Genomic DNA, 68,892 nt, shown 5'->3' on the forward strand with positions numbered 1-68,892 from the left:
AAATAACTCATGAGAACATGCAGCAGCTAGCTGTAGGACTGTATGATGTCCCTGATCTCTGTGAAAACTTTTAAAACCTATTTCAAGGTCTTAAAAAGACAGATCTAAGAAAAAAAATTTTTCTTTTCCAATTTGAGAGTAGATCACTCTGAGATTGCCCTAAGAAGTCCAAATAGATACTGACTTAAAGACAAACTGCATTCTCTCTTTCTGTCATCTGTCGATTCCATTTCACTCTTTCAAAAAATCCTATAAAACCAGCCACATGCAGCCTCTAATCGAACAGACTTGATCTCAATGCCTTGTTTTCAATCATTTGTCTCTTTGTCTGTATTTTCTTTCCTTTGATTTATTTTCTTTGCCGGATGGTCAGACTTTTTCCACTTTTCACCCCAATGCCCGATCCCTCTCTCACCTTCTCAATCACTTCTATTTCAGCCTGACAGTCCAATCAGACAACAGGGTCACCAGGGGTGGAATGTCTTTAAGCAATGTGGATATCTCATCCCACTCTCTTTATTCTCCCAGCCTACCTTTTCTGTCAGCCTTTCAGATCTGGACAAAACCTGCCAAAGACAACCTGCCCCGCTCTCCAGTTAAAAACTGCCCATTCCATTCCACTGAATATTGGGGAGGACTGGTTCATATATACCAAGTGAGCACCAGACTAAGCTCTATAAATTCAGGGCTGAAATGGCCTGTGTCATTGCATAGAGGCTGCAGCCTGTAAGTCTATAACTGCAGCTGCCAGCTGGCAGTTGAGGCCAGGCAAAAGGATGACTCACTTGCTGAGAATAATTGTGGAGAAGCCCGTTGACTGGCAATTGTGTTCTGAACTGTCATTCAGGCCATGCATTAGTGAAGGAATATATTGATGAGTATCAATTTACCACTAGAGAATGGAATAGGTCAGAAATGTAGAAATTATCCATCGTTTTCTAACTACTCTTCTCTTATTTGTCTGAATAGATGCAAAACGATCTAATTACTTTTAAGCTTCATATGCATTTTACAAAAAGTCAGGCTTTTGCAAAAAAAGTGATGACTGTGATTAGGCACAGAGGGGGTTTGCTATCATGCTGTCAACAAAAAAGTACATTAGATTATTTCCATAAACTGTATTCCATTTCTTTTAAACTTATTGAGTTACATCAAGTTTTAGTGTTCACATAATCGTGCCACTTTGACAAAAGTTTGATTTATGCTGTGCCCTGTGATGGACTGGCGACCTGTCCAGGGTGTACCCCGCCTTTCGCCCAATGACTGCTGGGATAGGCTTCAGCCCCCCCGTTACCCGACCGACGGATTGACGGTATAGAAAATGGATGGATGGATGATTTATGCTGTGTCACCTTTAAGCGGGTCCTGTAAGCAATATGAGAAAGTTCGTAAAAACCTCCAATGGCTGTACTGCAGCTCCAATAATAAGTGGGTTCTTTGTGGGTGCAGAACAACACAACATTGGACAAAGCAACAAAACTTTGAAAAAAAAACACTATTAAAAAAAAACAGCAGAAGTTCACAAAGCAAGACAGAAAATACTTTGTATTATCAGAACAGGTGTTTGTTGTTTTTTTTTTTAACACCGTTAAGTCTATGGAGAAATCAATTTTTCCCCACTGCTGTAATGGAGAGAGATATCAGCATACAGTATGCACAAACAGAGTCATTATGTGTGATGCATTCATCTTTATGGGAGGCAGTGCTGGTGCAGCATGAGCAGATGACAGCTAATCTCCACTCTGTCACCATTATTAAGCAACACTAGTACTCAAAATAGAGAGAAAAGTATAAAAAATACAGCATTAATCTAGATTATGATGATTTATCATGGAGCTGCTTTAGTTCTTTTTAAAAAGAATCTTCTTGAGGAAATGAGTGAATGAATTGGATTTTACAAGAGACAGGAGGGAAAAAAGCTGGTTTCAGTCAAGAAGCACAAAACAATGCACGAGAAGGAGAGAATAACAGAGCAAAGGGAGGCTTGTTGGCAATCTCTTTCAGATACAGGTGCAATGAAGATGCCTGATGTGTGAGGTGATTTTATTTATTTACTCTTACTCCAGCCAGTGTGACACCTCTCTCTGGAAAAGGTGAAATCCCACACAGGGAATCTTGTGTGTATCGTTGCCAGCCTAATTTACAAGGGAAGAAAATAACAGTAGTGAGAGGGTTAGATGGTGGCAAGACCGCTGGACAGGCCTGTATTTAATTCATGAATCTAGAAGAATTTTTTTTTTAATCTCAGGGAGGTTGGAGACATGTTATCAGAGAGGGTCATGCTCAAAGCCTTCACTATGGAGGCAGCTGCTCGGACCTGCTCACAATCTTGTCAGTGTATGTCGGGGCAGCAGCCTCAGAAAAGTCAAAGTGCTGAATAAGTTTTTAAACTGAGATAGTAAAGTCTTTCAACAATGTTGATCTGTCTTAACTGTCCTGCCTTTTTAGCGCAACACATGGGATTCCCATTTTATTTGATTGGATTTTCAAAGTGGGGCAGGAGGATGTGCTCCAACTGCAGTATAGTTATATCATGCTGTTCAGCGTTGATAAGCTGATAATGTGAAGGTTGTCTGTTGGGACTGACAGTTTGGGTTATTTTCTTAGATATAATCTCTAAAGTAAGGGGAAGGGGAGACAGTATTTCTATTTTGACTTTATCGGGCTGCGACCTTCAGCAAACACACGTTGGTTTTGTAGCTGATTATTCATCTGGGTTAAGCTGTAGCTCTAAGTTGAGCATCACAGTTTTCTTATTGGAATCCAAATTTAGTGTGAATTGCTTTCCCGAGCGAAGGAGCTTAATTATCCAGGGTCTTACTCGTGAGTAATGCATAAAACACCAAGAGACTGAAAGGGATGTCGTCAGCTGCATCACGTGCATCACACACGTATTATACCCCATCATTGTGGAGAAACAGGGCTAAGGGCAAAGCTGTTCAATTACCAGTTCCGATCCTTTGATTATATTGTTTGGGTAGTTCCAAAAATAATATGACTTTTCAGTGCTGGGTGTGGGTTCACCCTTACTGTGAAAGTGCTATTTCTCTGTGTAAATAGTTTGAAAATCCAATCATGTTGCCTCCTGGTGACCATATATTTGATGTTTTGAGCCAGTTCCTCTCAGACTTCGTTCTCTACTCTTCTTAAAAAGAGAAGTATGGAAGAAATTAGAATGGTACAATCAAATTAAGGTGACAGCATGAAATGTGTTAATAGCGTGGGTGTTATCCCATAAACCTTCTGTGACTTTGAAAGTTCATCCAAGAACTGGTGAGTTAAGAATTCAGAACTAGATCTCTCATGTTTAATGTTTTAAGTTATAATGTTTTACATCATTCTTATGACTACTGATTCACTGATATAGACACAGGGTTTCAGGAGATGCAGCTTGAACTGCACCAAATAGTAAACTGTCCTGAAAACCACTTGGTGCCCTTGGAGAATAATTTTGACATTCTTGTCTTTAGCCCTGAGCAAACAGATCTCTACAACAGCTGACAGAATACTCATGCACCAGATGGTAGGAGAGAAAGAAACCTACAAAGTTAAGGCTTTTGAATGCAGCCTGAGTCATGTCAGGCTGATGAAGACAGCATTTGATAACTGCAATAAATGAATAAATAAATTAAGACGATGAATTGAAACAAATGTTGCTGATAAATGTAGATGAACTGATCCTTATATGCTGGAGCGTGTTTTAATTTTACTGTAATTAAACTCATAGTCTAGTGTCAGAATCTTCTCGTCTAGTCTTTGAACCCAGTAAATGGTTTTAAAAGAGATTTAGTCCCAGGGAGAGTGTGCATATTGTTGCTTTGTAAGGCTGGACATCAGTATTAACCAAAGGCTAAAACATGTGTAAAGGCATTGCTGGCATGCTGATTATCAGCAACTCTATCACGCTTAGCTTTGTGTGCAAGAGTGCTAACACAAATAAACTAAAATGTAACTTAAGGGATAAGGGAATATAATTTTGCAGGTGTTTTGACTCAAAGAAAATTGTATTAGTTGCTAGTTAACAATTTACCAAAGCTATTTTAGCTAGCTGGGATGTCTGTTCAGACCAAATAGGTAAAGTGGATGACATTTCCATCAGTTTCATTTGACCACAAACATTTCCCAGATAAATGCACTGAACTATCTCAAAAGTATGCCATAATTATTCAAGAATTGTTTGGCTATTGTAATTTACCCATGGAAAACACCTGTTGTTATACAATACCTTAGCCATTTGAACTTAAATCTGTTGATGTGTGTGTGCATGAACATCTCTTTATGTCATCATTTGGACAGATCTTCCTCAGCTTTTGAGATGGATAAAATTATTTTACGCTTCAGTTCATTTTGTTACTGAGACAGTCGGAGGTGCTCTGAGCATACAGTCAGGCGTACATGCACACATTCCCAGACTTATCCACCGTAACATGCAGGCTCTCTCGTCTTAGGTGGTCACCTTTTTTTTTTCCAAAGAGAAAACCCCAGTGAAAAATGCACATTTTAGCTGCTGCATTGGAAACCAAAACAGAGAGGTTTTAATGCAGAATCCTTTCACTAGCAACTATTTTGGTCTAAAAAATCAATCGACGTTTTCAAATGGCGCAAAGGAGAAATAGTTACCTGTATCTGAATGAGAGAGCACTCTTGCTCCACACATGTATGCATTTTTCTTCCTTTGGTTTCTGAGGAAAAAGGGGAAGTTCAATATTAGCTTGGAGATTATAAACTGGAAAAGCGAAAAGGGCCTTTTGTGAAATGGTCCATAACCATCAGTCAAAGCGACACTAGTACTGTCATTAAAGGAAAACTGGCAAATTCCAGCTCTGTCTTCTGAGGATGTCTCATTAAAATCCTCTTATCTGGGTGAATGGTTTCGGCTTCAGTGGAGCAGCCCCTCACATGATAATGACTTTAGTGACATCGCAGCCATTCTCTGCATATTATGATGTCTCTTTGAAATGTGACTTAGACATAATTGAATATTCACACAATATTCACACACAAATAAAGCCAAAAAGAGGAAGTGGGATATAATTTGAATAAGTAAATACATAGATAAAAACCTGCTATTGTATTTTTCATGAAATCTGACAGACTCAGGGACAAGAAGAACCTGTCATCTCAGGCTGTCATCTCAGGCCATTTCTTCCTATTCATGCTGGTTACTAAACTCCAGGACATCGGTCTCTGTCACTCACCTGTTGCTAGATTTTGGATTTCCTGACCGACAGTCCACAGTCGGTCACGTTGAACTGTCGAACCGCCATCATCCTAACTGTGAGGACTGGGGTCCAACAGGGCTGTGTTCTCAGCCCCCATCTCTGTTCTCTCTTTATGTATAACTGCAAAGCAAAGTTACACTATCATCAAATTTGCAAATGATACGGTGATTATAGGTCGAATATAACCTGCCTATGCTCTGTGACATGTTACGGAGAGATCGACCTGAAGCTGAACACTGTGAAAACCAAAGAGCTCATTGTTTTCCTCATGATAACACAAATGAGTTCCTGTGAACACTCAGCTTTCATCGGGGATTTTGTTGAACTTTCTTTAGTTGTCTATTGGGTGTAAACTGCTAAACTTTATTACCGTGTTGTATAGTGGCTGCTATGCCACTGAGAAAAAGGCCCATTAGCAGGCGATGAAAGCTGTGAAACATATCGCTGGCACCCATCTGCCCTGTGCTGTGGACAAAACGATGTTTGCAGAGGATACTGATCTTTATCCAAGTCATCTTACATAACAACAAATGTTAAAAAAAAAAGAAAAAATATCCTCGGGGAGACCAAGCGTCTGTATTTGTATCAGCAGGATTAGAAACAACCCCACCCCCCCAACTGTTTTCCTACAGAGCACAAAAAACCGTCGTATTAACCTATTTCTTCCACAAATCATAGCATTTAACTAGTTGGTATTCTTTTAAATGGACACTTTGCACTCTAAACCAATTATATCCCAGCATTTTTAGATTTATAGATTTTTCATACGCATAATATTCCAAAAATTAACTGTTACACTAGTTTAGTTTAGTTATGAACTAAAATGTAATCTAATTAAACTGTCAGAAACATGCATTAATTGCTTGTGCAAAAGGTTAATATAAGGCCTTCAGGGAAAACTGAGTAAACTTTTCCCTGCCTGTAAAGTCTCATTAATAACACTTTCTTACAGAGTCTCATGATTTATAATTTCCCATTCTAAAGTGAAGGTATTCAAAAGCAAATTTGTGGGAGAGACAGCCATTTGCCAAAAATATGAAGTGGCCATGGTTTTACTTTATGCTTCTAAATCTATTGGACTGGATACAATAGTTCCTTGGTACTCCTTTCACTTCACTGTAACTCTACTGTATGTTTAACTTTTTAAGGAGCAGAGCAAGAAGTAAAAATGGCATCAGACTTCTACACTGAGATAAGCAACAGTGTTGCAGTGACTGATGTGCGTTAGGAGAAGGTGATAAAACGAGCTCTCAAGCTAAAATACAATGTTGGTAAGTCCCTCCTGAATCAGGTGTTACATTGCTGCTGACACCAATTGAATAATTCACGTACTGATGTAATTTCTCTTATGCTTTGGGTAATATCCATCATATTGTCATCACCAGCTTTTCACTTCACTCGATAATTTCTGCCCAGTGAAACAGTTTTTGGTCACTCTAATCAGTCATTCTGTTCATTCTGGCCTTGAAGAAATGTCTTTATTTATATCCAATTTGAGAGACAGAGCACCAGGTCTGAGCTACAATTCTTTCTCAAGGTCAAGGGAAGCTAATGTAAGGCCGCAGCAATGAGAACTTGACCAAAACTACAGACAAATAGACAAGTAGTCATTGTGCAAGCTCCCTTCTGTGTAAAACTCCATTCAACATTCTCTATGGAGAGAATATTGTGCCAAAGGTATCACAACATTGTCCTCCAAATAAAGAATGTCCAGTTCTGATTTATCATGCCTCCTAGTAGATGGGGCTGAGCTGTAAAATTGATGTTTGTACAAATTACAAGTTTATTCACATTAGAAAGGGATCTTGAACCAGCATCCACAAGGGTGAACACAATATATAGTACAGGAATCAATCTAAACACCAGAATGTCATTATTTATCCAAACGCTGCTTACTTAAATGAATGAGTCTATGCTGAAATGTAAATCAGTAGAAGTAATAACAAGTAGTTAAGGATATTAAGCTTCCTTTGGCTTTGTTATATTGATCTGAGGAGACTGTTACTGTAATCTTTGGTGTAATAGTTTTATTGATATATATCTATGTATGTGTATATAGATATATATAATGCATTTAACAAAAACAACTTTTTTAAAACCCATGTAAACAATGCCAAGTTATTCCTCCTGTGTTTTTATTAAACAGCACTTACGTACAAATATATTCATCACAAGACATGTAAAATAGTACATCTTGACATGGTGCAAATGGCTTTGGGTGCATCTGATACAAATATCCAAACTCCACTATGATTACGTTTTAATACGATTTTGAGTAAACACGCCGTAGAAACTCAAGCATTTAAAATATTTGTTTTTAAATAAAAGTCTCATTTTGATTGCTTGTGATTTCTGTACTAAGTCATCCATTAATTAACACATTTCATCATAATTTTGTAACGAATGAGGTCCTACTGCAACCATGTGAACCTGTAAACTAAGGCTTCGAAGCCATCAGATTCAAAGTACAATCATGCAATTCCCTGAGAGGTTATCAACACTTAACCCTTGTTTAGCAGCCAGTCCTAAGTCGGAGGTAAGTGAGCACAGTCACTCTCTCTGCATCACGTTTTTCAATCCACCGGGCCCTCCTCGGGTCATAGGCAGTCCCTGCACAGTGCCACCTGTCCGTTCTGATAGTCCCTGCAGGGGCAAAGGCGCTGGTATTTGGCGCTGGAGCCAGCGCAGCTGAACAGTAGCGGATCCCGTTGGAGGCCACATTCGGCATGCTCTGCTGAGAAGGCAGGGAAGAGGTGGTTCATTTCCGACTCCACTCCTTCGCACTGGAAGTCCAGCCTGGGTGCGAAAGGTGGAAGATTAGCACATATTTAACAGCGTAAGCATGAATAAAAACTCCACTTATATATTTAATATTAATGTCAGCCCGATGGCCTCAGAGCATCGGTGGTTATTCAACAAGTAATATATTCATTATTATGGCAAGAGTGTAGCCTTTAGAACCTCTCAGAGCGAAGGCAAATTTTAACCCTCGAAAAGGAGTCACAGGCATCTTCTTCAGTTTGTACTGCTGCATTATTTTGAAGCTAGAAGTGCAAATGAGGCATGAAACTGAGTGTTTTAGCGGAATGTATTTTTTCATGATGAGCTCGATGATATGCATTTTCAAAATGGTTCCAATTAGACTTTAGGATTCACAGTGACAGAGTAGATAATGCACTTGGGAAGTACATGAACCAGGAAAAGTTTCTATTCGCAGAGTAAATCAGCATTATTTCTACTTTCAAGATTTGTCCGGGTACTATTCTATCAAGCAACGTAAACGGGATGTAGTGTAACGTGATTTTATTTTTTAAGCCTCCTCTGTTAGCAAAGAGGATTCATTTAGTCTCAAACAAGACAAAAACAAAAAACAGATGGCTCTGTTTATCACTTTATTACTTACCAATAAACTATTTTTCAAAAAAAGAGCAAAGAACAGGTAACACGCATGCTGAACCAGTTCATCTTGATTAACAAACTATCCAAATGAAAAACATCTTACGCGCTAAAGGCTTCCCTAATGTTGATGAAGCGATAAAAGGTGGGTTCACAGATTAGTTCTTCACTCTGGCACGCCTCCACGCACGACTGGTCTTGCAGCGATGTCAAGAGCCGCAGTGCAGTGAGAGGAGGCCACGATGGGAAGGAGCTGGCGTTGGAGGCCCAGGCTAAGATCCTGGAGTGAGGGAGAGGGACGAATGGGCTTCCCAGCGACGGCCGAGATGAGTTTATTGGAGAAAAAGGAACCACAGGAGAACAAAAGTCCTGCAGGTGTGAAGATCAGACATACTTTCAGTGTTGTACCTGTCAGCTAAAACAAACACAACACTCCACAACAGAGCAGTGAATTATTCATAAAGGTGAGCATCACATACAACTTCTGTGCCTGTACTGACAGAACAGAAATAATTAAAAAGAATTGTTCAATTACATTTTTTTTCCTACAAAACAATGTCGGAATGATTTGTTAATATTCCAATACTTCTTTTCTTTTTTTATTTACTTATTTTCTGGAAACAGGATTATACAAAGGTGCTTATCAGAACTGACAACTTCTCATCAGCCCACTAGGAAATGATATGGACGCAGAGATGTCGTCCGGTAACAAATAAGATGTGGACGTAGGATTGGGCTCTGGTGAGAGCCCTGATTAGATCCTCCCCCCTTCCAGCTGGGCCTATTCATAAAGCCCAGGTAATAACATTTCTCTGACATGTCCCTCTGGCCTATACACCAGTTTATTAAACAGTCTCCTTGTGCCCGCAGGCAATAACCAAGTTTCCAGTCTCCCCACCTCTGCTGCACTTCCCCTCCTAAACACAGACAACATCCTTGATCTCTCCCCACACACACATGCACTCAGACGAATGCAGGCATGTACAACTCATCAAGACAAAATAGAGAAACTAAAAGCATTAAAGCAAAGACAGTTTGCTAGATGGACAGTTTACTTCTACATAACTACATTATCTATGTCCTACTTATATGCAGAAGTAGGATTTCTATGAGGTTCTTAAGTTTTAATAAATCCTTTATTTCTCGGTTGTTGTTTTTTTTGCTGTCATTGTTGCTGGAGTGGGTATTTATGCATTAGACATCACTATATAACTATAGCAATTGTAAAGATATGCTTTTTGGAGGCTACTGTTGTGAGTCATCACAGCTGGAAAACGTCTGATTCTCTATACAGGAGAAAAGAGAAAATGTGAAATTTCAGTATTTTACACATTCAGATTTAGAGGCTGGACAAAGCAACATTCCCAAAGGTTGTATAGAATGTCTTTTTTCCCACGTGATGGCTAACTATTCAGTTTATAGGAAGAAAATACACCAGTTCATATGGTCTTGCCATTATATATATCTATTTGTGTGATTGATTGGCAATGTTGCTGGATGTTGCTGCTGTTAAAGTGTCAGTAAAATGGATTGGCCTGGCCATCAGCAAGACCAATGCTTTCCTTTACCTCTGTAAATAATACCTTCATCTCTTAAATTCAAGGCAGTTTCTGAATTATCATCCACACATTGGGTCTATTCTTCACAGCTTGAATGACTTGCATGCCCATCATAATGTTCACTGTGCAGTTCATGGGGGGGTTATTTGAGAAAATATAAACATACTGTAAACTGGCAAAAATAAACAGATGAAGAAATAAATAAATCTGGAAATATGAAGACAATTACAGAAGAGTATTTTCATTTGGCGTTTGTAAAGAAGATGAAACATGAGCGAAGATTTGGCAGCTATAGTGTTTATTTCTCCCCTCAAATGCATTCAGACACAGATTTAGACGTGCGGTTAGAGTGAAATGAACGAGAGATGAAGTAGTCTTGTTACACAACAGGCACCGTTTACAAAGAAGAGGAAAATAATTCACGCTCCAATCTGATCAGGGCAAAAAACAAAGACAAAGTAAAAAAAACAAAACAACAGGAGACAAAAAGGAAAATGGAAAATAGTGAGGACAATTTAAAAAGGGATAAGAACAAAAAATGACTTTAAAAAACAAATATATCATTCATCTTTCCAAATGCCCCTATTCTTTTGTTTTACGTTTGAGGATCAATATACTTATTTCTGTGTGTATTCCTTTATTTATTCTTATCCTTTAACAGATTTACTCTTTTTATTGACACTCCCATCACTCCATGATTTCCAGCTTCGTTTACGATTCCTTTGTTCTGATTACTTGAGAAACCGTTTTCATCCAAATACGTGAGTGATATTAAACCAGTCCTGGAAACACCAGGAAAACCCAGCACAAGACAAACATCTCCTGTGTATTCAGCGTTTTCTTTCGTTTATAGCTTTCTCTCTCTCTTTTTTTTTTTAATCAATCCCTGTTGGTATATTCTTGAAGGCTGATACGAATCCCAAAGGCTGCTGTCAGTAAAAACCATGTTGGTGGTAGTTACTGGGAAATGATCCTCAGTACAGGCATCTTAAATGTTTGTTATCACATTCTTCTACAGCAAGAAACAAGAGGACAAGCCTTACTTAAGTCAAAGAATTGACAATCTTAAATATCAGTCAAGTTGATATCTTAGTTATTTGCATTCTAATGTAAAACAAGAGTGTGAAATGCATTATATGTGCTTTTCTGCAGCTGTCATCACATAATTTCACAGATACATTTTCAGGCAGAAAGAGACCATGAGACTATCTAGTATAAGGGCCACAGAGGGACTAGAGCTTGCCAGTGAACAGAGGAGAGGAGAAGTCATACAGCGAGATAACGAGGATGATACATTCAGAAAGTAAAAAAAAAAAATGAGGCTAAAAGATGAGTGCGACAAGAGGAGTTAGAAATAAGATTTGGAGAAAAGTCCAAAGCTGGGGGAAAAAAAAGTTTAGAAAAGTAGAAGAGAAAGAAGGGAGGACGTTCTGATTGGGAGTCTATCCTTGAACACACCAGGCGGCAAGTCACAGTCAGTCAGTCACGGCACACTGGGTGTGAGTGTTTGTGTTATGTCTTGACAGAAGGAGAGAGAGCACAAAGGCTAACACATTCCCTTAACCTGTGACTGTCAAACAACACACCAACATTCATACCATGGCTGCAGTCTCAGAGGATGACATCATCTGCAAACACGGTGCATATAAATGAGTGGAGGGTGTGCCTTTGTTAGTTCATTCAAAAGCTTTTTGTTGGTAATTTGGCAGGAAGAATAGAAACTATAGCAGAACACCTTCTGCTCACAGTTCAATACCTATTTTGATGTGAGTTAAAAATTGTTAAAAGGGCACACATGTGAGCGGCCTCTCACATTAACATCTCGGAAATTTGCCCCTGGAGGAACACTGCACAGAGTACAGCTGTCACCTGCAAAATGATTCGACTTCTGACCTGGACCTATCATGGGCAAGCGTAAAAAAGAAATCCCAGAGAGGGAAAACATTTAAAACATTTAACAGATGCAGCGTATTAAGTGAATTAATGTATGGATGCTTAAAGGAGACTGCTTTCAGGTGTTACATCTGGGTGCTGTTACCAAATCATTATCAGTATGTAGTCATACAGGTGATGTCACCTGATGTGCTTGAACAGAAGGCAACTGAACTTCATCTTTTGGTTTTCAAGGGTATTTAAGAGTTTTAGGTCAGACTGTGGTTGGGTCACTTACACTTAAAGAGTCATTGAAGTCACATTTATCGCTCAATACCGTCACATGCTCTGTTGACTTGAGCTGCTACAGTTCAACTCAGCCAGTTAACAATTTTCAGTTTTTGACACATTTAGCCATCTGACAAAAAGAAATATATCTGTCTATTCAAATATATATATAAAAAGGGTAATATGTTAATTAGACCTGTTTTTTGGGGGGGATATGTATGAATATTAACTCATGTTTTACTGTTTTTATGAAAAGGTTACAAAAAATCCAGCTTTGGTCTGACTGAAACACGTTTTTTTCCAAGTATCATAAAAATATGCTTATTGACCCAGCCACCCATTTTGTCATTGTCACCTTGGCAACATGTGATATGTCGGTCACATGATTAAAGGAGTAAACGGTTGCTGCGATGTAAGTGTTGAAGATCTCAGGGCTCCAAACTCGTGATGTGAAGAACCCAAGCAGGGAAAACTGTGTGTGTTTTCTGTTTTTTCAGTAATGTTCAACAGAGCTTGTGAGAACTGTTTTGGGGAAATGAAGATGACAAACAGAAGAGATTTTTTGTGACATGATAAGCTAGCTGTTTGACTTCTGTGGTCACCGAAGCCTCCCTTCTTGTGCACTCATTCACTATGCTGAGCTGCTCGTCAGACCTATTTCTTTCACTGACAGATGACAGGCCAATTCAACATGTTGGTGTCAATGCTGCGCATACACTGAAAATACAAGAGGGGAAGACATTCAGCAATGCAAGTGAAAGAAGCCATCTCTGTTAAACTGGAAAAACCATCATTAGACAGGGGAAATGGCCTCAGCTATCACCTATTTAACACTTACAGTGCAGCCTTGACTCTTCTCTCCAGGCGGCTTCACAACCATTTGCATCTTCAATCATCCAACACATCCCAAACGAGTTACAACCTTTGCTTTAAAAGCTTCAAAGATCGTACTAAATCCACTCATCATCACATGATGAACAAAAAATAAACTAGGCAGAAAGACTCAAGTAGGGGGCATGAGGAAATTAAGAGGTCGAATAGAGGCTGAATATGCCGAAGGTTTAGAAGAGTGCATCGGTTCCACTATGCTTAGGAAACTGCTAAATGAAAATAAAGAGGATTGGCTCAGGAACAAAGATCCATCATGCAACAGCAAGCTCTTCCAAAATGGTTAAAGCTTTTCAGGAAAGTCAATTCATTCCTGTCTCCTGTCAACATAAGAGCTGAACTTGCCTATTGGCACCTGCCTCAAGAGCAAAAGTGTGTAAAGGTATCATTCGTGCTCCCATGCTTGTGTTTAAATGTAACATATAACCCCACCTGGTATTGATTTTAGATCTGTAAAGATACCTAATTAAGATGTGGGTACAATGCAAGAGCCGTAAAAGAGAATGATGGGCAATTGAGCAGAAAAGCTGAGGATTTCCCCATCAGAAAGCTTTGGCTTGCAATACTGCGATAAGCACTTTGTGTAGCACTTGTAGAAGAGTTCCACCAAATATAAATAAATCTGAGCTGAGCTGAGTTGCTATGAGTTGAATAAGAAGATTAATGACGCTCTAAAATGTGTTCTGTAAGTGTATTAAGACCGAAAATATGGGGGAAACCTACTCCGCTGAAGCTCTCTATTCAACACATTGTATGGTGTTTGTATTATCTGTGCAACAACCAACTTTTAAACTAACTAATTAAAAAGGCATTTCACACTTTCATCTTTGTCATTTGGCCTGCAACAGTGACTAATTTTGGATATGGTGGTTAGGCAGAACCGGCGTCATGATAAAACTGCAGGATGTTGCTGTGAAAGGCCAACCCAGATAGTGTGCAGAATGAGAAATAACTGGCTAATTACCAGCTGTTCGAACTGAGGATGCACATTAATCTTTTTGAAAAGTGTTGTGTAGAACTTTACTGGATGGAAAATAGTGCATCCTCCTCTAAAGCCAGTGCTCGATTTCACAGATTTGAATTAGAGCGGTTTGGATTACAAGTTCTGCTTTTGCTTGTGCTCCATCTATCCGCCAAGTGTGACAAAATTCGGTCTGGTAATTGTGCGTAGTCTTGCTGGTAAACATGCAGGAAAAATAGACAACCACCCACTCTTGCATTGGCGCAGCAGTCATGATCCTCACCAGTGTGATTAGAGTGTTGCTACCCACCTGATTCTGAATGTAAGCATGAACTCTTTCAAGCATCCCCTCGCAGGTGTACTCGTAGGGCAGGAATGGCTCCACCTGTGAACACAGATGTGCACGAGGTAAAGGAAGACAGCATCTGTGTTTGACTATAGAACTAAGCCATTGTAATTACAGCAATCGCTGATGTGATAGTTAATCTAAGTTGACATATTAATTAGCGTAATTGCGGAAGGCTTATATCATGCCACAATCTTTGCATTAAAATCAATGGCCTAATTCATCACAGGTGACAGCTATGAAAATTGATTCAATCATTTTTTAGTGACGACTGCATCGATACATCAAAAAATGCGAACAACAGCTCATCTAACAAAGAGAAGGACGTTTGGCTGCAATTTGGGTCCTTTGGGTGGGGCTATCAGTTGTAGTGTTGAAGCCTTTCAGTCTTTATCTGATTTCTGATGGTTAAAAATTCAATAAGAAAACAATTATCAATATTGTTTTGAGGTGTTTAATGCAAGCAGGCTCCTACCGAGCGCACAAGTGACAGTGGGGAAGCAGTTGTTGTGGAAAAATGACTGCACACTGATGCCTTTGGAGAAGGGAACATATTCATCACCTCATTTTTAAACAAATTGCGGTTCGATAACATCAGTAATTATGAAATATATTTTCGGATAAAATCCATTCAGTCGGGATCCCCCAGTGCCGACCCCCTCCTAAAATTATCTCCCATGGCAGCTAAACTGAGAATTCACTGTTTACTATTGGGCCATGAAAGCACTCAAGCTTTTAAATTGATAAATGGTTCCTTTTAGTGTTGTGTTCCTTTCAGCACATTCTTATTACTTTATTTCATCTGAGTTTAATGAAATGTATCTGGCATTTCATCAGCTATTCTGCAATGCAATTTGCCTCTGGGCATCTTTATGTAATAGAGTGTGAGCAGGAGAGCAAGAAAGAAAGCTTTGTTTCGTAGGGGGTGATCTGAATTCAACAGCACAAGACATTGCTTAAATGACTGTACATTTCATCTACCAAACTGCCTGCATCAATGGTCCTCAAAAATAATGTGAGAAACATTTGTTATTTCATTCTATTACAGATGACATAAACAGGATTTTTCTGAGGGAAGTTAAGTTTGCAGCAATGGCAAGAAAACGAGCCCAGCTGGAGAAGATCACGCAGAATTTGGATATTTTAGGAGTTCTTCATCATCGAGATGGTGAACTAATATCAACGCAGGAGCAGAAAATCTGGGTTTATAAGCGATGAGCTGACACTTAACACAGAAGTAAACTCCCAGGATGTTACTGAGACTATAAGTTCTGCTTTACAAGATGGAATAAATACATACACTACTCTATGTATATAATTCTGTTCTACAACCTGCCTAATTAAGCTCAGCCATTTCATATACAGAACTTCTACACCCAATACGCATATGAAAAAGAAAGGTACACCCTCTTTCAACTGTACAGTTTCAAGAACCAGGACAAATTTAAAGAGTCATCTGGTTCATGCCAGGACTTGGTAAATCCAACTTCAGATGAACAGCAACACTCCACATTATACATGGAAAGGATAAAAATGCCATTTCCAAACTACCGAAAGTTCATCATTGTACAATGAGAAAGATTATTTACAAGTGGAAAACAAGCAAGACTCTTACCAATCTTCCCAAGAGTGGACGTTAATGATTAATTAAATGGTAATTAAAGCTTAATGAACGGCAGCAACGCTCGCTTAGTTTGCCACATTTGTCAAATAAATAACAACAGTAAGAACCTGATAAGAACCTGATGAGTTATTGATGCAAAATGCTTTCATTTGTCGTCTAACAAAGAGGTAGATGTCCAATCAGCCCTACTTTCAAGCTGGTAAATTGGTCAATTTACTGTTAAAATTGAAACTACCATCAACAATTTGTTAGCATAACTTTACACACTGAGGAGCAGCAGGGAACAGCTTGCTTGGCCCTGCCCAACGGTTTCACAATCCACCCAACAGCACATTTAAAAGTAAATTAATTATCATGTCTGGCAAAAAAAAAAAAAAAAAAATGTAACCAAGTTTGTTTGTTGCTTGGCAACAGAAACTGCTGGAACTTACTTCTCCCAGTCCAACACATAGCCCCTTGTGGAAAAGATGATTTTAGTATGGAAGTTATAAACAAGAAGTAATGTTGAAATGCGTGAGCTTTGAACGCGTTGGTTGGCAGATTTTAAAGTCTTTATGCATGGCAAAACTGACCAGATACTGGCAGTAACTTCTTACTTATTACATAGACATGAAAAATGACTGAACTTTCTGAATTCTAAGAAATGAGCAAGATGAGAGCTTTTAAAAATGGTCCATACATTTTACTGTTACTTTGCTGAATTTTCACCATCAGGTTCTATTGATTCTTAATCTGTGTAGTCGTGTCATACCTCAGCGATAACCCAACATAAATTATACATGTTCATCCCATTTTGTTTGAATTAACTGTACATCCTCTTTTTTAGAGCCCTTCTCGTTTCTGCCCGGCTCATGTTGCGTGATTGGTTCTGTTTTCCCTCTCCTTGGATTAATGTTTTAAACATTTCACTGTTCCACAACTAGTTCTTGATTGTGCCTCTATCACTAGGAAGCACAAGGTCTATATGGCACACCTGGCAGGTAGAGGCATGCATACATCTTGGAACCACAGGAGGCTTGGCAACAACTCTGTGTTGTAGTGGTGACAGATTGAGAACAGCGTGATTGATTAGTACAATGCGGTACAAACAAAGCTCGCTGCCTGAGGGGCTAGCCCCTGGAAAGCTGCCTTGTAAAACCAGGTGTGGGCACAGTTTACCCACTGAGCCACTCAATAAACCAAGCAATTAGGAGTGCGTAGAGCAGAGCGGACGCCAGCTAAGCATTTTGCTGTAATGTCAGAGCCAATGATTAAGAGCTCTATTAAAGGCTGCGGACTTCAAAAGTGGGTCAAATTATGCTCTCACCTATGCTAATATGCAGCAGTGAGCACTTTGGCCGACTATGATATTACAAAACCATTTTTTTTTTGGGATGAACGGTGCTGAGTTTGGATCACAAACATAATAAAATGAACATACATTGATCTTCATGATCTCACGGATGGTTGCATCAAACTCTTCAGAGTTATTGAAGTCAATAGTGATGACATGCGGCCTCCCAATATACTGCTCTGCATAGGGATGCTGAGAAGACACCTGGGGGAGGCATAAATGCAATGTATTCACAATCAAAGTAAGTCTTAACACCAATTTAACTTAGGTTCAGAAATTAAATTTCTCAGCGCATTTCGTTTGCACCGCATAGATTTACATGAGCTCTGAGCGTCTACCTTCCTGGAGGTGGGCTTCCCTCTGAAGAACTCGTGATTGAGAGAGCTGTGGGCGGGGTTAAACTTGGGTTGCAGATATATGCAGCCATTGGCTATTGCCTCCAAGGGAGCAGGACCCTCATATGGAAAGCCGAATCCAATGAATAGCTTGCAAGAAAAATGAGAAACAACAGAAGATTTTGAGTGTCTATGCTGAGATGCTCTTATACAGGTCAACACATGCATAAGAGAGCCTACCTCTACACAAGCATAACTATTACAATGCAGTTCGTTCTAAGAAAGAAATTGTGTGTGCAAGCATGTGTGCATTTTCTGAGCTCATATACTGTACACCTCAGTGCTGCAGACCCACCTTGGCCTTTCTGAGGAGCTGCTGAAGCTCCTGCTGAGGCAACAAGCCGTGGTTCTTAACAAAGGCAGGCACTTCTGGGGGGCGCTGTGTCTCAAAGTACACTGTGCCATGGATCTCCATGTAGCGATGCAGAGCAGCCAGGAACTTTTCCTTACCCTTTAAGATATGCCGAATGCAGGCAGAGTGAGTTAAGTTAGGAGTAGCATTTATAAGACATCATGTGTGCAAGAATTATGTAAAATAGGGTCATTTTAATTTACACTGAAATTAGTTTTTTTCTTTTCTTGTGAGTTACAGCTTTTGTGTTTAGCATAAACCAATCAGTCACCACATCAACACAATTTAGCAGCTTTCTGCTGTCGTCTTTGATTCACATTGAGAAGATGTGAATAAGAAAAGGTGTATGAAAACTGAAACTGAAAGTTTAAAATTTCTTAAGGTGTTTTTTTTATTTTTTTATTTAAAGATGACTTGCGTGACTTTGCATATCAGAGAAGCTGGAAACAGTTTTGCAAATTCAGTCAGACTGAAATGAGGTGAATCTCCACTGTCTGACTGGCATCTTTCAAAATATGATAAAATATCCCAGATGTCCCAAGAGATTGAATAAAATCCAGAGGAAGAGCTTTTTCCTTTTACCTCTTGTGAATATCCACCACATTGTTGTTTCCTCAGGACAGCTACTTCTTTTACTAAACTACAATCCCCTGGCGACAGGATGCAGCCTATTTTTTTTGTCTTGAGCCATTTCATTGCACATTTTTTGTGACCTTTCAAAATTTCGCTTTAGATTTGCTTTGCTATAGAACGAAACTACACACAGGTTTCATCTTTACAAAGGAATACAACAATGGGTCAAAGGCATTTTTCCAGCTGCCAAACTTTATTGATCCAGGTCACACTATGTATCTTCAGGATGCTCTGGAAAAAGCCTGTGAAAAGCCCCTCCCTTGAGCTCATGGGATCTAAAGGATTCACTCTGAGACATCCCAGGAGACCCTGAGACAACCTGTGTTCATTTCTTAATGGATTAGAACTGTTTTGGTGGCACAGAGGCTTATACTGCCCAAACCAGGTGGCTTTGATGCTTTGACTGCTTAGTGTATTTTTCTCTTGTTTGTGAGACTATTTCCCTTCATGCAACCAATATTTTTTTCTCCTAAATATTGGACTGAATCTTTGTTATATTTGCATAGCAGGTATATGTCTTATAGTACTTAAATAAAATAGAACATTTCATCCAGTAATGGTCATCTTTGAATCAATACTAGCCTTGGTGATTTATTTAAAAAATGGTACAGAACTTATTGTAATAAAGCCCCTTTAAAGACATCCAAGCCTAATTTCCTGCATACCTGCTTGTTTTTGTTTTAATTCGACCATGTTGACCTTAAACACAATAAATCACTTGACCAATTAAATGAGCTGAACTTATTCAGCTCTATCGCACATGAAGTTTCTTGGAAAGGGCGGAGGAAAAAAGACCAAAGGTGTTGGAGACTGAAATGAGGCAAGCAGAAGCAGATCTAATGAGCTTTAGCCAGCCTCACCTTCACGAACACCAGTATGTATGTAACTAACAGCCACATAGCACATGTGTGTGTTTTTTCTCTTTTTTTTGCAACATAAAAGAATAATATCATAGTACGTCCTTTGTGTCACCCTGCAGGGACATTTTACTTGGAAAATTCTACTGAACAAAAACAATCAAAAACTAAATCAATTACCTCAAAAAGTGTTTATGTGGAAATGCCACAAATCATTCAGTAAACTATAGCTCCCAAGCATAAATCATTTATATATGTCACCAGAGTGTTCCTCCTCAGTTTTTCCATTTTAATGTATTTGAAAAACACAATGATGAAATCCCTCTTTCTATGAGTAAAAGTGATAGTAATCAGTCACAAAACTCAATCATTGAGTGAGTAATTTAATCTTTCGCTAAGCTACAACTGTGAACAGTTGCAGCTCACAGTAATAGCTTGTAGTCTTGGAGAATCAATAAAGCCAGTGAATAGCAGGTGTACACTTACTTGAAGCTGTGTGGATCCATCAAGACGTGATAGATAAAGAGCAGTACAAATAGAAAACAGAAGAAGAGTGAATCAAGAGAGGCAGATGTCGAGGGAAAAGAAACTATAAAGGATCTGAAAATCATCTTCAGATAGTCTTTAACAACCCCCAAATCTCTTACGTGGACACTATGGGCTTCTATAGAGCAAGGCTATCAGATTCACAAGTGTTACACTACAGCTCAGGTTGCTCTGAGAAGCAGAGTAAGAACAAACCGTGAGGGAGCCTGCAACACACTTCAAAGTTACAGCAAAAGTGGGAAAACTTGGCAGAGGCTCAGATCGGAAATTTACTCTGAACAAAAGCAATTGTTCTTGCAGCATCACACTTCCTGGAGGAATTTGGCCTGTGAAATCTTGCGGGTGTTTCACAGCTAATAAAAGTGATATTTAGAAGTTTTCCAAACTTCTTGTGTAAATGTATCACATTGAATAGGCTTTTAGCATTAGAGCTGCGGTGCAACACGTCCACCCAAGGAAACCACCACATGTTGTGAACCCACCAAAATAATACACGTGAGGAAGCTCATGCAAATAACACTCGCCTGAAAAATATCAAATTTACAAATAGTTTTGAAGATGTTTGGATGTTGTACTTACTTTCCACATGCTGGCATCTTTTCCATACACGACAGCCATATTGTTAACCTTGTTCTTCTGAATGTACAGTCTCTCTGTCTCGTTCAGTTCCTCTGCCACAAAACCCATAAAAGAGTTGTCTGGAGTGTGGGCTACCAAGGACAAACAAAGTAATTGACAAAACAGTGTTCAAAATCAATTTTCTGCGTCAAAAAAGTAGCCACAAGGAAAAAAAAAAATTTGAAGATCAGGACGGCTGTGCATGCAGATGATATAGAATAAAAGGAGCAGCATGGTGATTCTACAAAGCTTGAGTACATCCTCTTTTTTTAGATGATTTAATAATTCAAACATCTTTCGGGTGGAAAGGCGTGAAATGCTGAAGTGGTGTATTTACCAAGGTTGAGGAGTGTTTTTCATGTTCTGATGTTTAGAAATTCAACCGCACAGATGCAGAACAGAGAAGGACAAGAACCGTAGATCGTTGCCACAGTTTTCAGATTTCAGAAAATGAAACAACACCAATTTGTAGCGCACACAAAGAAAATTTATCATAGAGCAAATCTGTGAAGTGTGGGAAAGAAACAGTGTTTTCAATCAGATCCCAGACCTTGGATGAAAGCTGGCTTCTTTCAGAGACGGGCTTTGTGATAACAGTGATTTGGAAACTAGGTGGAAACCCATTGTTGCTGAATTAATTGGAGACTTGTACAAACATCTGAAGTCTCATCTTCCACTGCTTTCACTGAATCTTTCATGATGGTGTGTGTGACGCTTGTGTTTTTGTATATTTCTGTGTGTGTGTATGGCTTGAGGTGTTTGGCCAAAAGTAGGAAGCTGCAGGCATCTGTGCTGGCACAGCTGTTCTCCCTGACTTCTCTGACTGGTGGCTCGGAGCCTGGCCTGTAATTGCCTCAGGCATTTTAAAACTCACACAGTGTGCTTTTCAGATTTCAGTCACACAAACACCTGCATACAAACATGTGTCAAAACAACACTTTGATTTGTGATTATCTGCTAAATATGAGGTTTTGTTAAATCATCAACCTCTGGGAGGACAAAGTGAAAATGCCTGTTAGAAACTTGCAATGAGAGTCCACATACGGAACATTGTCATGTACTGCTGGCCATGAAGGTTCCAGTAGCCCCAGTTGGTTCTGTAGCCATGAAGAGTGGCGTATTCCTCGTGGTTGTAAGCAGGTTCCGTGCCAAAGGTGTCAATCACTCGGATGTGGCACCTGAGTAAACATGAGAAATGAGTGGAATTTGAATTAGAAGCTAAATAAATTCTTTCAGATTTATCCCTTAAATGTGTGAGACAGCCACCGCAAGGACCTCTACTGCAACATATTGTAAAAAAAAAAAACCTGGATGGGCCGAAACTGAATTTGAGTCAAACACAAAAATGTTATCAGAAATGCATTCTGAAGAGATGTGGACTGAAAAAAAACCAACTCTCTTGGATAATGAAAAGGTGACACTTCAACAGAGAATAACTAACACTTATTTTACTACATCAACAATGTAAAAAGTACATTAGAACATGTTTACTTTTCTCCCAGGTCAAAGTTGAGGAGAAAAACTGGGATGGAACTTTGAGTAATCAATGAGTTTCTAGAGGGAAGCCTTATCAGCACTTTATCAGTTGTGAATATTCATACTGAGAGGTCAAAAATCAATCCAATCTGTTATCCAATCTGAGAATATTTATCAAAATGTGTAATCAGTGTCACGGCTGCAGGGGAAAGTATTGGTCTGATACTCGCTGCCAGTGAGCGTTGGTCGATCAGCTGACCTTCCACTGCTGCTGAAGGGAATCAGCGGAGGATTTTGCAGCAAACATGTTTTGCAGTATTCCGACCAGTATAAGACAAATTGTTATTATTAAATTCACCTTCGTGCCTCTCAGTTATTTAATAAAAGAAGCACTGTCTTCCTTTTATGCATTCATAGTAAAATGTGGGATGAAAACTAGTAGCAAAAAGGCGACCTTGTATATATAATCTAACCACTATATTACAGCCCTGATGGTCATTATTTTCCATGATGCTAAAACTTGAATGTTTTTCATGCTCTTCCCTCTTTTTATATAAAGACATTCACTGCCTAGAGTTGCAAACTGCAATTTCATTCTCTCTAGATTAAAAACAGAGGATTTGTTTCTCCTGCTCTGCCCAGCTGGAACAGAAGGACAAAAACTTCATCAGCTGCAGTTAGTGTCAGTGAACAGACTCTGCAGCTACTTGTAGGGGTGAATCATGTTGGTTTGTTTGAGCATTCACAGATGAAAATCTGTTTTTCTTTTCAAGTGGCACACACAAGCTTGCACTTGGACCAATACCAGCACATTCATTTTAAGATTATAATCCATGAAGTTAGGGGTTAAAAGCGTTTGTGACTCAGCAAAAAACGTACTGACATCAATCCAGAAGCGATTGTTTGGGGTCATTGATCAGCCCTTTAAGAGGCCAAATTGGAAAGGGAGAATTCTGCTGATCCACAGTGAAATTACCAGTTTGTACCACAGCCAGTGAATGGGTCAGTACGGAAAAGTAATTACTGTTTACTAAGAGGAACACATAAAATGAAACACTGCATTTGACGCTTGATGGATGAGACAGCGGTCACAGTTTTTGTCAAGACACAGTTGGAGAGAAAAGCAGACTAACTTGTGCTTCCTCAGTGACAGACCCATGTGCTGTTTCATTTGCTGTAAGCCGTGGTAGTCGGTGTAGATGAGGTCAAAGGGCAGAGGTCCTGTCAGAGGGCAGCTTCCTCTTCCTGGAGGGACACCCAGAAACCTGCACACAAGGTCAGATATGCTGCAGAATGTACAATGAAAATCAAAGCTTTCACGACAGCAGAAAGGATTTTAACAGAACTAAACGCTGGGTCACAGCATTTAGTTACAGTAGTGCTGTTGCCTTGTTTGAATTTGTCTATTTTCTTTGACAATTATATGTAAATCTTTTGTGGTAAATAATGCTGGACCTTATCTGCATGATCAAAATGAACTAAAATGAAAACATTATGAATATATGAATATGTGCACGCGAATACGTTTTTTGTAGAAGACAGTTTAAATCTAGCACGAATGCGCCATGCATGGACATCCAGTACGGTTGGGAGAGAGATGGAGGGAAAATACAGGAAGAACTAAACGTGCTTTCAGCAAGACGACAGAGCCATTCAACCGCACAACACAGAATTCAGCGCTACCAGGGAGCACGGTCTCACAATGGGGAGTCACGCAATTTGTCTACCCAACTTGTTTGGACTCACGCTCAAAAACACATATGAGCCACACAGCACGTTCCTTTAACCACATATTTTTAGAGTTAGTGTTGGTGAGACACAAAGAGACGGTTTCCAAGCATTATGTGTGCAGAATCTGATGTTGGATTGATGCCAGTATTACAGTACTGGCTTCATGTGTGCCAAAACAGCACTTTTGGCTTGTGCCGATCTGTTTTACATTATAAAGTCTCTTTCAATGATGTGCAATGAAGTCCCTTCATTTGTGAACACAGTGTATATTTACTTTTTTGGTGCTGTATTGCATCGCTTATCACATTCTGTGCCTGTTTTAAACAACTTCAATGTCAAGAATCTCCTGTTGAAAAGAAATAAACAAATGAATAAATCCAGCAAGACCACAGGAGAGAAGACATAGAAAGAGCCTTTAGTTACCAGATGCATCAGTCAGCTAATGGAAGTTTCTTGAAAGCAGTGTGAGCACTCTGATTTTAATAAAATCAAGGTAGCACTCGGAGAAAATGCAATCAAATGCAGTCAGTTTTCATTCCTAGAAAAAGACGTTTATTTTCATCATACATTTCATGCCCAAAAGCAATTCAAAGTGCTTTACATCAAGCATGAGAGAGAAAAGCAGCATAAAAATAACAAATGACACAGGATAAATAAAAATCCATTTCTCAACGCAGTGCATTGAACTTATGTTCATGAAATGAAAGAACTTCAAAGAAGACAAGAAACTATCCAACAAAATATATAAATGTATATATGTAAGAAGAAAGCAAGTCAATGTCCTGAATTGAAAATTATATGGCTTAAAGGCTAAAAGCTTGAACTCTTGACGCTACGACTCTTAAGAAACCTAGCTGACCAGTGCCCACACATCTGAGATACCTTTCAGGCGTGTAGTCAACAAAACAATTATCTTATGTATTTTAGACCTGGACCACAGAGAGACACAAGGCAAATGAACAGCAGAGATGTTCAGGAGAGTATGCAGACACCTTTGTGTGGTCCCTTTCGGGTCGCAGTTCACACAGGCACTCTGAAAGAAAAAGCAGGTTGAATTCAGCTGGCATTGTACTCTAATGGCTGGTAATGCAAGGGAGAGGTTGCAGGAAAAGGAGTGTTTAGAGCGCCCGGCAGGCGGCACGTGATGCAGAAATCAATCAATTTATCTGAAAGCCACTAAGAATTGCTGTGCCTGTTTTTGTCTGTACTTTTACTGCATTTTAAATAAGATGCAATTTTCTATGTCCCTATAGAGCAGCCTGTGCTTTACAATCGTCAAACTTGAAAGACAAACACGAGATAGAATGTTTTTACTTTAGCTTTAGCTGTAAGATGCCAGGATGATTATTCTGTTGCAACTTTTAAGTGGCCACTAATTGAGAATGTATTTGTACTTGTTTGCCAACCTTTGATCTTTCTTGCAAAAACTAATTATATAAGTCTTATCTTCAGTTAATTAGGGAAAGTTTTTCTGCATCCAGTGTTTACTCTCTCCAGACGCAGACTAGCAGGTGTTCAAGAGCTGGATATAGCTTGGGTGTCATCTGCACAGCTTTGATAAGCAGTCTTGTCTTTCACGTCCACGCATATGTGGATACTTCATAAAATAATGTCCTCTCCTTGTGTTCTCAAAATAATTATACAAAATAATCCTGTTCACATAGAAAGGTTTTAAAAAATGCTCCCATTTAACAAATCAAAAGCCAGACAAGTGCTGATGCAAAACTCTAACAGTAGATTGAAATACCAGCTGTACACATGATGCCACAAGAAGAACCACCTCATGCAAAAAAAGGAGATAACAAAGCACCTTTTGGTCTTCTGAAAAGTTGGACTCAGTGATCCAAAGCTGCATGTGAATGTGAATGAAAAGCAAACTGAATGAAAAGCTACGCTATGAAAAAATCTCTCAGTGTACGTAAGGACAGAGTCCTGGAGATTTAAAAAAAGGGAAGAATTAACTGGTTGAAAAGGAAAAATGTGATTCCATGGGACACCGAAGGTCATGATGGTTCCTTCAGAATCGTAATTACTGATAGTGACTGCATATTCACCTACTCTCACATGTGATCAGAGCTGAGTAATGACTGCTCCTGAGGGCCCTGAGCAGGAAGATCGAATAACACAAGGACTGTTGGACTCCCCGAATCATTATTCAGGCAAAAACAAATCTAAAGAATCTACTGCTTCATTGAAACTCATCAGGAAAAAGTGCAGATGGATATGCAGAAATGTAAAATTCTCTGTGCACTGAAGCGTGCTTACAGCCCATCAATGCACAGCGGATGTTTCTCTATGCTAATATGAGACTAATGTGCACCAACATGCACCTCTGGCCAAACCGATATACAGTGTTGAACATTAAGATTTGCACTGCTATACTAACAAAGGAAAATTGAGTTATTTTTCTGGAAAAAAAATCACTATTACTACACTTCATCTTTAATAGCATGAGGCTCTTACTGTTATTGTAAATGATATGCTATAATTCTTTTCAAAAAGCAGGGGAAAAAGTTAGATCTGCACAGCACATGTTTAAGTTAATCACATCATGAACAAAGGAGATTTCTACAATAAGAAAAAGATGTGCTGACTTGCTTAACGGGCTGGGAAAGATTACAAAAGCACCCATAAGTGTTTGTACACCACACATCCACTATCAGACACGTTTTCTAAAAATGGAAGACGTTCAGGAGCATTTTTACCCTCCTATGGAGTGATTGACATACAAAGATCACTCAAAGAGGAAGGCGATAGTAGTCCATGAGATCTCAAAAGAGCCCAGGGTAACATCTAAGCAACGACAAGCCTCCCTGAAAGTAGCTGATGTTCATTTTCACTGAATAACAGTGGTGCACATAGGACGACTGCAAAGAGAAAGCTGCTGCTGCCCCAAAAGAGCATCACTGGCCATCTACAGTTTACAAAAGATCATGAGTGTTGTTTTAACACAAACAACCAGTGTCTCTCACAGGAGAGTAGAAGGAAGCGATGAAAGCATCTCTCTAAATGACAAGTACTATCCAAATAGTACAGCAACCACAAAGAAATACTGAAAGTATTGAAAGTATAAGCCCTGAGGATAAGATTGATTGGGTGGTTTGAGAAACTTGGTGTGTTGCCAGGTAGTGCTCCCTTTGTGAGCACTTTTGCAGTTGAAGTCACAGATCCATAGCCTTACACTCTTTCTCTTGCTACCTGGCTCAGAAACAACCAAACTTCTATGCACATAAATACCTGCAAAACAAGAGCCTATCGATCTTTGCTTGGACAGTGAATGCATCCAGTCAGCAATACAGCCTTTGGAAAGTGGCGTGGCGGACGGTTTCCCTTGAGCAGATGGGGCAAAAATGGATAATGAGCAAAAGTGTAAGCCAACGGCGCTGCAGGCAGTGGTTTCATCAGTCAAAGGACGCAAACTGGGACAATTCAGTGCTTACACAAACAACAGAGCTTGTTACTTGAGCTGCATTTTTGTTCTCTTTGCTGGGTCCATCTGACAGGAACCTAACCTCAGCAAGTTTTAAAGAATGAAAACATTATCCTTGCTAAATAGATTACAAAATGCTTTACCGAGAAAGAAAAGATTAAATCGAGATGGAATGACTTACAAAAATGCAAATGGCAACAAAGATGTAGGGTGAGGATGAACAAACTAATATCAATACACTGGTTTGTGGAAATCACAACTGTATGGTGTTATCATGCTAAATCAATTTTATGCAGCTAGTCTCTTTAATAGCAAGGCCAGCATATGTTTCAGATAGTAAGATGATTAAGCACGACTGCATACAAATAAGACAACAGGCATGTTAGCAGCTCTGTACAGCTGGGCTGATATCTACTAATGTTGGTAGAACAGATGACAGTTCTATTATGTTGGAGTTTGCCAAGCAAAATTTTAGGTACCTGATCCAGCTTGATTCAAATCTTCATCACCAGTTTTAACAGAAATCCGTTTAATAGTAAGAGATTTTTCAATCTCTGAGTTTGCAGTTTGCATATGTAGAAATACTGACTTTTAATTCTCGTGTTATAATAACTCTTAAGAGTCACACCTAATCACATATAGTGCAGATGCATTTTGTAATACATTGAAATTTATGTGTGCATTGCTTCTCTGTGATTTTCTCTTCCCGCTGCTTTGTGCGCATTTTTCATGCAGCAACATTTCAGACTTGGAGTTTAGATTTGAGTTACGGCCTGTGCTGGCTTTCGTAGTTTAATGCTGACGTACATTAATATAAGAGTAGATGTATCACAGTGACCGTGAGCAGAATGTGCTCCTGCTCCTCACAGATCCACCAAAGCCGCTGCCGCTCTGAGGTTTAATTGGATATATGCAAATCCAGAGAAACTTTAAGAGAAGAGTAAAGGGATTAAAGTGAATTAAGGAGCCAGGAGTATGAAAACATAAGTGCACTCATGCACACATACAGTATGTATATACATGAAGACACGCACAACTTTCTTTATCTCTCCCAAACATTCATGGGTAAACGCTTCAGATTAAGAGATAAGGCTGGCCTTGTTTTATCTTTTCATCATTATCAGCTAATCCTGTAAAAAGACTGGAACTACCGCTGAATTTATCCCTCACAGAACTGTGTCTGTGCAGCCTGAGTTTGGTAGAGCTAATGTGCACTAAGATGTAAATACTGAATGCATTTAAACGAGCAATGATATTGCATATTGCTGATATTTAGCTTAGATGTGACTTAGATATCACTCTGCTTCTGCATTTTAGCGTAATTTGTGTTCCATAAAAAAATGACACAGTTTAAGAAGACACATGTCGTTGTCATCTGAGGTTATTTTGACCCTTTTTTTTTGTTTTTCAATTATATCCTAATATGTTACACCTTAGAATTAACAGAGGGTGTACTTTCAAGCTTCCATTGATGCAACAGTTTTAAATTGGTGTAATAACATACATCAAATTGATAATGTCCAACAAAAAGGCAATGTTTGCTGCATATGTCATATACAGAAAACACGGTGTGAAAGAGAGCTCTGCAGAAAACAGTATCCGAGTTCCACCAACCTGCCCAGACACGTGACAGGAAATATTTATTTGTGAAAGAGGACGGCTTGAAGGAAAGACTGCAAAGAGAAGAACAACGGTGCAAGACTTGTATAAATTTACTCTACTTGACAACCACCACTGGGCACAATTTCTCTGTTTCACAGCTGGTCACTGAAACCGGAGCAACTCAACAGCTTTGTGAAAAAGAGCCACAGAAACAAGAGGGAAAGAGATTACTCCGTGGCACTGCAACACTTCTTAGGGAAGGGCACAAATGTCCAACAGGGAAGAGAATTGGCAGGCACATTGGAGGGTTGCAGGGCCAGCTGGAGACAAGACTCACGGCGTGAGAGGAATGACATGGGCCGCGAGGAGGACCCTCCTTGCAGAGGGAGTGGGGTCTAGCATGCTAATGGACTACTTGAGGCAGGAAGATTGCGGGTGAAGAAAATAAACTTTGACGCTGTTACTGTTGAGATCACTGCTGTGGCAATTTGATGCGCACTGTCTGACTGGAATTTGATATCTAAGCGGCTCCTGATATGATGTTAGGACGCTCTAATTGTGTTGAACAGCCGTGTAAATGTACGCGTCTTTAAAAGAAACATCCAGGAACAAATTCAGAATTCAAACTGTATTTTTGTATTCACTAAAGGGCAGTGTTGTATAAAATTGACAGCTCATTAGTTTTATCACTATTCACATCTTCAGACCATATTCTTGAAGCTCTTTTGAACTGTCAGTGTCACAAGATGAGCTTGTGATTAACACTGTTCGTATTCAGTAAAGAATATATGAAGTTTGGGTGTGTAAGAATGGAAAATCTGCACGGAGACTGGACTTTAAGATCCTGTATATTTCTGTAAAGATAAGTATATAAACACAATTGTAACATTTCAGGAAATGCTCCTGAATAACGATATTGAAATGGAGCAGATCAACATATCTACCTTCACGTACTACAGTCTATGAACTACGCTACACTGAAGTAAGACCCTTATGATTTTATCTTACAGCTGGCCTTTGTCTGGCTATTTATAACAACGCCGCTGTTCGGCTTTTCATCTCAATCTTCAGAAACATCACTCAGAACCCTGCAGGCTATGAATGCATCAGCACTTATCAGAAGGTACAACCTGAGACTGGCAGAGTAACAGGGCTCTTTGTTGGAGCTTCGGGGAAATAAGAATTTGCTTTGATTTTAAGTTTCTTGTTTTTTTACACATCACAATGCCTGTGCGCGCTTGTCGTTACTTCCAGTGTTCAGGGTAGACTGGGGTATAACGACACATTTGACCATCAATCTGCCTCCTTTGGAATCCCTTCTCCTGGTCAGTAATCACACGACACAGACACAGCTAAATGTTTGCCGTAAGGAAACGGGGTAAAATTACCTTGCGGTTGAGTTAAAGTGGTCTGCCAAGGTCCTCACTAGACATAAACGATACTGAACGGTTTTCTGCACAAAATCTGTCCAAATCGCTCTCGTATTCTGCATGACAAACCAGTGAGTAGAAAAAGTGCGAGACGTGAAGGAACAACTGCATGTCGGACAAGATTTCAGTCAAGAGAGAGAAAAAGAAAGCGTCTGAGTGGAGTCATCCTAGGAAAGATGGGCTGGTAGCTTTGAGAGCAATGGAGAATGGAGAGTCTGTTTGAAAAAGCACAGAAATATTGTTTCTCTCCAGATTATTTCTGGATGACAATACTATTACCTGGAAGTGTGTGATTACATTACTTCTCCACTCTGCTCATGGAAGTTTCATCCCCCCGACAGCATGCAGCTGTCTCCCCTCTCTTTTTCTCTTCCTTCCTCTGATTCCTCACTCCTAAGGTTTTGCGATGCCACACTCTGCTGCGGGCTAATTACCTGTATCACTTTGGGAGAAGATAAGGGGAGATCCCCGAGCGGAAGTGACAGCTCTCTTTGCCCTTCTGCAAACTGCTATAAGTTCCCCTTCCCTACCCCACCCTGAGTGTGTGACAAGTGTCGACATTACTGACATAAATCATGTCAAGGCCACTTCACTCTATTTCAATTCCAGTAGGAAGAGAGCGAGACAAAAACGGTAAAGATAATAAATGACCTGCTTGATTTCTCTAGGTACCAAAAGCTAGACCATTAAAAAATTTTAAACAGACTAATCTTAAAAAAAAATATTCTAAAGCTAATACAACAAGCCTAAGTCATGCTACCTGCTGTAACAGGTTCTAGGCTCTCCTGGTGCTGTTTTGAGCTAAACGTTACCGTCAGAATGCTTTCACTGGCAATAATGTTTCGCACCTTCACCTTGTTCACCATCTTATTTCACCGTTTTATTGTGCTAGCATCTCTAATTAGCAGTAAAGATATCTGGTGGACTAAATGAGAAATGCACAGAAATCAGAGGACAGGAAACTGGTAACTTTGTAGAGTTGTCACTGGCAACTAAATGGCAGAAAATAACTAAATGGCAGAATCTGAGGAAGTTCAGTTATTTCAGTGTTAAGCTACAGGCTACAAGATGCTGGTGATCTTCATAAAATCTGTAATGGTGCTATCTATTGCGCTGTGCTCTGCTGGGGGAGCAGCAAGTACACATGCATTACTGTTCCCTGATAAAATTTGCTATTTGATATTTAAAAATGAAGCTTTATCACACTATTAATTAAGCCAATAACTGCTACTAAAAATAAGTAATCAGCAAACCCCTTAAGAACAATCTGTAGGAGGGAAAAAAACAACAACATTTGAGTGGAGCAACCGCGGGGAGAGTAAACAAACATCTTTACACAGAGAAATAAATTTGGCTGCAGATGTTACATGTGTGGATAACTAACTTGTCTGAGCAGGATATTAAAGGGGAGATGCCAGCCAAAGTGATTAAGAGAAGCCACCTGAGAGAATGAATGTTACCAATCAGGGGCAATTATGTGATGTGACGCAACAGCTTGACTCCCACTGTAACTAAATTCCAGGTGTGGCTAATCTCTCTATGAGAGGGAATGCTGAACAGATCAACAATCCTGTCTACATAAGAACCACAACAGGCCATCCAATGATATTAAGCTCCTTTCCAAAGCCTGGGTGGAGAAGTGAAGGGTAGGAAATGTAAATAGATACAGCCTGAGGGAATCTGTGGGAGCACAACCCACATAACGATCTGTCAATTTAATGCTGTGTGGGAGAGTCAGAGTAAGGATGGTGAGAAATGGTCCCTCTTTCTGCTCATTAATAGTCACAAAAAAGGGATTTATGGATGTACAGCATTACTAGGCTAAAGAAGGCCATAAAAAGAACAGTGGGATATGTACACTGGGTTGTATTTTGGAGGTGGAATGTGGTCAGAGCCTGGTAAGAATCGTTTTGCTGCTGTTTCAGCCATCCATTATATTTTCTCTGAGGCTGAAAATTTAATTTGCTCTTGAGTAGAATCCAATATCAGCCTTGATATGATGCTGCAGCACCTATATAAATACCCAGCAATAATATCCCAAATATCCTGCTCTCCTACTGCACAAAACACGCAAATGTACATACACAATATATTTCAAACTATACATAGTCAGGTGTTTGAAAGATTTAGCCCAAACCTTGGCCAAATTGGCTTTATGAGATTCTTTCAAAACTTCTGTTTTCTTACTATTTTTTTATGCTGCTCCAATCGGAGGCAGCAGGCTGCAGTGGTTCAATACACCATGACACCAATTAGCGGGGTAAATAATGGTACGGACGGCAGAGGCAGTCCCACTGCGGCTTCCCCACCTCACTGATCTCCCTAGGCTGGTCTTATCAAAGCAGCTTTTCTTCACAGCCTGAAATTTAAGATCAAAGTGCAGCACTAACTCATCAATGCCCGGCCCTCTTTCTTACAGCACTAGATAAAGTGCTCAGTAACCAGGGCACATTATCACCAGCCTGTCTGCTCCAGCATCATTGGTAAATGAAGGGAAAAAAAGAATCGACTGTCATATCCACAGTCATTTTCCTGACCATTCAGCGTGAAGTCAGGACAAAGCTGGAAGACGTTCTAGGCAAGACTGGACCGGTTTGTCCTCTGAACTCCTCTTATTGCACCTCTCACTGTGTGACAATCAATAGACTCTTTCTTTTTATAAAAGCAACTTGTTTGTCTGACTGGGAGCCTTTGTGTATATGTGCATGCATGTCCGCTGGCATTAGCACTTGTGTTTGTAATGATAGGTGACAAGCTTGTTTTCGCTCAGGGGTCAGTGAGCTGCAGCGGGAAGGAGGTTCAGAAGCTGAAGAGCAGCCTTCAGGCTTTAACAGCTTTCTGTGGTGGAAGAGTTTGTCTGTGTGTGTGGCCGAAGAAAACAGTGTGTGGGCAACAGCACTTCAGTTAGGCTGCTGATCACTTACAGAGCATCAAGGGTGAGCAACAAAGCATTTGCAGCCAGTGAATAAGCTGAAAAGGGAATGGTTAATAGATATCCTTTCAATGAAAAATAAAACGAGAATAGTACAAGTCTCAGCTTACCCGTGCAGTTCTTTGAGAGAAACCGAGATCTTGACGTTGTGCCCGAGCACATGGAGAGTTGTTAGAATGTCAGCCCATTGCACCATCTCACCCAGAGGACCCCCCTTCAGCACCTTGGGACTGAAAACATCCCCAGACTCCTCTGTCAGAAAGCCAACATGGACTAGAATCTGAATGTAGAAAGCAAAAGGAGAAAAGGCAAGGCAAGAGAAGTGAGAATGCTTTTAAGTGTTTTGTCAATGCATTGTACAGAGGTTTGCTATACATGAAGGTCAGGTTGTTTTCTTCCATCAATTTTCCACTCTTATATAGAAAATCTCCTGCTCTTCCTGGTGAATGACTGAAATGTTGTAAGAGGCAATTTTCACAGGGTCTTTTAAAGGATTTAAGTATGAATGAATTCAGATTTTTTTTTCACAGATCAGTGATGTGTGATTTTTTTAAATTTATTGGAGTATCTTATGAATGCAAAACAGCAAATTGGCAGCATATTAATACAAATACAATTCTTAGAAAATACAATCAACAGTGCATGAAGCTGGAAAGAAACCTGACCCGTGGAGTTCTAATTGATATGCAGAACGATACATGAGCAGTTTAATTGCTGATGGGGAAGGATAGAATTCCCAGGCTGTTAAATATTTAATGAAATTAGATTTCTCAACAGATGGTGGCACTTGTTTTCCTTTTTTAACTCCTGCATTACTTTTTGTCTCGAACAAGAACAATTTGGTATATCTACTTTGTCCTATTTTGATAGTGTAAGTTACCATCCCCTCCACTGCCTCCTCAATAAAAAGCACTGAACATGTAGCACAGGGACCTTTACCAATACACGAGCCACACATATCGTTCACTGCTACAGCAATATTTCGAGATGTGGACGCTACTTTTCAGATACACACAGGCTCACTGGTTAAAATAAAATATCAGAAAGCTTTTTTGATAGCTACCTTTGCCATCTGCTCCTTTCAGTTGATAGCAAGCTGGGGACGGGGCTGGAGATAGGGTTCATTCTAGGTCAAAAATGTGAGTTTGATTTAAAACCTGTTGGGTTCAGAGGGATTTTGGGGTTTGGGTAAACATCTAAGATGTTGACTTGTTAGGGGTAGGGTTGTGAAAAATTGCATATTATCATGTAAAACGATTTTTAACACAACACAGGCAATAACATGGGATTTACAGACAAAGTAAACAAGCTTGCACTGCTGCCCACATGTCACAGATAGATACTACTGGCAGTGGAACTGATAAATATAGATCGCACCATGCAGCATCTAAATGGACTGAAGTGATATTTACAGCTAAGTTTACATGTTGTTTAATGTGCTGGAGCTGACCGGTTAATTAGCTGTCTGGACTGCCAACCCATGGCAGAGATGCACTTTTCCTCACTGAACATTTGTGTTGTCACTCTGTCGTCAAGCTCGCGGGCAAAACGATACATGTGCAGGCATCAGATACATTTTTCAAGCTGGAAAGCTAACGTGACTTCATGTTCAAAGTCTGGGGCTCTTGAGTTTTATGACTGAATGGTGACGTTAATGTGCAGACGTAGGAAGTGAAACATCGCGAGCTGATAGTACACCAAGAACAGCTGAGCATTAAAGAAAGCAGATAAACAGAAACAGCCTGGGAAGAGATGTTCTGTAAAGCATATCTCTTCCACACAAATCACTCCCTTTGTGTTTCCTCAACAGCACTCGGCGTTTGAGCGATGGAGGCAAAGCCAGCAGGGTCGGGCTAATGGACAGTAACCATTACCGTCAAACACACCATTACAGCAAACAAAGCCGACTCCCCCAGTGGGGAAGGAGCTGGCATTTGGGAAAAAGGCTATTAACAGAACAAACTTTGATTTATTCAACTGAAAACACACACAGACGAGATCCTTTCAGCACAATTACAGTAAAACTCTACAAATGAATTTCTTCCCTTCCTTACATATTAAACCTCTTTACAGCCATACAGAGATTGCAATGGAGCTCTCTATGTAGTAATAACGATATATTAAGGAACTGAACTCCTAACACAAGGCATGCATGCAAACACGGGTATGACATTAAAGTAGGTTTGGGCAAAATAACGTTTTTCTTAATTAAATAAAAATGTGCATATTTACCACTGAGTGCTGGTCTTTAACAGGCAGCAGACAATATGATCAAATTATGGTGCTCACATACCTCATCAACATATGAGACAGTCACAGAAATGCTCTGGTAAGAAATCCAGAGGACAGTTGAGCAGTTGGTACTTCAAATATGGCTTCACCATGTACAGTGGTCACAGTACAGTATTATGTAATTTATGATTCACATAATTCATTTTATTAGATTTCAAACTATTGCTGTCACGTCCATATTCAGCAGCACAAGGAAAGAGCACTTCAGAAAAGGTTTTACATATTTAATTTTATAAAAAAGTCATAGCATCTTGTGAAGGTTTGAATACATACTCCAGGAAAGATCTAATGTCACAGCCTTTTCATCAGATATGTATTCCACAAGCAAAGCTATTTTCTGACACTTGTGAAAGTGCATTAAAGCCAATAAATGCCTGCGAGAGGTTCCTTTCTGTCATGATCGGTTAATGCTTTTAACTCAGCATAGTGTGATTCACACCAGGCGGCCAAAGATAAGAGAAGAAAATATTAGTCCAACAAAATGTCATAGCTGTTCTAGTAACTTAGAGGAGTGTAGCCTGTAGGCATGAAATAACTGTCTGGCTTTATCATGAGTTTTTTTTTTTCCTTTAATGACCCACCAGATGGATTTATAGACTTCCAGGAAAAATGGAACCTAAAATCTTTTTAGACTTTACAGAGACTCATCATCTGCTGCAACCACAACATTTTGAAAAGATCAAACCACAACACAGATTTACCACACTTTCATTTCCCAGTGAGTGCAGAAACATCTGCGTGTGAAAATTCGTATTCACCCTTTTCTGCTCCCTCCAGTGGCCGCGAAGCTTGTCATCCAGTCGTCGAGCGGCAGAAGCCCACTGTGCTGCCAGCCTGCGTATGCGTCTCTTCATGAAGCTCAGAGACTCCTTCCCGGTGCCCACCTGCTCCAACAGAGTTCCAATCTCTGACTGGAAAACAGCCTGGATGACAGGAGAGATAAAATTGCTGGATGGAATCATACAGTAACATCAGAAGACTGATATCTAAATTCAGTTTAAGAGATTGTATGTGAGAATATATGTAAAAACAGGCTGATATTTAGCATGTCTCCTCAACATTTTAAACTAAATACATTTTATTTACTGGATTAACCATTTCGAAATGGAAATATCATTATCCTACAATGGTGCAGTTTGATTCATGGCGCATTTCTGGAGTTTACAGGAGTGAAAATCAGCTGGAACGCCTCCTGAAGTTGGATTTTAGACTTTGAGAGTCAGAGGAACCTCACCAGTCCTCAAAATTCAACACAGTTGACTAGTGGAGAAAAAGATGGTGATAGCTGCTGTAATGAACAGTTCATTTGTGCTTCTGTAAATTTCTTTCTTGTATATTATGCATTATGATGTATTTTACTTTATGTGTAAAATACAACATATTGCATGGTTATCCATTAATGCTGCTAATAACATATTAGCTGGCCAGTGTGCATAACTATGCACTATCCAACTTGAAACTCAAACTCAAGCTCCAGCTCCGATTTCTGACTTCTGGGTTAAAAGGAATGCAGCATCAATCATTCTGAACCACTGCTGATCAGTCTGCTCTGCTGTTCTATGTAATATGCATGCATGTCTTTCACAATATAAGCCCTGCTAAGAACAAGAGGGTTTCTATCGCATCAAATTCTTGGTAGGGAGAATAATTTAATGAAGAATCCATTAAGTGTGTAGTGAAAGCTTAATGCCTTGTTATAAGACATATAACACAAAGGAAGAAGGTGAGGAGGAGGTCCTATCTGCTCATAACTCCACTTTGTGAACAATGCCATTAAAAGACATATGACCTATCGAGCTAAATACATCTGTAGGTTTCTCTCGAATGTGTTCTAAACACAGTGACACATACTGCCATCTCTCACAGACAGGAGGGACATTTTCATACATCTGTCTGAGATTACAGGACTTTCCATAGGAATGAACTGACAGCTGACAGCTGATTGACTTGCATGTGAACACAGATATGTGGAAGCTTCATGAAAACGTTTATTGTGCAGTTCCAGATTTCTTTTTGAGGCATCGGAATAAAGGATTGTAGAAATGGCAATGACAAGTCAGACTAATAACAGTGGGAATTAGAGATAACGGCCTGTCCCTAATTAAGGCCTGTGGTACTCAGCAGTTGAAGTAAATGCCTTGGCCTTTATTCGGCGAAAAATGGTGGATTTAAAATTTGGCCCGAAGCAGAACAAGAGGGATACTAAAAGACTAAAAGAAAACAGACATTATGAGTGTGTTCTCTGCAAGTGAACTATTTTCATTGGAGGTGGTTAAAACAGTATAAAGCACAGGCAGCCTGTCATGTGGAGTTATCTGCTAGTACCTTAGGGCAAGGCCTCTCTGACTGGTTGCCTGAGGGAATCCTGGATTCATCTCATAAATTGTCTGTTCACATTTTCTTCTCTTGCTAAGTGTAATCACTGCCTCACAGCGTAATATCTGTGTGTGACTATTAATCAATGGAGACTGCACAGAGAAAAACCTATACATAATAATGAAAACTGTCCATATCTGTCAAGACCACATATACTAACAGACAAGATCGACATGTATACTGTAGCTGTGCTGAACTCTAGCAGTTCAGATATATTGCAAGATACAGAGTACTTAAGGGAAGCCTTGATATCATATCTTAAAGATCTCATTGTTGGATGTTTTCCTGTTTTTGTTTTCATTTTAATTCTATGTTATTATTTTTCATTGAATCCCCAATTAGGTGATGAACCTTTTCATATTTATACAAAAGTCTCACTTACTTTCTATAGAGTAAACCACAGTTTAGTACTCCATATTAGAGCCATCTGATGGTTTGTTTTGCCTGTCAACAAATATCTAACCCATAGTGCCACCTTTTTCTACATTGTGCATGCATGCATGCTAATGCTAATATCCTCTTGTTCAGCAGCTCAGCAGGATCTCTTGTAGAGAGGTTACAACTGTGTTTTCAGTGCTTGTGCTTTCCATGGATTGAACTAATATATCTGCATTAGCGGACAAATGGCTGCACTGCAAATGACACTGTTGCTCGGCACTCTATTTTTCCCCTCCAGCTAGCTGTGTTATTAAGAAAGTAAAACCAATGATGCGATCGTGTTGTGTTACCTGTTTCTTGGGGAGAGGCTTCAGGGTGGGTGTTGCAGTTTGGTTCCTCCAAGCCAGAGGGGGGCAGAACCACTCAACCTCACTCAGGTAGATGAGAAAGGAGCAATCAGAGCCGTCAACGCCATAAAAGGCGTAGCAAGGGTCCGAGGTCCAACGAGCACGCATCCACTGGAAAGCAAAGATCCAGTCTGTTGTTTTAAAGATGTGAATACTGAGAGCATTATTACATTATTAGCAAACTACTACATCTGGGCCTTACTTCATCCTCAATTTGATGCAACCTCAATTACTTTAAGTGGTGTAATGTCTCCTCTAATAAAACATCAGTCGTCTAAAAATTGGAAGTATGAACAATGTTAACTGAGTATTCCCATCCCTCCCCTCTAAACAGGAACATGTAAGCATCCTGATTCAGCTTTTATGTTTCAGAGTAACAGAATTTGGCCCAAACCTCTGTACAAACCACATAAACTAAATCTGTGTCCAGTTTACAATAGTATGTGTGAGACTAAGTTATACAGTTATGGCAGTCTACTTTATCCACAAACACGATAGCAAGAACAAACATTTTCTCCACATCTCACCACTTCTGTATACATGTGTGATAGTAACTGAACACCTTTTAGCTACAAGTTAGAGCCACAAACATCTTCTTCAGACGTGTTAATGGAGAGCATACTTTGGACAAACTGCAATTTTGTAAACTGTATTCCAAACAACAAATTATACAGTGTGCATTCGATTTACTCCCTTTCATCTCAATATAATGCTTTTCCTTGCTGATATCCATTACAATATTTTTCCAGATACTGCAGTTTTCCGAGGAGAGTCTTTAACCGTTCTCTTATCTTGTGAAATTTATGTTGCAGTTGTGCAATGGTAAGTCACCAAGTGAGGCCTAGAGGACGATTGCTATCTGTGCTAAACTGTTTACATAGGAGTAAGACATAAAGGCTTACATCCATCTTGCTGTTGCAGTCTGGATAACGAGGGTCCTTGGGAATCTCACACTGCCCAAAGGCTCCATCCCTAACTGGAAAGAAAAAAAAAGATTAGTCATAGGATGTTTATCGAAGGTTACAAAGGACTACATTCATCAGACACCCGCATGAATCAGCAAAAGAGAATGAAAACTGCATTTCTGGCATTTTTTACAAAGTACATGGACACCTAAGTCAAATGCACAGAGATACAAAAACAAAGACATTCAAACAACTGAAAGCATGGGATAAAGACACTGAGCTATATCCAAAATATCAAAATCTTTGGTAAAGCCAAAGAAGCAGCTGTTTTGTAAGACAGAATATTTCCATGTTGCCATGAACAAATTCTGCCAATAATCTATTCTTTATACTGAATTTAATTTAGTTAAAAAGTTCTGCTGAATACTAAAGGTTTTTTTATTGGACATTTGGACATGTCTCCCATTCTTCTGATAGCACAGATTGTTCTGGGTCTACCAAGCTGGATGGGGATTGTCACTACACAGTCATTTCAGGTCTCTCCAGATGGAGATGATCTACTGGGCTCCAGTCCAGGCTCTGGCTGATTACTCATGCAACTATTTCAACTCAACTAAAGCACTGTAATATCTTGTATGGCGCATATATCAATCACATCTTTATGGTCTGGAACTGGAACAAATGCAGCCGATGGTCTCTTAAAAGGAACAAAATCATGTGATCATGATACATCAGTGTTAGTCTTTCTCCACTGTCTTCCTGCATATTACAGGACTGATATTAAAGTAACACTTAAGAATTTGGCAGTGTTTCCACACTTTGGCTCATCCTGCTGTTGTACGATGTAACAAGACAGTCACAAAAAATATCTCTGCGTGAGCCCTGCACATGTACAGCCATGCACCTGAATTTGTCTTCATGTTGAATAGACCACAAACATGCCATAAAAAATAGCCCACAAAATGTCAAGCAACCATAAAGCAAAATGGTGTGGTGCAATGCTGGAAACTAAATAAAAAAAACTGTGGTATCTTTGGGCCTTTGGGTGATTTTCCGGCACAGGAATGTGAGCACCTCGAAACAAATCAGAAACATATAGTTTGGGGGGGGGGTTCACAGACTTTATTGTTGCTTTGAGGCTCTAAATGTTGTGGCTACACCCTATCTAGTCGAACTTTTCCATCATTATACTCCAATAAACATGAGGTTGACGAATTGGATATTTATACCCAGTTCCAAACACAAGCATAGAGGTAAAAATAGAGGTAATACCTTCTATTTATACCCGGTTCCAAACACAAGCATAGAGGTGAAAATAGAGGTAATACCTTTTTAGTGGCTTTTCCTAATCTTTGGAACAACTCAATTTAACTGAACTGTTCAGTAATTGGAAACCTTTAAGATGCCATTAAAGACCAACTGGCATTCAATTTATGTAGATCTTGACACCTACATTTTTTTCTGTGCTATGTTAATTGAAATTCTAATATGTTCTTTTTCAATGTTATTTCGCTGCTGATGGTTTGTCAGATTGCAGCACTTTGGTTCAACTCCCGTTCTATTAAATGGGTTTTGGAAATCAGTTTGATCTTGACAAAGGGCCTCAATAATTTCTATTTCAAACTTAATTTCTTTCATTTTCAACAAATTAACAAAACCCTCTAAAAGCCAGACAAAATCTGGAAAACTTTATATGTATACTCAATAAATAGAACCGAAGATCACTGACATATGGACCTTACAGTAATATGGTAAGGTCTTCATGCTGGGCTTTTGTCTTTATCCCTACAGTATTTCCATATCTTCAGCCCTTGGGGTATGAGACCAGATAACAAGGTTGTGTAAATGCTTGGTCTCCCCTGCTGAATGACCCAGTCTGTTCCAGCCCACTCACTGGATTTACTATACAAGGTCTGCATTAGTGTGAATCATAAAAATAATAATCTTCCTCCTATCTCTCGCCTCCCCATTCCTTGACTTCACATCTTTCCTGTCTCTTTATGTTAATCAACTAACTCCCTCCTTCCTCCCCTCCTTTCTTTTCCCTCTCTTCCTCTTGAAGCCCGGTAGCAGTATGCCTAATTAAAGGAGCAGTTGCAGCTCCACCACTAGCATCCTGCCAGACGTCAAAGGGCACAATCACAGACAAATAATTACCAGCCATCCACCTGATTAGCATGATAACGGCAGACCTCACCCCATGAGAAGTTCTACTGCCTGTCAGAACTTAGCTGGTTTCTTATCTGCCTTATTTCAATGATATCAGACATTATCACAACAGAAAAGAAATATATGTATATATATACAGATATATATGACACATTCTAATGAGACAGTGTGCTAAATTGTGTTCAGTCAAGTGCATACATGGTATCCAGAGGGGGAACTGAATCACACATATTTTATTCTGTGGCCAAAAAAGGAACTGAGACTGAAGGCTATTAAATAAAGCTGACGAGACCCAGATCCCATTAACAAGGCAGTAATTCATCATTGTGATTTAAAAGTCCTGCTGTAGAGTGTTTACTGTGCGATATGGCGACAACAGGGAGATCTGTGATGTGTTGCACCAGAGCTCCTCCACCCTGACACAAATAACTGCTTGAATAGGTGATGTTGAGTCGAATAATGTCCATCATGTTCAATGAGATCAACCATGTAGATTGTGCACTCAAGTGTTCAACAGCATTCAGGTTTAACAGTCTGGCTCACAGTGTGTGAGCAGAAAGGTTGCCTGTGTTGGGGATGAACAGGAAGATTCCTCAGACAGGCTACAGTTGCATTTGGTATTCACCAAGTGTGTGTGTGAGAGTGAAAAAGAGAAAGAGAGGGCTTTGGGTAGGTTTTCCATGTGCAGCTGTGTGTGTGTGTCTTAAAACATACCTCGACTGCTGGTCATGCTGCGCTGCAGGATCTGCTCCACCCTGACTGCCATGTCGGACATGTTCTGGGCTATGGCTTGGATCCGCTCCACTAGTCCCACAGGCTGAATCCTGATCATTCACATCACATAAAAAAACACACAGCCGTATAAAGATTACTCAACTCCTCTTATCACTGCAGTCAAGCAAACAATATTCCTCCAGCAGTTTTTCTGGTTTCCCTCCCCCACAAGTTGAGTTCTATGCATTGGATGACATTTTTTTTTAATGAAGATCATCAGGCGTGAAAAAAAGCTGACTGATGATCAATTGTTCGGATAGTAAAATAATCCTCATATTTAATCTAGTCCATATTAATGGAAGACAGTTAGGTTGCTGACAAATATCATTTACTGGACTTGAGCCCTATGCCATATAAGCTGTTGACAAAATAACCATAAACCAATCTTTATAATGGAAATGGCAAAGTGGTGGATGAAACAGGAGAACAAAGAGAAAACAGGAGTTTGAAATGTAAATTACTCTGAAATTCTATAATCAGAAATTATTCTGACAGATACAACGTGAGAGCATTTTATCTGAACATTTGTTCAGATTGGAGACCCACTCACAGCCTGATGATCCAAATACATTGCGATAATTGTTGAAATCCCTGAATTTGAAGCATATTTAATAATAATTTAGAATGATTTATAACTGAATCACATTAAAAAGGTAAATGGAAATTTTACAAATTTGTAACATCGGAATATTCCAATAAAATTTACTAAGCATCAACCAAAACTTTTTTTTCTATATGTAAATATATATAAATAAGTAACAAACAACACTGAGAACTCAATATGATGTAGAGCCACTCAATCCAACCTCTTAAAAGCTTCAAAGAAAAGTTAGAGTCTGTCTGGAAGGTACAGATCTTTGGCAATGGAGCCCATCCTTTTATTTGTTGGTGATGACAGGAAACCAATGAGGACACCTAACTTTCAATAAAATGTGCCGGTGATTCCAGCATGCTGTTGGGTTTCTTTGCTGCCTCAGGTACTGCAGGACCAGAATGTATCATCTAAACTATAAAATAGAAAGTTTACCAAGGCATTTTGAATTGCAAAGTGCAGACCGGTGTTGGAGAAACTAAATTTAAGTTGAAGGTCTTGAAGTTTTTTCGCGAAAAAAATGCCCTGACCTAAAATTATTTGAAAATCTATCAGTTATAGAAAAGATGCAGAACCTACCGGCAGACAACTTCAAGAAGCTTCTACTGCATATGGCTCCAGGAAATATTTCAATGCTTCTGTTGTTGCTTCAGGGGACAAATAATTATGTCCAAAGTCTGTTTTGTCTTTTGCACTATTTTGTTGCTGGTTTTCAATAACTTCGGACATTTTTGTAAAGAAATCAGCTTTCTTTCTATTTCTATATATACATATATAAAAACAGATCATGTGATAAAAAGGTGCCAAAAACTATATTTATTTCAAGTTCTGCTTTTGAATGTGCAGTTAACACCGGGAACATACTTGAAGTCATGGCACAATGGAAGCTCTACAAGGTGCAAACACACTTTAAGGAAAGCATCTTCACAAATTCAGTCCTTCTGTGGAACAGCAGACCTTCAAATGGAAGAAACAATCTTTTTTTCAATTTTTCTGCAAAGTGACAGGAATGGTTTGGAGCTACATGCATGAATTGTTAAAGTATTTATGCAATGAATTATATATGGTTAAGTAAAACTTGCTTTGCAGCTCCTATGAGTGTTTGAAGCAAAGGTAAAGGTCGCAGAGAGATATACCCTCTATGTGTCAAGCTATGCAACTTTTTGTGAAACTATTAATTATTTTTTGTTCATTCAAGTAGTTACTAACTTACTAATTGGTCCAGCTCTGGGCACAACAACAGCTGCTTTTGATCTGTCCGTTATTTTTGCCTAAGAGAATTTCCTCCTCCTAGTTTCCCACGAGCTCAGATGATTCAGTTCAAACTGCATTGGCTAACCCAAACCATTAGTTATTCAATATGAAAAATAAATCAATTCATTTTTTCATTTTAAGAGCTCAAGCCATCAATTATTTTGACATTTTTCCCTCATTACATATTGATTTAAATAGTTAATTTTCTTACTTAATTACTTAATTCTTACTCTGAGTGATAGTTTCAGCAGCAGAACGTTGTAGAGCAACTCACAGGAATTAACAGACTGTAAATCCTTGAGATGTTCATTGTAGTGATGATTTTCTATATATTGCTATATGTATATTACTCTTTTACCTGGTGTTTGTATTTTCACTGGCGCTTGTTTCATTCACTAGACATTTGTGGGGAGTGTATGCAGGAACATGCTTTCAGTTGTTTCATGTTTTGTTACTTCATGTTTTGCAACCATTGCTGAATCCCATGGAACTGGTGGAAGGAAATCCACGCAGTTGGATCCTGGGTTTCTTTAGTTCAACCTATTTTCAAGCACACTTCATAACATTCGACATGCAGTAAGTAAAGTAAATTCTGGCCTTAAACTTTTGCACATCAGCACATACCTATAATGATGTCTGCTGCCTGTGTTTTGATAAACTAATATCCTGTGATGGAACAACTGTACTGCAGTGTCTCATTGCCATTTTACATGAAAACAAACACTTAAATGAATTATTTTAATGAGCACTCTTGTATCGTTCTGGAATTTATATTGCTCATTAACCATCTCTGAATATGTAAACCCAGTAAATTCACAAAAAAAACTAATGGAGATGTGGCTCATAGCCGGATGTAGATCAAGCAGTAAAAGTCTGATTTCATTGAAGCAGCATTTATCATTGCATGTGGGTGTGTGTGTGTGTGTTTGCCAGGGAAAAGCAATTTAACCGTGCTTAAATGCATATCTTAACATAATCCTAAAGCCTAATTTCATTCCACCTCCTTCCATACAGAGGCCAGGAGGCCAGTGGTAGCACAACGTCATTTCATTGACTTTAAATTGCAACAGGACAGCCTAAATGAATTGTCATTTTCAAAATAGCACAGTACCCACACACGGAAGCTTTCACACAAAATCATCCCATATTCTGCCCTACAGGGAGAGGGAAATCTATCAGCTACCGCAGAGCAAGATGAGAACTTAATTACTTTTTAAACAATGTACCAGGTGGATAAAGTGTTCCTGCCCAGAGATCTTAGTCTAATCTCATGGGTCAACCCTGGGCCAGTATCTGGCCACTCTGAGCCACACAGAGTGAGATATTTTATCTGCCAAGTAAAACTATTTGGCCTTTGTCACTGTAACATTTGCAGTGTAATCCCTGAGAGGCCAATTAAATGATTGTTAGATCTGTGCGTCTGAGAGTGTATCTACAGGGCCGTCTGCAGAGAAAATTAAATTGTAAGTGTAGTAATCAAGCTGTGGACAGAAATGTTAATATGTGGAATCATTGCCAGCGCACAATAAATATTTTCTCTCAGGCCTCTGAAAGGCAGAACATTAGGTCAGGTGAGGCGATGCCATTTCTTGTTATTTTGCAGCGAGCAGCCAGAACTGTAATACCATTATTTCTTTGTGTGTCAGGATATCTTTATATCACTCTATGTGAAGTTGCACACTCTTACAAAAATGTTTTTTAAAGAGACATTTCCTGTCTGTGAAGGAAACTGACATGCTGTCCAGGAGGGAATCTAACAGCAAGGGAAGCCTACTCTCCATACAGTCAGAGCAGGTGAGAGCATGAGAGAAGGTCTGTTGCCAAGGAAACCACAGAGCACACAACTCTGAGCTGGCAGCTTCAACTTTTTTCTTTTTTTTTTTTTCCAATGGCAGTGTCTTTCATTTCTCCAGTTGCCCAAGAAGAGGACTGCAGTTCTTTCTTCTTCAGCCCCTGGACAAAGCAGCGCAAAGTACTTTTACAGAAGGGATCCACTCTAGTGGGAGGCAACAAGGCCTCATACTTGGCCTTGGAGTTTTCTTCACACAGATCTGCGCACAGGTACATTATACCATATCAGTTTCACTTATGTTGATCTTCCCTTTTTTTGCAAGAAAGAGGTGGAAAACTCTATTTAAAAATAACGGTGTGCTGTGTGTTATCATCAAAAGGTTCCTTCAACTAAATATGGACACTTTTTCACCAGATTTATTTATTTTTTATTTCCTTTTAACCCTAATGGTTAATTTTTATCACCATATTAAGTGAAAAGGGCAATTTTACAAATGTGTGAAATGTTTTGACATGATTTGTCTGATCACAAAAACCTATTTTTAGCATGTATATATATATATATGTTCATCTTTTATATTCTCTGTAAGCTGCACAGGGAACAATGTCTTGTTATTAACACATCAGCATGCCAGCAAGCATTGCAACGTACCTGTCCAAGGCCGAGCTGAGCTCATCCAGCCTGTGGGTGTCGGTGGTGTTGTTCAGTTTAGACAGGGCGTCCATCCTCTTCATAATCACCTCCAGCATGTCACTGATTTTTCTCAGCACGCCACGAGACTCTTGGCCACTCACTGAAAGAAACAGAGACAAACACAGTTGTAGGACACAACTCATAACATTAATGTCAATCAAAGAGATGGTAAAAAGAGGGGAACAACCACAAAGGAGCATGATGTAAGGGTTAAGAGTATTTAACCACTTCTTAACCTCATTTGGCTTGATTTAATGTAGATTACCTGGCCTGAGCAACAACAGCCTGCTTTATCTTCTAAATCAACACAGAATATTTTTTCGTCGAGAAGATTTACTTTACTAGAATTTAAATGCACCAAGGTCACACAGACAAGTCATTTTCCATTTACTTGAGGCCCCAATTACTGCTGCAGCTCCCTGGAAGCCAGCTCTGCCACAAAAACACAGGAATCTGCAAATTAGTCTCACAATAGTGGATTTACTTTCCTCGCTGAAATGATCAAAGATCATGCTAGGTGTAAACCACAATGACACTGTCAGAGAAAACCTGGTCAGTTAACAAGCTCAGCTATTAACATTTGCTGCTAGAATTATCTTTTTGTCTCAAGCAGTGGGTCTTAAATAGTTTTTGATGAAGAAAATTCAGAGAATCGAGATGATGAATGCCACTCTCGGGGCTTCGGAGTGAATTTGTGGAATTGACTTCTTGAAGAAACAAAATGGTAAGAAAAAACAAAAGCTTCATATTGTTTTTGGATAGAGCAAAAATGAAGCCTAACCCCTGAGTGCTCCCTCATCAATTGTGTTAGGCTTTAGAAACTGCAGTGTGTGCAGACTCACTTCCCTTGTCAGAGTTCATTCATCACTGGCCACGCAAAAGTCACCTTTCTCAGAAAAAATGTTTATTTAATCACAAGTAAATAAAATGAGGAGGGGGAAAACTCCTCCTCTCAGTGTTTCTGAAGTGTGTTCAAGAGAATAAAAGCAAAGACACAAAAAGAGAGATGCTCGGCATCGTGAAACAATAATAAAAAATGCTGAGATGATTTTCTCAAATAGCTTAAAAAGTTCTATGAGGGAAAAACAGATATTCCCTGAATTATTGTCCCTTTATTGCCCGTGAAATCTTCTGCTCAGTCGTTTCTGGGAAACAGCCTTTAAATAATTCAGTAGTTATACAACAAATTCTCATTCCATGGCCAAATAGACTAAACAAATCCCCATTCAAAGTCGAGGCTTTATAGAAGCAGTTTAACAACACGTTTAAACTGAATAATGTTGCTGGGTAATGTATAACTGTGGAGGGGAGTACAACATCCAAAAGTCCAAAACTCACTGAATAAACAAGAAAGGATCACCATTTATCAACATGTCCACCAACTGATATATCACTTCAGTAAAGTATATATACATATATATCAGTCAATGAAGTTGCCAATGTTATCATTCCTCCCTGTGCTCTGTGTAGGCCGTAAATCAGAGGAGACCAAAGCTGTGGTTAATTCATGTAATATAACTAATGAAATATGTTCATATACTCTAGACATTTACCTTAGTGCGTTGTGACAGGACTCATGGGGAATAAACATTATTGAAACACAAGTTCTAACCTTTTTGTAATCGTCTCTGCCTCACAAGTGAAACCTCAGTTAGCCACCTCAATTCTGTTTCAGACCAACATAGAAATAAGTTCTTCTTATCAGTCAGTTTTAGCAAATTTCATACAAAAATCTTGGCTTTTAAAATGTTCTCTGCTATCTTGCAATACATAGCACTGTAATATGTACAATATATGCAGACTAATTGATTTCACACACACACACATTCAGATCCTTCAAAAATTTGAACCAGAAAAAAACATTTTGACACAGATAAGGAAGAACTTTTTTGGTGTCTTTGTTTTGTCTTTTTGAGAGCACGACATCTTAGGTGGCTTCTTTTGTTTTTGTTTTTGTCAGCCTCTAAATCACTGCCACACACTCACATATATAACTGTGCATGGACAGGGTTCAGACAGAGGTTTTGTTTTAGGACAGCGGCATCCCATCGCACAACTGTACAGAGAGCCAAAGAGCAAAAAATGATCAAATTCTTTAGTGATGCTTCAAATAAGACCCATACCGGCAGACTGTAAAGTACAAGCGAGGAGGGAAATGTGACACTTGCATATCTGGCTGGATGTCGCTTTCTCTAAGTGTTTTCTCTAAGAAACCACAAAATCCTCATGAGGAAGTGGGTGGTGGGATGGACGTCAAGCACGTTCAGTTGTGCATGACACTAATTCAGAATCAACATGACGACTGTTTTCATCTTGGAGTTAGATTGAATCAATAATGCAATGCTTTTGCCACTCCTTGTTGAGTTCCGACAGTAACTTTACTTGGTTAGGACTAACTACTTGGTTAGTGTTTGAAAACGATCACGGTTAGGACTAAAATACACAGTTGCTCTCATAACCACTAGAGGTAACATGTTCCATAGACAAAATTAGGAACCATCCGTCCTGCATAAACAACTCAGGCAAATCTAGGCAGAGGGCAGTCACTAAACTATATATCTGAAAAATCTCAACAACAATGTTTTTCACTTTATTCAATTAAATTAGGAGAATCCTCTGTCAGTTGCAGACTACCCGCTGCAGAAAGTGTAAACAAAGTCTCTGGGCTTTATTGAGTGGGAAGGAGCCACTGTTCTTCACAGTAATGAACCTTACACAAATTATGCCGGTAAATCACCATTACTGAGGCTGAACACTCTTCCCACAAAGTACAGTTTTAGCACCGAACCTTATATATGTTTGCAATCAGCAGCTCACCAGACACCCTTTTACTGTTTCTCTCTGCCATCTCTAGGGAAACTAACTCTTTCCGAGTTTGGTGGTGTGGCAGGAGTTGATGGCATCCACGTCTTAACGAAGCCTCCTCTGTGTCATTCCTCATCAGCTGGTTGATAAAAGCTTGACCTAGCGGCAGCTAATTACCTTTAATGACTGCATTTCGAAAGTGCCACAGCACAATTAGTACTAAGAAACTAATTCCAATTAGATCATCATTCGTACTGTAGCTGGTTTGTGTGCTCAGAAAATCTGCACGTGTGCATGAAGATTTTTCTTAAACACACAAGTCTGAGCTACAAATTTCAGCAGCCGTCACTCAATATCTTTTTATCTCTTCTGCATTTACTTTCAGTGTGTGCTTTATCACTCCTTCACACTAACCCCCAAAATAAAGCATGCACTTGCCCTTGAATGTTAAAGCTTTTCACCTTCCAATATAAAACCTTAAAGCAGTGGCCGTTGGCATGTAATGCTTGTCCTTCAGGCATTTCCGCAAGCCTTTCAGCTGAATCTAAAAGGAGTGATACATTCGAGGCTTTGAGTATGTGAGGTCAAAAAGGTCAAAAAGAAGGAGAATGACAGAACTTTTACAGATAAATCTGTCTGTGATTCTCTGAAGCATGGTGTCTCAACTCTGAATTCCAGATGAGTTTAAGATTAAATGAAAGACTAAACATCTCTCCTGGCCATCAAAGATGCAGTGCCTGAGCGTTCATTAGAACCCCCACACAGTGTTGAAGGAAGAAAGTGTTTCATTTGGAGGCCACAGTCTGGAGACCTGGGTCAAAATTACTGGAAACTCTGAATCTGAAGTACATAATACATTCAATTATGAAAACCAAATGAACCAATCTTGTATAATAAGAACATTTTGATGAAATGCCCAAGGTTATGAACCAAAGAAGAAATACCTTGACGAACACTCAGCTCACTAATGTTTGACTTACAGAGCCTTTAGCAAGAATGACTACAAACTTCTTGCATGTCTGCTGCTAGTTTCTGCTACTCCTCCTTTACTATGAGTTTAAGCTCTGAAATTAGCGAGAATCCTTTTTGCAAAGACAGCTTTATGACATATTTGTGAATATAAAGCAGTTAGAAAAAGGTAACATTTCACTCTTAAGGGGGTTGATAATCAGTACCAGAAGCAAGCTTTGTAGATGTCTTCTCTGGTGTTTTTTAGAAAAATGAGCACTGACCTTTGCAGAATGACTTTTTACAGTAATTTTTACTGTCACTGAGCAGCACATCCTGGAAGCCTCTTTACAATTTGATAAATTGTGGCCTTTGGAGCTGTTACATTCTCACTTCTTTCCAATGGAACTCTGACACTTTCAGACAGCGGCAGCTCTGCTTGTCTTTGCCAAGGTGAAGAAACTTGAAGCAGTCTCTTTTATGCAGTAGAGCATCTGTCGATTCAGATGAACAATTAAACTAAAAATTATCCTCGTGGTCAATGATGAGTTGTAAGACTTTGAAAGGTAACATGCAATCCACACTCTGCATGAAATCCAGTTCCTGTTGCATTCAATCATGCAGATCTGTGGGAAGATTTATTGGAGTTACGCTCTTCACCATGTTCCAAACATTGTACAAAATTGTAATATTTTACTTAGTCTCTGGATAAAATATGAGAAAATTTAAGAGAAATTACTTTAATGAGGCACCTCTGGCACCAGGCAGGTTCTAAGCCATCCACATATGCATACATGTATTTGAACAATTAAGATATCCTTAAGAAGGATGTGGTTATTTTCTAAGATTTTGAAGCTGAAACTGATATATGAGGTTTGAAAAGACAAAGGATGAACACACTTCTCATTCTCATCAGTTATTTAGCACATCCTCTATACATTATCTTGAAATGCAAGACACAAAAAGACAAAGAAAAGTGAGAAAAGAAAAAAAAATGTATCCTCAGACTGTCAAGAAGCCCAATCCTCCATTGTATGTTGTCAAAAAGTTCAACTGAGAAGAGAAGGCGCACAGGCAGACAGAGAAAGACCAACTGGACAGACAGGGCAACATATAAAGAAAACTGGGGTAAGGAAAAGCAGTAAGGCTTGCTGTAGAGATGAGCAGACATTTACTGATACAACTTCAAAAATTTGATGCAGGATCAACAACTGTGTGTGAAGCGAGAGAGAAACTGTGGCAGAGCTCAATGAATAAGAAAGCTAGGGTCTGTAGGGTTTTTATGTGCTTCTTATCATTTCCCACAGATAAAATCAATAGTTATATAGTATTTCTACCTAATTGTATATAAATATAGTACTGGACCACCAGTATTAGGTGGTGTTTAGGTGACACCAATATGGACGAGTAATATCAGCTACTTTGTGTTATGATTATAGATATGTTATCCAACACGCCTGCGTATTAATAATAGTTCATGTATGTAAAATCTTAACATTTATGTTACTCTGATGTAAGATATCTAATTGGATTATGTCTGTAGGTGAATAAAAAGATTGAGCAACAAAAAGTATCAACATCAACCTGGTCCAGTAAAAGACTGATACGAAGATATGAATTTATCGCATCTTAATGTCATTCTTTATTCATGAAAGGAAAAAATGTTCCAACATTTATGATTTATATTTCACTAAAACTTTTACTGCAGCACATCATGTTTAATTAGTATTCCACAATCCTTCTTCTCATTAGCACCACTGACAGCTAAATAAGTTAATCTTATCTTCTCTGATGTGCACTCTTACTGGATAGCCGGCTTCGTGGGGGACAAACCTCCGCACATCATGTCATTGGGGAAAAAAACCCAAACATTTTCTTTTGCTCAGAACTCAGATATCCTTGATGAATCCCCCTCCTCCCGATTCAAAAATTCATTACAGAGAAGGCTGATCGAGACCAAGTTGCTCTCTGTTGTTGTTTTTTTGACACATTCAAAGGAGCCGATGGATCCGGGAGCTGTTGGGGCAGAAAACCCCTGTCATGTATACTGTGTGCAGCCTTGACCTCTTATCATGCCTGACAGCCTGGAAAAGGGGAAACCACCAGCTCTTTTTTTGTTTAAAGATGGCTCTCTCCACCTTTTGCCTTAATGTCCTATCCCAATCCACACTGTGCATGTTGACAAGTGTTTAATCAAAGGCATCATCATGTTTGGTGTTACTGCACACACACTGAGACACTGCTGTAGTCCCCTACTTTAATAATTCACTGCAGATGTAAACTGCACTGCAGTTTGATGTGTAATACACAAATGTTGCTCATTTTCCCATCAAAATAATACATTTTTGTTTTGTGGGCTCTGTGCTTCAGCAAGAAACTCCAAGAAAATGATGTTTTTATGCCGCACATTATTTTGCTGTCTGTCTGAACACAAGCCGTGATGAATTCTTCTACTTTGGCTGTGCTCCCGTTTTCACCTGCTTTTCAACTTCACGCAAACCAAAAGGATTCAAAAGTAAAAGGTTCGAATCGGAAAAATGCGGTTGGGGTTAGAAATTGATTAGAAAACTACCAACCAAAACACTGTCATCTTACACTGTTTGAGCCTAGATTGTGAAAATATCACTTATCGGATGTGTGGAAAAGCATTCCTATTTCACAACTTCTGGAGAGACTGGGCTGAATCGTTTGCTGGCTGTGCTTCAAAGTAAGCGACCGACTTGATGCGCGCTCATTGTGGGATCTCTTGTGAGCTCTTTCTTTGCGTGTACCACTGAATAAAATAAATACACAGCTCCCCAAAAAACATTTTGCAGTTTTGACAGAGCGTGAGGGACTGTTTTTCACACAGAGTTCTTTCAGTACTTTTTTAATGTTTTGAGGCAGTGTCCTCAAAGTCCTTTGTGTCAAAAGCACAGACCTTGCAAAACAAGCAAGAAAACCTGTTTCAGTACATTTTCTACCATGTAAATCGCTCCAAAAAAAAAAAAGGAATAAACTTATCCAAGAAAAAAGCAAATGTGCAAATGCAGAACCATTTTCCATTACAGGAATTATAGAGTTTTATTATCCTCTTTGCTGCACGTTTCCTGTTTTGGGGGAAAAAAAAACATGACAAAGAGAGAACAAGAAGTGAAAATGACCCAGACGCAGTTTCTGATTAAGAAACAAATATGTTCCAAGACACTGTGACATCAACTAACCCTAAAGTATCATATTCAGTATCAGCAAACACAGAATCTTGTCCCTTCTTTCCATTAGTTGCCATTTTGCTTTTTTTATAAGTTGCACATATGAGCTCTTATTCATTCAAGTGCACGCAGATCTTTTATGGTAACACTCCAACAGAGCTGTTTACATCACCAGCCAACTAATAAAAAGTACTAATCAAAAGTGTAGTATTTGGTTTCCATATAGTTCGCAGTTGTAACAATGAATGACCTGATAGGACGTCAGCATTAAACAGCATTAAACAGTCCAGCTCACAAATGACAGAAATAACAGATAACAGAAGGATTTTATTCATAGCTACAGACAAAAAAAAAAAACAACACCAGCACGATCTTTGTCTGAAATATGTCTTTTGTAATGCCAAACAACAACATGAGAAAAAAAGGTACCAAGTGTCAGCTTTAGTGAATGATTGTTTAAGCCATCGTACAGAAAACAAATATCGCTGCCCATTTTAGCTAAAAGAACTTTCCCGGGACCTGGCCTCAAAATCCAAAAAAATCTCTTCTCTTTCCAGGAGGCGACAGAAGCTTGTGAAAGTGCCCACAATGAGGAGGCATCTTTTATTCACAGCCTTCCTCTAACTGCACAGACCCAAGCAGCCACCTGTGCATTAATTTCCATTTCATCAATTCTTCAAGTTCCATTAGAGGCAAAGGTCGGTTTATTTCATTCATTACATCTGAACTTGGAGGCGGGATACTCCATTTCAGGCGTGTTATACTTAACCAATTTTTCATTCAAACAAAGTCCTGACATTCACAGCTTTCAGAGGACCCGTCGACGACACACCCTTGCTATGAGCTATGTCAAAAATCGACTCATTCCCATCTGTCATTTTGTGAATATTGCTGAGCCATGAAATACAAAAGTTCAGCTGTCGCCTCCAACAGACTCACAGTAAAGCGATGTTCCGCGCACACCTGAGGCTGTGCTACAATTTATTAAGTGCGAAGGATGAAGCGGTCTTTGTACCACTACAGTGTAAAAAGTCATTTATCACATATAATTTGATTAGCTTTTACATGGGCAAATCTGGCGTAGTTTCCACAATATACATTCAGCACAGTAACTGTAAAGGATTTAAAAAGATATATTTGTCTTTGCTGAGTGATGATTTTTTTTCCCACTTTGTAATAGCAGTTGAAAAAAGAAACTCAGGCAATGGAGCTAGTAAGTACGGATGGAGAATGCATTAATACAGTTTAGCTTGCATTGAGCAGGGTAAAACCTGAAAGGAGCATGCCCGATTTCTCCCTTTATGGCTAAGCTGCATTGAGACCTTTGTGGCAAAAGGACAGACAATGAAGGTGGTCTTCAAAGAGCTTAGTAGAAAGCCACAGAGCACCCATGAAGCCTTTAAGATATCTAGGATCAAACGCCTCTACCTTTCATGCTTTCCACTCTGGTAGAAGTAGTACACCCCTCCTCTTACTTTTTCCACATCATTAGTTTCCTGTACCTTCAAAGGGAAGTAATGAAGGACGTGCATGCATTTCAAATCTGGGGTACAGCTCTATATCCAAACGTAACTCTTTGCACCTTGCAGTGTGCATCACTCACACGTGCCACATACAGTAGAAATCTGCAGCCCTGCAAGGACTGGAGCCAAACAAGAGCAAAATGTGGCAATACAGTGACGCGTTCTTCCTCACATCTTTTGCTTATAATGTGCCTCACTTACTACTACTCAGAAGCAGCGGCGGCGCCAGAAAATATATAGAAGGGTGGGCAGACTGAGACCATCGCTCTAATTAGGGTGGCACAGAAACTGCTGTCTCATTTTTGTTATTTCTGTTTTACTTGGTCATTCTCTTTTACATGCACAGCCATCACTGCCACGTGGAACTCATTCCTGCATATGTTAAATGACAATCGGAGCAGTTTGCGATGATGCCTCCCAAACTGTTGGTACAAGTCATGTACATGAATTTTACATTTAAAGTTCATAAAGTCATGTTACATAAATGATGTGCTTGGCTCAGTTCAGTCTTATTTGTCTATTCATTTATCATTTTTTGCTGGTTCTACTTCATGCTAAATGTGTTTACTTTGTAACCTACTTTTTATTATGTGTGTATATATTTACACACACATATATACTTTTTTAAATCTAATTGTTTTACTTCACCTTTTTTTATGGTAAATGGAATATGTAGTCATATTTTCATTAGTTTTAACCCTAACCCTATTTTTTTTAAATTTCATCTTATTTTATATAAGTCAATTACTCTTAGTGTTTTCTTACTTTTGTCCATTGTATTAAGGTGTTATCATTACTGTTCTAAGCTTGGAAGTGGGTATAAACTGGGGTGGGGGAAGGCAGCATAGGGGTTGGTAAATGTTGGTTATATTCTTCTTTTTATTGATGCCAGCGTTTTTCATTTATCTATTTTCTACTTTCTTTCTAAAACAGGACTCTACAGATACAGCTGCAGTTGTAGTAACACGTGAGAAGCCCTGTGAAAGACTTGTTGCGTGAGGAGGTGGCCAGAAGAGTGACGAGGCTTAAGTGGGTGGCCATGGACACGCATTCACTCCGACCTTATTCATAAATGTTCAAGTGCTTCTAAATTGAACTAAACTGGATACTTTTAGCATCAACATATGTTGTTTCACTCTCTCACATGCAATAAGAAAAAAAAAACGTGGGTACTGATTGTTCAGCAGTGGGAAGTGAGCCCGATCGAGGTGCAGCTCAAATTCATTACACCAACTTTAGTGCCTCTTATTCTCACTCGTGAATGTGCACTTGCACAGAAGCGTGCTCAGAAAATAAGCATTTACATTACTCGCCTCTCTCTGGTTAGCACCACGGCCGTGTTTAATGAGCTTGAGGCCGGACACCTTCCCTTGACTGCAGGCTGTGAGTGGTTAATTAATCAGACAGCTCACCTATCTTTACCGCACCTTCTCTCCCTCACCCTGAGGCAGATCAGTGTATAGATGAGTGAGATCCTTGAAAATGTCTCCCATGACAACACGTAAGGCGTCTCACTATAATCTATATTCAGAGTTACACTGGTTTCCTGGAAGGTGACAGAATCTGTATCAACCAAGACATAATCAGTTAGCCATTCTAACATTATCTTTACATCTTTCACAACAAACAAGAAAACAGCAACGTGCTGTTTACTGATTGGCCCTGCAACAATCAATGGGGATGAAATGATTACTGTGTTGTTTTGTTTAAACAGAAATATACTGACATCAGCGCAAGACGCTGCCAACAACTGTTCTCCTTGGATGGGTTTTGATGAAGGGAAGCTTCGCTTCCTCTCATGCCAGCTGGTGTCTGTCACAGAGAATGACACACATAGTCAACATTGTGCCAGGCGGTGATAAAAAGGTGGGAGACAATAGTCCAAAAGCTAACAAAGACTCCACCAAATGGCTTTGTGCTGTAGTGGTTTATATGCGGCGCAAAATGCAAACACAAAGGACGTGCTAAGAAATAAAAGTTTCTCTCAGGGTTGGTTGTCAGCAGTCAACATTGATTTCTTTCTGGAGTAGCTTTGATTTGTTAATCGTTATTAGGGCAAGGGGAGCAGTTTGTGCACTACTTTGTAATAGCTGTAGCAGAAATCCTGAAACATGCAACAATAATGGAGAAAATACTCCTAAATCTCTTATTCTCATCTGTAATTGGAAATACTCATCTCACCATTAGACTCATTTTGGAGATATTCATCCATACTTGATCTCGGTTAAAGGATGTCTCATAACACATTTAATGTACCTGCATTATTTGCCTACGTACAGGACCAGCAAAACAAAAGAGTGCAGCCTAACAAGACGGTCAGTCCATTTCCAGCTAGCAGTGCCGCAGCTAGAATGAGCCCATGAAGGCCAAGACACGATCATGACATGAAAGCGATAAAAAGACGGTGTTGTAGATGAAAAAAGAAAGGAGCCTCACATCTGACGGTGCCCCCCCACCTCCCCTCCCAGCGCACTCCTGATGAGAAAAGTGAACAGGTCTGTCAGTCCGCTGGCAGCAATCAAGACAGCCCCACAGAGCCCTCAGCGTGTTTCCTGCCTGTTCATTACCAGTGCAGGACACAGCCGCTGGAGTCACAGGCTGCCAAGCAGCACCAGTGTGTAACAGCAGGCTTACCTTCAGCTCGCATGGTGAAGGGGGAGTCTCCGGGTCGCTTCGCTGAGAACTGGCCCCCGAGAGAGGTCATTAGAAAGCACAGACTGAAGAAGCCGACACCCACAACAAAGATCCTGCAGGAAAGAGACAAAGGGGACATTAGGTTACAAAAGAGGAAATTACAAGGTCAGGGCTCATGAGGCAAAGAGGACAAAAAGAGTAGGAAAAGAAAATGATAAATTACAGCAGGTGCTGTAATTTCACAGCTGGAGAAGCTCAACAGAGCTCGCTGCAGGTCAGGCTCGAAGTCATATCTGTAAGATGAGTTTGAGGATTCAATGATAGCGAGCAAATTTCTCTAAGTTGATACTGTAACAATCAGGACACAGAGTCAGAGAAGTATTGTGTACTTGCTTGGCTATTTCATTTCAAATGAGCCATCATATGAATGGATTTTCTTCTCACTGTGCTCACTGGGCAAACACCAAAAATAAAAGCAGGCAACCACAGAGAGCAGTGAACACATGGCAAATATAAGTCGAGTTCTCAAATTCTTCACAGAGATTTACGTAAATCTGTCTCATCTTAACGCTCAGGCAGTCATGCAGAGAAAACGCTTGGAAACTGCAGGACAGATTGTCACACCTAAGTTACAGACCTGATTCTTCTATCAATTTTATAAGGCAGATTGCCAACCAAAAGCTAGAGCCTGCAACTGTGATAGTGTCATTTCCAGAATATGAGATAATGGGGAAAGGCAGTTTCTTGTGTGAAAACACAGCTACGATTATAACGAGAGATGTCTTTCTGCAGTTTTCACTGAACTCTACAACATGAGCAAGTAGAGTTTCTCACTGGTTTGTTAAAGATAAATCAGGAGGAGCTTTGGCAGGGCATGCATTTCAGCATCACATTACATCGCAAAAAGCTGTAAAGCCCCAGAAAACTTTAAACCTCATGGGCTCCATTACTGGACTGGTGATTACCACTTGGGCAAAGCTGCAAGTCTCTAAGTTTGGGTACTGCTTTTGGATTTTAATGATGTGTCTGTGGCCACTGTCGCTGAGTAAGCAAACTTTAATTGTGGAATAGCCTGCACCATGTCCTCCCAATTATTTCCAGCAGTCTGCACTTTCAAGATCTACTCCAGTATAATATGTACACAGAGAGATATTTCGATGGTAGCTTGCAGTTTTTGTTCTGTTCAGTCCAAATTCATCATTCAAATTTACAATGACATTTCGTATTTGACTATCTTATTAAATGAATCAAAAGGAAAGTTGTTTAATTGATTAAACAATATGCAATCAATCTATTTGGGTTTCAGTTTTATTTGTAGTCATGTAAATCATGCAAATATTTGCCTCTGATGACCAGTGGATTTCTAATCAAGCACATCGGTCTGAAATAGAGTTCTATCTTTAACTACACGTTAATTAAAGTGTAAAGTCAATGTGGTGATATTTCCCGTGTAGCCCTTTCAAAGGCATCTAAGGCTATCTGAGAGAAAGCCTGCTTACCTGAATGGTTTGAAAGTGACAGGGCATCTCCTCACCATCATGGAAAGCTCGCTGTTGGTCGCAATCATTTTCCACACGTTAAGGGAGCACCGGGTCCGATTAACATCGCGCTAATCTGCATGTCAACTGGCGACCAAAATAAAAGGGTTTAAGTTTCAACCAGGGTCCCGAGGCTCGATGGAGAGTGCGTTCAGACACGCAACTTCCCAGCGTGACTGCTGGTCGCGGCTTGCTGGGCGAAACTTCAGTGGAAATCCTGCCAGTGCATCCCACAAACAGCAGATAGATGTCCTCTGAATGCTGAAAGGGGGAAATATTCGGTGATTGTCCTTGAATGAGTTATGGCTGAACCTCTAACGGTGTTAAATGTCCTGGAAATAAAGCGGCGCGGGGAGCAATAACCCGGGACTGCTGAGTTCATTGAATCCTCAGAGTGGATGGCGCTCAGACTCTCTACTCTCATTATAAGAGTAGCTCTGAGCTGTGGCTCGTTTACTGATGGCGCCATCTAATGATTCATTTAGGTGTGTCAAAGTTGGTTCCTTCACTTTCAGCTGGACTCAGATGGATGAAGGACCAGTGCTGCGATTAGAACATAAAAAGCCTCCCAATCCAACATAACTTTTATTATTTAAGAAACACTTTTAATTCATAAGAATAGTAGGGATGGCTAACATGCAACGGTTGTTTAATAAAACAAGATAAATGGAGGGAATAATCTATCATGGCATAAACTGACTGGGCTCCTGAAAATCCAATCGCACCTGATTGGTTTATTAAATCTGATCCCAGCGCTCAGTGGCAGATCTGTGAGGGTATTATTGTACCATAAATGCAGTATTGACTTCCCCCACGGTGATGTAACTATGATAAGACGGCTTCAGATGTTCCCACACATTTGACAGAATCATACCAAAGTTCTGTTTCTGCCACGGTTATGGGTGATTTAGGATGAAGTACCCCACAGAGTTCCTCTAAATGTAATCATCTGCGTAGAAGTCCCTACATGAGCGCTCTTTCACTGGAAGTAAATGTTATACCGTCTGGAAAAACACTCCACATGCTGGAAAAGATGGCAATCAGTGTGCTTCAGTACTTCAATGTGCTTCAGAATTTGTTCTCTGTTGACTGAGGGGCTCTGAAGGTATCAGGGATATGAAAGCTCAACACTGTTTTACCTTTTAGGTGTTGGGAACAATTTCAGCACAGCGGACAGCTCCGGGCTGCAGACTGAATGCAGCTCAGCAGCGACACCCAGCGGACAGAAGACATAATACAGAAAGATGAGGTTGAACAAGCTGAGCTCTCTTTTTGTATCTATCTATCTATCTATCTATCTATCTATCTATCTATCTATCTATCTATCTATCTATCTATCTATCTATCTATCTATCTATCTATCTGTCTGTCCAGATAGATAGATAGATAGATAGATAGATAGATAGATAGATAGATAGATAGATAGATAGATAGATAGATAGATAGATAGATAGATAGATAGATAGATAGATAGATAGATAGATAGATAGATAGATAGATAGATAGATAGATAGATAGATAGATAGATAGATAGATAGATAGATATCATGCACCACCATTAGCATCTTATGTTTGAAAAAAAAAGTTGTGCGTTCTAAAATATTGCTTATCAAACTTTTGACTATTTAATTAATAGTACTGCCACAATTTAACCAATTCAGGCATCCTTTAGGCTTTTTTCCTTTACAGTTTATTGTCTTTTTGGGGGTCATTGATGAAAGAAAAAACATTAGGGAGGGAAAAGTCATCCATGGTTATAAACCTGTTTTTATGCCGAAGGACAGAGAAAGCTGCATACTCTATCCCCATGGCAACTGTTTTTGCTATGTTTGCTCTTGGCTATGTTTGATGCTGCAGCCGATTATCTACGTGTGTGTAAGTGGAAGGTAAACTTTTTTTTAAAGCAATACCTTTGTTGCACAAAAGGCCACAATGGTTCACCCAGTCTGGTTTACGTATATTTATCAGTTGCAGGATTACACAATATAAAACGGCTCATTATTGTTTCACCCTCATCTAATATTGCTATTTTTTATCACTTTCTATTATGTGAGGTGTCAACTTGAAGCAAATCTTATTTGAGCCTTTTGGAACTTTGTAACATTGAATTTGCTGCAGCTCAAATCTAAATCTCACAGATGCAACTTTGCAGATGAGGAGAAAACAGAGGAACTGTTTGAATTACTAAGAGGAGAAATTAATCCTACAGGCAATTTTCTAAGGGGGGTTAAGATTTCCACTTCAAGTTCTAAAAGTAATGAGTTCAAGTATCTGTGCTGTGGATAAAAGAACACGAGTTATCCAAGAGGAACCTTCAAAATCAATCAAAGCTGATCTAAATTTGCTTAGAACATTTGAATAATTCCCTGAGTCTGTTTCGAGGAATGACTGGAGCAAATAAAACTGTTTAAATTCATAGATGATAAAAAACCCTCTCCCCATAGCCTACCAGGCATGTGATCTGTCCTGTTATTGGGATGTACTGCCTGCAGAAAATTGACTCGGACTGAAATGTGAAATAATTTGAAATACTGCGTCCTTTTGTTGAAGAATGTGTTGTTCTCAGCTGGGTAATAATCAGACTTTCTGCTATAGCTTGATTGCAGGGTGGGGTTTTAATCAAAGGCTGACAGCAACTCAATCAAAGAATCTAAGCGAGTCTAAAGCTTTTGGACTGGACGTGAAGGAGGAGGGGAAATGTTAAAAGAGAGGATCTTGAATAAATTTACTTGAAACATTTATTTGATGCCAGATCAGAAGATGATATATATATGAAATGCTGACTTTGGGTTGAATTTCTTTGTTCCTGCTATGTTGGAGAAAATGTACTTGCTTCTGGTGTTACAAACTAAAAACCTGATTGCAGCTGAATTTGGGATGCATCTCCACATCTTTTTTTAAGAAATTAATCATTGTGAGATTTGCTGAGAGTTTATTTAAGCACACTGACGCCAGCAGCTTCCTCTTGGAACTTTTTTCATACCCTCTGCTTTTTTTTTTCTTCTATTCTGTTATTGCTCCTGCCTTCCTCCACTCCCAATTGATTTTCTTAAACCTCCATTTTTTTCTTTCCAATTTCTTCTTTATTTCTACTGTCACTCCTGGTCATCCTCTCCTTCCCCTGCCTCACACTGACCTCTCCAGGCAACAGTACTTGCCGTTCCACAACTTCCGACGCTCAGCCTCCATATCTCTGTATCTTAATCTCTCCGTCTGTCTCCATTTCTTTTTTTTCTTTCTCTTGAGCGACTACTTCGTTGCTGCTTTTCTCGACCTCCTACGGGTTGGTTTTGATTCTTATATAAACTGCTTATGCAAAACACCGTAATTAACCACAAAACACACACCTGTATCTAAGGTAAAAAAAAACACACACACACTTTCATGTGATAATTGGTGTGAAACCAACAGCACTGAAGCTGCAACCACAGTAGAAATTAAATCACTTTTTTTTGTCTAATGTGTAGTACATCTGTTTTTTACTGTGTTTGTCTGCAAGGAGAAAACTTTGGAAGAAAACCAGGACACAGATCCTCCATAAGGCTGACTAAAGTGTAATTTATTTATTTATTCTTTGTGGATCTTCAATGAAAGTAACATGAAAAATAAATACGGCGCCTTGGAAATGTATTCAGCCCCTCCGGCATGTCTCTTATTTTGCTGCCCTACTCTCTGGAATTAAAATGGATTTTTGTGGGCTTTGTATCATTTGGTGAACAGAACATGAAAACCACTTTGATGGTTACAAACTATTGGTGGTTGTGAAACTAACAAGAAATATGATTTTTCTTTCTTAAAAAAAAAACAACAGAAAACCTGAGCATAGATAAGACTCAGCAGTAGTGGATGCCTTTGTTGAAACCCCAAAGGGCTTTCTTGTTTTTCTCTTAACAGTAGTCATATTTGGCCGATCTTCAACTAAACACAACTTTGTGGAGGCTATGGCTTTAAGTGGTCCTGTGGACGGCTCTCTGATCTCTGCTTTGGAGATTTGCAGCTCCTTCGGTGTTACCTTTGATCTCTTTGTTACCTCGCTTGTCAATTCCCTTCTTTCCTGGTCTATGATTTCAGTGGTCTTCTGTTCTTGCAGGTTTATCGTGCTGCCTTACTCTCTCAGTTTTCCTACAACGGTATTAACGATTATACATGGGATCCTCAAGGAACTACCTGGTGCCTGACCCCCTGTATCAAGTATTTGATATGTTTTTACTTCCGAAGAACTTTGTTTCTGACCTGTCTGGAGAGCTCTTTGGTTTTCAACATGCTCTTTACTCGATGTTGCAGATCTAGGGGCTTTTCACAACGGGTGTATAATAAAAACGAGAGTAGGTGATGCTGAATTTCACACAGGTGGTGGACTCAACTGAGCTTTTTTCCCCTTTTAATTTCACTTTCATCGATTTGGAATGTTTGCGCTGATCCATCACATGAAGCCGTGAAACATATCCATTTTAAGACGAAAGCATCAGGCATCAAAATATGATGACTACACAAAGGTGTGAAAACGTCTTCAAGGCGCTCTAATGGAAGCGCAGTGACCATTCTGTCTTGGGAAATGTCTACCACAAAAGGTATAATTCTCATGATGATATAGACTTACCAGCTCCGTGAGGTCGTTAACATGCAGCACAAACTGCCACTTGAAATTTCCCTCACTTATCACATCTAAACAGACTATATTTTAAAAAATATACGTGGAACAAAAACATCAACATACCCCCTCAGCAGAAAAAGTAAGTGCATCCTTGGCGTCAGAAGCCAGCCTTAGCAGAAATTATTTTGTGGAGGGTTTTTACATTGTTCCCCAAAGTTGTAACATTCAAAATTTCCTTGAGTTGTAAGATGTTTTAAGTTTCCTGCATGGTCTGTTCTCTTCAAATCTTCTTCTAAACATTTCAATGAAATTCATCTTTGCGAATGTGTGCTATAAGGATCGTTATCTTGTTGAAGCATCCTCTTCAACTTACAGATTTGGACAGTTTTACCACATCATCTTCAAGCATTCTCCAATATGGTGCAAGATATTATAGTTGAAACAATGAACTCAGACCTTGATGTAGCATAGCAACCCCGGACCAAGGCTTTTTCACTGTTCTTCAAAGCTGGTCGGAGGTTCTCCAAAAATGTTCTTTCATCTGGATCAACCATTTGTGCTGTCAGGTGATTCTGTCCTTGGTTTGTCTGTGGCCAGATATTTAAAATTCTGATTCCCTGTCCAGCTTGAACTGAATGTAATGTATTCACAGAGCAAGAGATATGCACCTATTATTTTTCTTCAGATTCATGAAACCCTGTGCATGGATAGTCCCGTTTTTAAAAGATCAATCATCATCATGAAATTGTATGCACCCGCACAAACTTGTTTTCCTCTTCCACCTTTAACCATAAATACGGGCGCCGTCTAAGTTATTTATTTGTATAATAAATGCTGTTTGTCTCAAACAACAGAAAGTGGCAGGAAGTCAAGAAAAGGAAATAAATTTTGTTTGGTGGTCGTAAATCTTCATTCACAGCACCGACTCAGATCTCTTTAATTTAAAACAGCCACTGCCCTCTCACCTTGTTCTCTGCAGCATCAAAACCTGCAATATTTAGCTCTGTTTATGTGTTGCCAAAATGTATTGTTCGCATTGTGGGTTTTTTGTTTATCTTTTTTATTTCACGATCCAAACAATTTTGCAAATGAAGTCCCCACCATTAAGAGAACAAAAATTGTCAACCTCGTAACTTCAGATTAAATAACCATGCAGAGCCAAAAAATAAATAAACAAAACAAAAGAAGAAGAAGAAGAGCAAAGGGTGCCCATTTATATGCAGGACCACTATGCATGGCTACAGCTTTCAGCCACCTCTGTTAAATTACAATAACTAGATGAGGCCACGTTGAAAATTAGTAGACCTTTACAATGGAGCTCATGAATGGGGAAGCGTGTGTATTAATTCAAGAGTGTCTCTGATTGTAAGAAAGTCATTCTCCGTGAAAACATCATTTCCATTTCATACATATTACAGGACCACCAGTCACTGCAATGAGGAATTTGGAACATCAGCAGCTTATCTGGAACTTCTTCCTCAATGGATTTGAAACAGTGATGAATGTAGGACAATACTTCCTTCTCTACATGACCGAGGTGTTTTCTTATTGTGTTTCATTTGTCTGACTCTCGTTTGACTTCTCAGAAATGACAAATGCAAACAATTTCTATCGGATGCACTTTTACATCATTGTAGTGATATGGCTACACATCATACTACCTGACTGACATGTGGTTTCTTATCTTTTTTTGTTTAAAATAAATCCTACAGCCCTTAAATGGATGAGCTCAATGCTTCCTCTTCATCTGCATCACCACCATGTTCTTGAATTTCCTTCTCCAGTAAATTTGTTATGAGCACTTTCAGTGTTTTGAGAAAACTAATAAACATTATTTTTAGCCATCTTTTTCAAAAGCAATTAGATCCTTTGTTTATTTCTTCTTATGCACTCTCAATAGCAACACTTGGCTATTGCAGTTTTTTCATTAATCAACCCCCAGTCCTGCCCATAAGAAGTACCCCAGCTGAAAAATTAATAATGTAATGATTATATCAAATATGGGATTTCTTGCATGGAAACCCCACTCCAGCAATTATTAATCCTCTAGAAACTCATCTGCGTTCCTCAAAATTGTGCAAGTTTTGCAAGTTTTTGCACAAAAGTTCTCTCCAAAACAATCTCACATGACTTCACCTTTGTTTCCTCATTCAGTGAACTGGGAACAATGAATGTGCTCATCTAGCCCCACCCACACTCCCATGGCCTTCGTCAGAGGGGAAATTTGACACTGAAGCCGATAAAGAACTATTTCACAAGCGGTTGGCTCTTACAGCCGCGCTTTGACTTTGCCATTTAAGGCTTTTCCCTTAACTGGCAGTTCAACACAGCCATGTTTATTCAACACTGACTGCCTTCAGTAACTGACATTCTAAAGATATTAATTTATGTTAATTCAATACAATTACAAAGTGAATTCATCCACAGAGAGGGGTTTTTAAACAGATGTGTGGTAATTTACAAAAAGATGCTTTAGAGAGATTTTGCAGTGCCATGCCCAATCTAAAACCCATTTTTATAAATTTCTAGCAAATGTTCCAACACTGGTGCTCAAAACGCAGCAGGAGCATTAATGGTCATTGAAGCTGGTCCAAAAATATCCACATCACTTGTGGTCTAAATGGCTGTGCATGTCGTAGAATGTAACATTTGAGTAACAAACACCTGCACAGATGGAGTACGAATCTAACAGCTGAGAACTCTCATAATTGGTTCACTGAATGAGTCCAATCAAACTTGCGTTCAAGAGGACGGGGATGTGGGATGAAAAAATCTTGAGCAACACAAGGCACTGCATGAGGAAATCAACAAGCAATGGAAAGCAACAGCGCTAAACAGAAAATCTGATTAGCAAACCAGATGGAATCAGTTTACAATCTGCTAAGAGCTATTAAAGCGCTGACAAGAGCACTTGTTCACAGACTAACGAGTTGTGACCTGCAGTCACAATGCTGGTGGGGAAATGTTGTGAGTCAACAGTCATGCAACCTGTGAGAAAACTGTGCTGCACTGAAATCTCTCCAAAAATCAGAAGATGCAGCCTCTATTATCTGATACATGGGGTTCAGATTACTATTACTATTAGCACTAGCTCACACTCGAGTTGAATGTGTAGTTTGAGAAACTTTTAACGCTTATTTGTGGCAGCTTGTTAAATGTTTTTCATTTTTTCATGATCATAAAGAAATAGAAACATGGTGATTGGAATCAATCATTTAAAAAAACCTTTGATTGATTGCAGTACATCAATGTATTTCCACATTTTTACTGTATTTGTAAACAGCTTTTTTTCTGCTGTAGGTTTTCACCTACAGTAAATGACTTAGTGACTAACCAACAATGTACAAATTAAATCAGCTAACTCTGATGTCAACTAAATGACTAAATTTGTGAAAATAGAAGGACATGAAAGGAAAAAGAGAGGAATCCAGTTTGAAATTTCTGGGTAAATGGATTCATGTCTTTGAAGTAGGGAAGATGCACGTAAAAATTCGACTGTATCTACATCTACTGACGGTAGTGAAGAATAAAAATTAAATAAAACATAAGACTTACTCGTGCAGTTTGATTTAAGGAAATGTGAACATGATTTTCTTAGCAGCAAATCATGAGTTCGAGCCATAACACATAAGCCGTATAAAAGTTTAGCAGTTTTCTTTGGCCATATGGACCTTCACTGTAGAAGAGTCCAGGTGCTGAACTGACCTGCCTGCAGTCCAGACTTCTCACGAGCTGAGAACACTCGGAAGAACACACAAAGAAGGAAATGCCAACCTGCGATCAGTGTTTAATGAAGATTCACACAATTTAACAATGAAATCATTTCAAGAATGTAGGCTTAAGACCACAAAGAAGGCTGAACAAGTCCGTTTCAGGTTTGCACCGTTTACACTGCAAATCACTTCACAATGATTTCAGTTGGGTCTCGTGTTGCTTCTTCATGTGGTGGAAAAGCAAATCATTTAGATCAAAAACAGATTTTTTTGTCTTTCATTCTGCAGGCGAAAGCAGACGGACAGAAAACCGCATTCACTTCTTTCGTACTGATTTCATTTTTGGCAGATCAAACATAACTCATGCTGGATAGGAAGCTCACCTCAACAGCATTGTTTTGCATTTGCCACCCTTGCATGTCTCCTCCACACTTGGCGATAACCCTACACTGAGCAGCGGCAAAATGATGCGGGTTTTCAGTTATTCGCCTTTGTTCCTCTTCTTGTGCTGTTGCAGCTTTTCCTGCCTGTCTCCCATTCCTTTCCCATCAACCAGGTGCCCTTTTTTAATCTACGTGTTGTTTGGCAATATTATTCCTGCCAACTTTTTCTTCCCATGCTTGCCTGCCACAACCTGTTGCCAGTTTAACCGTCTGCTCTTGCCAAACTTTCAGGACCCTGACAAAAGCAAGACAACATGTTCAGTACATGTGAGAGGTTTGCTGCCTTTAAACTCTGACGCCTATCACTGCAGTACCTTAAACTGTCAGATTACACAAAAATACTACACATCTATGAAATATATACATATATTTCTATGTGT

General features: G+C 39.3%; 1 protein-coding gene across 1 annotated transcript; it reads right to left on the minus strand.

Moving 5' to 3' along the window:
• Window positions 1-7,352: 7,352 nt before the first annotated feature.
• On the minus strand, window positions 7,353-60,140 carry LOC140273770 (alpha-1,6-mannosylglycoprotein 6-beta-N-acetylglucosaminyltransferase B-like). Its single transcript, XM_072369431.1, has 18 exons — window positions 59,724-60,140; window positions 58,225-58,337; window positions 47,082-47,223; window positions 42,733-42,842; window positions 39,847-39,920; window positions 38,888-39,055; window positions 36,542-36,706; window positions 33,602-33,771; window positions 23,500-23,631; window positions 21,935-22,068; window positions 20,852-20,982; window positions 20,213-20,218; window positions 18,180-18,335; window positions 17,828-17,974; window positions 17,577-17,693; window positions 14,497-14,571; window positions 8,725-8,987; window positions 7,353-8,018 (listed from the first exon to the last, which is right to left on the minus strand). The coding sequence occupies exons 1-18, from the start codon at window positions 59,789-59,791 to the stop codon at window positions 7,820-7,822; spliced, it is 2,370 nt and encodes a 789-aa protein (XP_072225532.1). The 5' UTR covers window positions 59,792-60,140; the 3' UTR covers window positions 7,353-7,819.
• Between the last annotated feature and the right edge of the window lie 8,752 nt (window positions 60,141-68,892).

The sequence above is a fragment of the Leuresthes tenuis genome, unplaced genomic scaffold (assembly GCF_036924035.1).
Source record: "Leuresthes tenuis unplaced genomic scaffold, fLeuTen1.0.hap1 SCAF_17, whole genome shotgun sequence".
NCBI classification, from domain to species: Eukaryota; Metazoa; Chordata; class Actinopteri; order Atheriniformes; family Atherinopsidae; genus Leuresthes; species Leuresthes tenuis.

What these genes read in the sequence shown, in the direction of transcription:
- LOC140273770 (XM_072369431.1), bottom strand. Translation starts at nt 59,791, where the DNA reads ATGATTGCGACCAACAGCGAGCTTTCCATGATGGTGAGGAGATGCCCT. An exon ending in GCAGTACATGACAATGTTCC is followed by an intron (nt 20,983 to 21,934) that starts GTATGTGGACTC and finishes TGTCCTTGGTAG; the next exon opens with CCCACACTCCAGACAACTCT. An exon ending in ATGCTTACATTCAGAATCAG is followed by an intron (nt 8,988 to 14,496) that starts GTGGGTAGCAAC and finishes TCACACCTGCAG; the next exon opens with GACTTTTGTTCTCCTGTGGT.